At 37.6% G+C, this 72089-nt stretch overlaps 5 protein-coding genes across 15 annotated transcripts; 2 read left to right on the plus strand and 3 right to left on the minus strand.

The window, feature by feature from the left end:
- Positions 20344–25288, plus strand: LOC18788440. Of its 8 annotated transcripts, none has more exons than XR_002269907.1 (4): positions 20344–20724; positions 20947–23204; positions 23719–24622; positions 24725–25288. XR_002269907.1 is itself a non-coding variant. In XM_020555761.1 (3 exons), exons 1-2 carry the CDS (start codon positions 20712–20714, stop codon positions 23160–23162), a joined length of 2229 nt encoding a protein of 742 aa, XP_020411350.1. In that variant the 5' UTR covers positions 20344–20711; the 3' UTR covers positions 23163–23204; positions 24725–25288. The 8 variants fall into 8 exon arrangements, 6 of the variants coding, with proteins under 6 accessions (XP_020411350.1, XP_020411349.1, XP_020411348.1 ...); XR_002269908.1 differs by lacking the exon at positions 24725–25288 and having other exon boundaries at positions 23719–24333; positions 24432–24715; XM_020555761.1 differs by lacking the exon at positions 23719–24622.
- Positions 26587–28886, plus strand: LOC18792427 (50S ribosomal protein L7/L12). The gene is made up of 4 exons (XM_007225903.2): positions 26587–26766; positions 26880–27053; positions 27394–27440; positions 28121–28886. Exons 2-4 carry the CDS (start codon positions 26919–26921, stop codon positions 28584–28586), a joined length of 648 nt encoding a protein of 215 aa, XP_007225965.2. The 5' UTR covers positions 26587–26766; positions 26880–26918; the 3' UTR covers positions 28587–28886.
- Positions 29828–31663, minus strand: LOC109946712 (cytochrome c oxidase subunit 5C-2-like). Its single transcript, XM_020555326.1, has 2 exons — positions 31583–31663; positions 29828–30184 (listed from the first exon to the last, which is right to left on the minus strand). Exon 2 carries the CDS (start codon positions 30169–30171, stop codon positions 29983–29985), a length of 189 nt encoding a protein of 62 aa, XP_020410915.1. The 5' UTR covers positions 30172–30184; positions 31583–31663; the 3' UTR covers positions 29828–29982.
- Positions 32050–35989, minus strand: LOC18792322 (protein FAR1-RELATED SEQUENCE 5). 4 transcript variants are annotated; one of them, XR_002269986.1, is made up of 5 exons: positions 35633–35989; positions 34914–35448; positions 33100–33464; positions 32735–32805; positions 32050–32484 (listed from the first exon to the last, which is right to left on the minus strand). XR_002269986.1 is itself a non-coding variant. In XM_007224455.2 (4 exons), the coding sequence occupies exons 2-4, from the start codon at positions 35433–35435 to the stop codon at positions 32800–32802; spliced, it is 657 nt and encodes a 218-aa protein (XP_007224517.2). In that variant the 5' UTR covers positions 35436–35448; positions 35633–35989; the 3' UTR covers positions 32050–32799. The 4 variants fall into 4 exon arrangements, 2 of the variants coding, with proteins under 2 accessions (XP_007224517.2, XP_020411698.1); XR_002269974.1 differs by having other exon boundaries at positions 32050–32805; XM_007224455.2 differs by having other exon boundaries at positions 32050–32805; positions 33336–33464.
- On the minus strand, positions 54827–59479 carry LOC18790926 (protein FAR-RED ELONGATED HYPOCOTYL 3). Its single transcript, XM_007223621.2, has 3 exons — positions 59095–59479; positions 55960–56518; positions 54827–55385 (listed from the first exon to the last, which is right to left on the minus strand). The coding sequence occupies exons 2-3, from the start codon at positions 56509–56511 to the stop codon at positions 55164–55166; spliced, it is 774 nt and encodes a 257-aa protein (XP_007223683.1). The 5' UTR covers positions 56512–56518; positions 59095–59479; the 3' UTR covers positions 54827–55163.

Genomic DNA, 72089 nt, shown 5'->3' on the forward strand with positions numbered 1-72089 from the left:
GATGAGGGAATAATGTGAGTAATCCACCTTTGGCCAATGATATCACAACACCACTTGTTACTAGCATGCAAGGTGGCATGGAAATGATGATTTGATTAAAACCAATTCTAAGTCTCTACACATGAATAACAAGGATGGTGTCATCTTTCAACTAAAGGGATAATCTCATACTAGGCTTAAGATCTAATAACATATAAGTCTTCACAATAAATATTCTTACAGTTGTCGCCTAGCAGCAAGTCACGGTTATCCGAGCTAAATGAGACCTTGTGAAAGAACCTATTCAAATTGGAATGACCTTGCAATTGAATCCTTTTCTTATGTGACCGTCAAATTGGAATGACAGTCAAATTGGAACCTATTCACATTATTAAATCATGGAATCCGATTGACAATATCCTAATGTGAATAATTCCTTTTATATGATTATCCTGGTAAGACTTGAAGACTTCTTCTTTCAAGTCTTATCTACTACCCTACGCAGAGATTTGACCAATCATATCTTGGATTATTCTCTCTCCTTTACTGAGAGTAGAGATTCCTTGTTGTATATTCATTTACTTCCATGACTTTATTAAGAATCCTGATGAGCACCTTTAAGCTATGTCTAATTCAACATGACCTTATAGTGCCCTCAAAGATTAACAACATAGCCACAAAACATCTATGATGCCTTAGGTCTAAGGATTAGTTTGCACCATTGCAATTTATGAGTTCCAGCTTGACATGTGAGTAAAGACTTCCATGATGTAACTCATGTGTTGGATCGCGTTCAATGTACTTGTTCTTTTACAAGCACCTACACACATGTCGATGTGTCTCCACACTTAATGACTTGAGACCTTGCATCCGAATCAATATTCCTATGACCAGGAACATATTCAGGATTTCGAGATGATGAGAAGTCTCCATGTATACAATCTCATTACATAGCTCTCATATTCACTCGTGTATTCCTTGGACTATGGTTGTTCTACATATAATATAGGATGAATTAATGTATAAAACAACATTTCTTGCCCATTGTAACATAATATGTCTTTTATCAAAGATGTTCTTAACTCTAATTGTTACACAATTAGTTGGCTTTAAGGGCATATTTCTAATAGTGCTAGCACCTTCACTTGATGTGATAGATTCAAGGGGTTAGGGAGAGAGAGCTTGATGTTTTCTCTCTTCCAATTTCACCAACTTGAAAAACCCTAGGATGATAGGATTCCATAACTACACACTTGTAGGATCAAAAATGTCACAAGAGGGACAAAAATGCCCACAAGCCCTAGTGTAGCCACCCCCCCCTCCTTTTGTGTGTCATCTTTTGCTATCTTGGTCCAACACATTAATCCTATAATATGTCACATATGTGCCTAAGTCCATATGGTCAAATCCTTTTTGAATTTTCAAGTCATATGAGACCTTTAATTAAAGTTTCATAACTTTAATTGAATATTTAAATTAATCTAATCAATTTAATTACTCTAGTGACTTGACTAATTTAATCACTCACTTGTCTAACGAGTGTTGGTCCCGGTCATCTTTAGTTGACCATGTCAAGTGTCGGGTCAACCGTTTAACCTTTGACCTTTGACTTTCACATTGACTTTGACTAAGTCACAAAATCATTTATTCTCTTCATAATTTCCCAATCGATTTCTTTTCGTTGTATGATCTTATAGGTTCTAATAAGCGAGGCAGTTTATGAATGATTCATTCTGAATCAAGTATGAATTGTATCCCTCCATACAATTCTCCATATTGACGAAGGCTAATTATAATTAGTACTTACAGGGCTTCCACAAGCCATGAGTGACACCTAGCAGTATGTCATGGCTACCTAAGCTAAAAAGAATTCATTTAGAGAACCTAGTCAGTTTGTGATTACAATGCAATTCGATCATTCTCTAATTCAATACTCTATGTCATATTCTCAGGATATGGTAAACCTGTGTCAAAATTCCTAATATGACATCTCTTGATTATATGATTCAAAGATTCACAAATCATATCTTTAGAGTATTCTCTCTTCTTACTAAGAGCAGAGATTTCTTGTTGTACATTCACCTATCTCTGCGTACACGCTGAGAATCCTGAGGAACACCTTTAAGTCACATCATTTTGATACGACTGTATAGTGCTCTCAAAGAGAAACAACATATACACAAGACAACTTTGATGTCTCGAGTCTAAGGATTAATTTGCATTATCACAAGTTAGAATTCTTTGTTTGACACTTGTGAGTAAGACTTCTATACAAGAATTCTAGAGTTGATTGCGTTCAGTGGACTCCATCTTCTATAGAGCACCTACACATCTGTTTCAGTGTCTCTACACGAATGACTTGAGACTAGTCATCCTCCCAATCGAGCAGACATAATGTATACCAGTCTTTGTGGGTCACCATTGTCCAATTGGTGATCCTATGACCAGGAATATTTTAGGATACAATATTTATATGTATGGAAAGGTTTCGTGCATCTAACTTCTTTAGACCACTTTCCATTTATATCTTAATCCATAGACTTGTTACTTTGTGTACATTATGTATCTAAAGCACCATTTTTGCCTTTTTACTATTATATATTATTTCCTTAGAATTATCCATTTTATATTAGCTTTTAGGGCATATATCTAACAAATCCTCCCCGCGTCCTTCCTTCTTTGTCGACGACATCTCTCCTCACCCACTCTTTCACTCTCATCTCTCCCTCTCTTTCTCTCTCTCTCTCTCTCTCTCTCTCTTTCTCTCTCTCTCTCTCTCTCTCTTCACACCTGCAACAATGGAGGCGACGACCTTGCCAACGTCCAAATTTCATGTGGACGACGTCAGATCTAGAGAGAGAGAGAGAGAGAGAGAGAGAGAGAGAGATTCGGTGAGAGATGAGAGAGAAGAAGAAGGGTTTTAAGCTGTAGTGATGGGCTCGCAAAGGATGAAGTAGACGTGACCAAAAAATAAATCTTCCAAAGTGTGGTGACATTTGTTGATAACTGATTGGTTGGGGATACTTAGTTGAAATCCTCACCTTGGCATTGCCGTGCCAGGGAAGTTTTTCTGCATTGGAGGGCGTGATGTCAGTTGCACCAACTCAACACGGGTCTCACCACTTGAGCCTATCACGCGACTAAACCACAGCTACTCGTCAGCTGTTCCCATCTTATTTTCTACACCTAAATTCTGCCTTTCTCTCTCCAATTTTTTTTGGGAAATAGGCCGCTTTAACCCCTGCTCTACGTGAAAAAAAAACTTACATCTAGCAGGGATAACACTGTTTTGCTATCTCCGGCCAATAACACAGTGACACGTGAAAAAGTTATCCAATATGTCTTTGTGCTATTGGTCGGGATGGCAAAAAGTGTTATCCCCGTGACATGAGATTTGATGCTCTAGCTAGGCGCAATTGCAACTTGTCTTTGGGCAGGTCTAGATTGGCAGAGGAGGTATCATCTGCTATCGAATTTTACTTATTTTTCATGACCAACTTCTCTTCTTCGGCTATTAGAGGAAACTCTACAACAAAATCTACTAGAGCCTAGGCTTTTATAACAGTCTTCGGTCGGTAGAAGAGGTCATACTGACTGAGTTCGATGGCCCATTTCATGAGTCACGGAGAAGCGTCGAGGCTATGAAGGATCGATCTCAAAGGAAATTATGCCATGACGATGATTCGGTGAGCTTGATAGTAGGGTCTTAACTTTCTTGCGGACACTACAAGTGACAAACTGAGTCTCTCTATTTTTGGATTACGAGTCTCTACATCGAGGAGGGCTTTTAACATGTAGAATACAGGATGCTATGCCCCTAGTTATTCTCGGATGAAAGCTGAGCTGACTGCTGAGTTGGACATCACCAGGTAGATGAATAGATCTTCGCATGCTATTGGTTTTGAGAACAAGGGAGGTGAAGTAAGGTAGGTTTTCAAGTTTTGAAAAGCTACTTTACACTCATCATCACACTTGCATTTTTGTCCTTTCCTCATAGCTTTGAAGAATGGCATATACTTGTCAGTAGATCTCGCGCTAAACCGATTGAGAGTTGTTGCTCTACTCGTTAGACTTTGTATCTCCTTTGTTGTAGCAGGTGACTTCATGTTAAGGATGGCCTTGATTTGATTGAGATGTGCTTCGATGCTTTTTTGGGTCACTAAGTATCTCAAAAATCAACCAGATGAGACTCTAAATATGCATTTGCTCGAATTCAACTTCATGTTGTACTTTAGGAGCAGCTTGAATGCTTCGGCAAGATTCTTAATGTGGTCTACTCATCGAGGAGCTTTGACTAGCATGTCGTATACGTAGACCTCCATAGTGTTGTCGATTTGCTCCTTGAAAATCTTGTTCACAAGCTTTTAATAGGTTGCTCTGGCATTCTTTAGCCTAAAAGGCGTGACTTTGTAGCAGTATGTGCCTCTTTCAATTATGAAAGAAGTCTTTGCTTTATCGTCCTCATGCATCACGATTTGATTGTAGCTGGAGTAAGCGTCCATGAAGCTTAACAGTTGATTGCTGAAAGTTGAATCTACGAGCTGATCAAGTCTTGGTAGTGGAAAGTTGTCTTTTGGACATGCCCTGTTAAGGTCGGTGTAGTCAACGCAAACTCTCCACTTGCCCTGGTTTTTCTTTGCCACTAGAACAATATTGGCTAGCCATTATGTGTAGGAGACTTCTTCAATGAAGGCGGTAGCTAGAAGCTTGTTGATATCGGCTTTAATGATGGCGACTCGTCTCTTCTACGCTACTGCTTTGCTGGCTGGGTTGACATGAAGGCGATGACAGATGATCTGGGGATCGATGTCTGGCATGTCGAATAGCTACCATCCGAATACGTCTTTGTTGTTCTGGAGGAAGGTTGTAAGTTGTACCTTCTCTTTTAAGCTTACGCGTGAACTGATCCGCGCTTCTCTCCCTGGCTTGTCAGGATCAATGGATACTAGTTCAACGTCCTCTTCGAGCCTTTATCTTTCTTCAGGAGAGACCTCCGAAAGGATTCCATTGGCTTGGTCCTGACTCTTTGATTGGTATTGGTGAGTAGCTATTCCCTTCATTTTCTGGTATGCTCGACCATTAGGAATGGGATCTGCTTCCTCATCTGTGTGTTCTACTCCCTTCATATCTGCTTGATTTACAGGGCCGAACTGTGCTTTCTTGCCTTTTTGAGCCCTTGAATTGAGCATTTCCTTGCCATTGCCTGATCGCTGTTAATATGGCCAACACCTTCCCCAGGGATTTGATAACAGATTTTCTTATGTGTAGCAGATGTGATGACGTTGATCTTTCCAATCCATAGTCTACCTAGGGTGCCATTATAGAGCAAGACTTCGTCAATGATCATGAAGGTTTGAGAACTGATTACTGGAGAGGAGTAGACGTTAAGGTTTATCATGTCAACAGTAATTGTAGTTGTTTCATTGAAGTCGGTTATTGACCTAGCTCATCCGTTGATCTTCGTCTCCAGGCCCATTTGCTACACGAATACCAATTGTAGGATGTTGGATGCTTTGCAATTTGAATGATGATGACGAAGGCGTCGTTGTGAGTAGATCAAGGCCAATTAAATCTTTCTTTTGAAAGCTGATCACGAGATCGTCTTCCCCTGATGGGAGGCTAGTTGAGACTTGGTGACAGGACCCGCCCCGGATTTCCTCAGAAACCGAGACGAATCCAGTCTTGTTACCGACATCACCCCGATGTCGGGCCCACTTACTAAAAACCGAGACATTCTACCAAAAATTTGGCAGAGTCTCCCCTGTAAATTGAACATTTCCCAAATTCAACCTGCTCAAAATTCACAGTTTAATAACCCAATCGACAGCATGCTTTAAAGTGAAATAAACAGTTTACAATAAAGGCATCCAGCCTCATAAATCAAACCCTAGCACGGGCAATAACAGAGCATGTCTAAGAAATTTGATTACAACAAAAACAAAGCTCAAAGGGAAATTAATGCAAAAAGGAAGAGTCCTACGAAGGCTCAAGGCTCAGAAGCACACGATTCGGCTCTGTTGCGGAGCTCAGTCAACTACTGGCTGGGGGGGAGCAAAACAAAAAGTTGTGAGTGGACAAAAATAAAATTCAGTTCAGTGTAAACCAATATAATATAACCCCACCATTTAGAAAACCATGCAAGAAAACCAAATGCATTCCAAAACCGTCATAATCAAGTATATACATATATCAAAATCAAATCAATACTGGATGTCAAGTCCAAAATCCATAAAGAAAACTTTACAAACCCACCATCCAAATCTTATAAATCCCAAAACTAAACGCTCAAAAGCATACCCATTGGCACGACCGACAAGGAAGTATCCTCACCAAGAAACAAGAACGAATGAATAGTCTCATATATATATACATATAAATATATAATATAAGAGATATATATACATATATATGTAATATAAATATCACAATCACCTAGTTGTACCGGGGAAACAATCCACCGAGGGATTGTTTGACTAGTCCACATGGAAGAGCCCGCATAAAAGAATTCCTCAATTGACCATGTGGCTAAGGAACGAGCCAGTCCAACTGGGGGGCTAACTCTCAACCAGCATGTACAGCCGAATACTCAAAAATCGTACGCTTGAAAAATAGTCCTACGAGCGCAGACTACTCAATCAAGGGTCTACAGCAACATCCCGTCAAGGATGCCCCGGGTTCCAACATTTTCAAGTATCTTAAGTTTCAGTATCCAAGTTCCAAATCCGGGGAGGTACATAGGGTAGTGCTTATAGCACTCCAAACTGACATTCTATACTTACAACTGTCCAACATCTCACATCAACAACCCAAGTACCCCACACATGATCAACATAGCTAGCACATCCTCAAATATAACACATATAAACTCAAGATACTCAAATACGTCAAAACCCACAAATATCGCAACTACTTTACAAAAATAATGAATTCAACTAATAAATATAACGTGAATTTCAATAAACCATTTAGTTCATATGCATAAAATTTCCATCATAAAACCATGCTTATAAGTTGAAAACAAAGTCCACTTACAGGTAGTCTCACGCTGCTTGACCCCGAAAGGGTCCCGCCTGCTGTGTATGCGTGGTCGGAGTATCTATTTCAGAATACGAATACGAGATTAATACAAAGCATTTCGAACGGGAACTTTGAATTAAAATCCTAGTTACTCGGGTTTCTAGTGAGTGTACGAGGAATGAGACGTTCTAAGGTCAAACTACCCAATTCAGACGATGGAATAGCCTCAGGAAACACTCAGTCAACCGGGCAGTCAAACTTCCCAAATCGGGTCAATCGGGCCCACAAGACCCACGACCTCTGTTTTACAATCAGAAAGTTCCTAAAGGTTTCACGGGGTCTAGGATACACGTCATGCATGTTTAGTCTGAAACGGACTGTCGGATTGCTCACGATCGCACGATCGGATGGTTATTGTAAGACGCAAACTTTAAGTTATTGAATCGGAACATCCGGGGTTCCGATTCACGATCCGCGAATTCCTACACGTTCCTAAGAATGTCTAGAGTAACATATTTTGGAATGGAGTCAATCCAACGGTCTGAACATGTCGAACTCAGATAACTCCTAATATGTGAGATTCGTTTGGGGTTCGAACGTCAACCAAATTGGAATCCGAAGGTACCTACGCACTCGTGAAGACCAGGAGAACACATTGGGATAAAAATGTACCTTTGCTATAGTGCCCAGGCGCCGCCACATGCGCAGGCAGCACGTGGGTGTCCAAAGCGATAACGCTTCCCCAGAAATTCTCAAAATCATGGCTTAAGACTCCTACCCTAGATGTAACACCATTTTTGGAGTCACTTTTGTTCTTGGGCCTACCCCAAAAAGTGACCAGAAGTGGCCGAAATTGCGATCCCAAAATTGGCCGAACCCTAAGTTCAAAATTAACTCTCTTACGCTAGAAATTTATCGAATCCTACCCAACCATCAGCTAGAAGCATGGAAAATAGGTAGAAATCCATACCTTACTCGTCAAAGCTGGTGGAGAATTGAGAGAGAATGAGGGGTCTGAAGTTTTAAGAAAAACTGGTCCATTTTCTCGATTTTTCGACGGCTGGTGGGGCTGACGGCGGCGGAGACCGGATTGGATGAGAAGAGGAGGAGGTGACGGTTCGAACAAGACCCGTCTCGAGGTCGGTCATTGATAGTGGCGGCGACGGTGGTCTTGGAAAGTAGCGGCTGCGAGAGAAAAAAAAAAAGAAGGGGAGGGGGAACTCGCGCGGGGAAGGAGAGAGAGAGAGAGAGAGAGAGAGAGAAATCTAATTTTAATAAAAACCCATTTCGAAATATTTACGATTTTGCCATTGGTGATGTTTTGATCGTAATTTCTTCGTTACAACTTCGAATCGAGCCCACTACTTGTCTACGGACTCATCTCAGTACAATCTATCCAAAAATACCAAACATTGCTCCCAAACTCTTTTTGGATAAGAAAATAACCAAAATACCCCTACCCCAAGGGTAATTTCATAAATTCATATTTAATTTAGAGTCAGGGTGTTACACTTGGGAGATAATAGTGGCATGTTTAATCTTCCTATTCTTTCCCTTGTTGTTTAGCCTGAATTCCTTCGAGTCAGCTAAGATCGTGTTAATCCTTATGACTTTCAAGGGAGGTTCCTTGGCAGTGTAGTGGTCCTCGATCTACTAGATGGCCTTCTTTTAGACAAATTATGTACAATGGCCTTCTCTTACTAGGTCTTCGAGGTGTATTCTCCGAGTAAAACAGTTATTCGTATAGTGTCCATGCGTCCCATTGAAGGCACAATATTTTTTGGTGTCCCTCTTGTCTGGATCTCTTTTTAAGGGCCGTGGTCTCTTCACCCAAGGCTTGTCTTTTACTTGGGCTAGGATTTGATGTATGGGGATGGAAAACTTGGTGAAGTCCTCATATACCCGAGTGCCTCCTTGGGGATGTGACTGAGCTTGGCACCGCTCTTGTTGCTGAATCTGTCCTTTCTTTGACCTGCCTATTTTTTCGTGGTGATTTGGTCATCATTCCAGAGCGCATAGCTTTCCACGGTCGTGAAGACCTTTGCCAGAGTTTGGCTGGGAGCGATAGTTGGCTTGCGGTATAAGTCGTGCTTGGTTCACCAACAACACTCACTTCACCTAACATACAATTGCATTTGAAATTAGTTTCTCTTTTCTTTAGGCTTAGTACTGCAACTCTCACTTTATCTTCTTTTATTTCTTTTGGCTGCTGGAAAGCTTCACTTGAATTATAATCAGCTCACCAACAATCCCACCAGAAATCTAGCTCATGCATCTTCATGACCAAGCAACAATTAGCTCATGCTTAGGTCAGAATGATCAACAATTTTGTGGGCTTGTTGACTTGAGCTTCACTTCAGCAAATAAAAATTTGAGGCCTCCAACTTGAAGTTCAGAATGTCATCTTTCCAACCACATGTCATTTGGGCCAATCCAAGGTCAGATGAAGATTTTAAGCCTGAAACAAGTTGTTAACTTAGTCTTCAGGTTTACACGTTTTTGTACCTTTTTTTCCTATCCAATGCTACCTAAAGCTCAATTAACTGAATGACAAACACAAAAGAGATTAAAAGCACATGTTTAACTCAAAAACATATCCAAATCATATGATATTAGGGTACAAAATGAAATACAATTATGTACTGATCACAATGACTGGAGAAAGTCTCGACACCACCTGGGCTGGTTTCTAACAACCAGAGATGACGAGAACCCCTGGGATTAGAGGTTGTAGATCCCTGGTCATAATGGGACTGGTCGTGCCACATGTGGTGTCTCGGTGGTTTGCGGCGGCAATGGAGCAGATTGCTACGCCATTTTTTTTAATTGTTGTGCCTTTCTCCTATATATCAAAAAAGGAAAGATGGAGAGGAACATTCCTCTTGGCTCGAGCATAAAGATATTCCTAGACTAGTTTTTAGAAAAAGACAGCATCACCGAGAGGGAATAACCATTGGATGGCTTGAGAGAATTTCGCAGGAGGGTAGTGGTTGCTCTCGTCTTGCTCCTCGTGGTGGGGTCTCTCACCAGGGTGATTTGAGGGCTTTGGATCAATGATGGAATTGATTGATTAGGGAGGGGGGAAATTCCAGGCATCACTCTTTAATCTCTCAATGAAGTCACCAATTTGTTTGTGCAAATTTCCTCTTGGGAGAATATTCGTGGATATATCATCTTCACACTCGATCCTCTTCTTGCTTAATGCCTGCAAAATAGATTCGGTCAGCTGAGCATACCTGGGGGGTGTTGGGCAAAGGCCTTTCAATGCCTAAGTAAGCTAAATTATCTTAGGAAGATACAACTTTAACTGAAAGGGACAAAACTTTCTCTTTGGCAAGAAAGATAGTGGGTCAGCTGGAGCTGTGAAAGACACACAGAGAGAGAGAGAGAGAGAGAGAGAGAGAGAGAGGCGGGAGTGAGAGAGAGTTTCTCTAAGGTTTTTAGGATTTTAGAATTACCTCATGTGTGGTGAGATGCCATCTTTATATAGAATCTCCTCCTTGGCTAGGGTTTGTAGAGAATAATTCTCGTAAGAAAAGGAATTATTCTTTTACTTAAATGAGATGACATGATAATGTCAAGGAGATTTAATGTAAATCAAATCCTTGATTTAGGGAGATATTCCTAGTGTAAATCAAGGATAATAGGCTGATTAAATAAGATTTAATTAGCATAATTATTTGACCTAAGGAATATTCCTCTATGCACATGTCACCTTATGATTGGTTGCCAGAATTCATGTTCCTACATCTACTTTCCCCACCCACACCCAAAAGCCCCAACTCCCCAAGCCACAACCACCTCTTATCTGAAGTCTAATTCACCCATACATAAACTCTACCAGCTCCTCACTCCTGCCCTTGTAGACCACCTAACAAGAAGTTTTTCTTTTATGGATTTTGAGTAGCTCTCTCGTTCACACGAGGAGAGCCTTGACGCCTAGGGTTAGGGTTTCTCCAATTTTCTTTACTCATTCTCTGCACCGTCTTTCTCAGTCTTCTCTGATTGTCTCTTTAGGTTCTTCTTGGTGTATTGGGTAAGACCTTTTTTTTGCTTTTTTATTCTCCGTAAGGTGGCTACGTTGGCTTCCTTTCTGGGTTCCCAAGGAGCCAGTCACTGATGATGGGTCTCCATATTAATGCTATGGAGGTGGCAACTGCCTCTTTTACTCAAGGGGATGGCAAGTATGCGGCACCAAATGGGAATCAGAAGGGTGCGGAAACTGGTGTTGGGCATCTGATTGTTAGTGGCATGGATTTGTAAGCATAGTTTTTGTATCGAGGATTTTGTTACAAGGCGGAGGAGACTAGCCTCGAGGGGTCTCCAATGTCTCCCTAATAATTCTCCTATGGAATGTTCATGGGCCTGGCAACCGATGAACGTTCCTACTATGAAGATCTTTCTTCGGAATTTTTTTCAGGCTAAGAGGCCAATCTTGGTCTTCCTTGCTTGTTAGCTGGGGTTCTAGATTAAGAAAATTGGAGGTGGTGGTTGGTGTTTGGCTGGATCTATTATGATGCTCATAATACGTTTTTGCCTTTGTATGAAGAACTATGATGCTTTCTTTAGATTATAGGAGGCTTTCTTTGACAGCATCTGCGTAGTGATGGGATGTGTTCCTATGGTTTTGTGGTTGGGTGATTGGTTGGATCTATTTTGATACCCATAATACGTTTTTAACTCTGTACGAAGAATTATGATGCTTTTTCTAGATAATAGGAGGACTTCTTTGACAGTACCTACGTAGTGATGGGATGTTGTTTTAAGGGTTTTGTGGTTGGGTTTGAGGTTGGTTTGTTTCTTATAAGCTGTTTGACTCTTCTGTTTAGTCAATAGCATGGGTGGTACTCTTTTCTAACCCGGGGTTTTGTTTTCTCTAAGAAGGTTTTAATGAGGTTGCTGTTAACATGCTAGTTTTTACCATGTAATATTCCTTTCGGTTGAATGAAATACCATCTTTTCTATATAAAAAAAGAAGCTTTTTATGAAGAAAAAAAAATTGGAATTCACATCTGGGAAAATAAGTGAAGGGAAAAAGTAGTGGGACTTAGGTGGGGAAATTTTTTTAGGTCTACTACGATTAAATAAGAGAAGAAATAAGGAGATGCATGGCTATTGTGGGAGGATGGGGATAGGGAGAGTGGCAGGGGGGAAACAGAGAGGCAGAGCAAGAGAACAGTTGTGTTTTTTGTATTTGGATTGAATTGTATTCATATTTTATTGCACCTAAGTAAAAAAGTGGGCCATGCACATGACACCTCATCACTTAACATATTTTCTAACGGTCAACCTATCGGCAAAGTCACATTGGCTAATAATGCTAAAAATAGAGACCAAATTAGCTAAATTAAAAACACATGGACTAAATTGGCCAATGGACTAAAACATAGGGACTATTTTTGCATTTAAGCCTTTTTTAAAAAGCCTGTAAAACTGACCTATTCACAATGGTTGTTCAATAGTTCAATGCAATGGTACAGTTCAATAGCTTCATATCAATAGTTGTATCTACTTACACTTTTTTTTTTATATTTATAATAAAATAAAATAAAATGGATAAATTTAATTATAATAAAAATTGTACCATTGCAATATTCTCAAAGAGATCTTTAAAAAGAGACCAATTTTGAATATATTTGAAAAATAATAATAATTGATGTATGTTTTCTGTGGCATTGAACTATATTGAACAACCATTGTGGATGCTTTTAACAAAATAATGCACTAATTTCTTTTTTTTTTTCAATTTTTTTTATTGGCACGTGGATCCCATGGTTAGCCTATTGCAATTGCAATAAATGGTTCATCATATAGCCCTCTTTATTGCAATTGCATCTATTGCAATGAACTAAATCACACCATTGCAAGTGAGATTTTACTAATTTAGTTCAATTTCATTAAATAAAATTGCATTGATCTTAACCATAGCATCTGCAATGGTAAGGGTCATTTCAATTTTATTTCAATAAATTGAATTTTTGGCTTGTAGTGGTAAAGTTCAATTCATTTCAGAGATTAATATTTAATTTTAGGGATAATAGTTCATTTCATATGTCAATAAAATGAATAATGAAATTAAATTCATTTTAATATGTTGGCCCAGCATAATAACTCTACCGCCTCTCTCTTATATGGACAACATACTTTCTACTTGTTTCATTACATTTAATTAGTGTAAACTAGCCGTTGCAAGTGAAACCGCGGTTCAGTTCAATGTTGCCAAAAACGTTCAATAACTTGAAATATTGAACTAAATTGAAATGAACTTTGAGCAACCATTCTGGTGGCTCTTATAATTACATCATTTAGCACGCGTATTACCTTTTTCGCACTTTTCTTTGTGTCTCCTCTCTCTCTCTCTCTCTCTCTCTCTCTCTCTCTCTCTCTCTCTCTCTCTCTCTCTCTCTCTCGTTCGCTCTATGGCGTCTGCTGGTTTGCTCTTGCCTGAAATCGAGCTCGGCGCTGTCTCTCTTGTTCACTCTATGGTGTCTCTTCGGTTCGCTCTCTCTCATCCTCTCTTCCTTTATTGTACAACAGATTATTCATCAAGGTTGTAAAACCAGGCACTAAGCTCTAAAAGCCTATAGAGAGGGGTGAAGTAGGCGAGAAGAAAAAGACTACCCTTTTTAAATTAAACTTCTTCAAAAGCACACAAGCACAAACACAAACAATATCGTGGTTAATAAATTAAAAATAGTAGCTGCGGAATGTAAATAACACACGATAATTGTTGGCCCAGAAAACCCAACAGGGTGAAAAACTGAGGGCACCAAGCCAGGAGAGATCCAATCTACTCAATTAAGAAATACAAGAAAAACGAAAAAAGACTTAGCTCATCTGTCACCTATAGGCAGCTACAATCCAACCTTTCAGCAAGCACATTTTCTTTATCTCTTAGAGCAAACCCTCTCAAGAGCACCAAGCTCTAGTTGCATGTAGTTTGATGTATGAAGTGAGTTATGGTTTTACATATTCATCTATCTCAATCACAAAGTATGATTGAGCTAGACAAATGAAACCTAAGTGTTGTGATGATTAAACTAGAAATAATGAACTTGAAGCATATAGTTTAATTCAACATAACAACAATGAAACAAAACATTTAGCCACAATAAATATGAATCAACGTTGGAGACAATCTATGTGTATGCAATCATACACATACTCTCAAGTGTTCAAGTGGCTGAAAATAAATGGAATGTTTTTGAATGCTCAAGAGCACATATGAAAATTCTTTTCAAAAACTAATAAACAGATCTGCAAAGATTGATGGGATGTAAGAGAGCAGCTTCTGTTTATAAAATATGAATGAAACAATCCCCCTCTATCTCACGCCAAGAAGAAGAATATATAGACTCTGTGAAAGTGTTGCGTCGATTTAGCTGCACCAAAATTGATTCAGCTACATCCTCAACGTGTGAAACTCGCAAGTGCACGAGCCGTTTGGTAGTATAGCAATGTAAGTGCGAGGTCGATCCCACGAGGATTGATGATAGATTGATTCAATTCGATTCCCTGTATAAACAAAAATGGAAACACGGTTAAAAGATGACTGTGAAAACTACAAAGATTGAAAACAAGAAAGAAAGAAAATAACTAACTCAAGCAAATAAGTTCCCAAGTTCAATTTAGATTAACGGATTGATTCTAGTTAAAGTATGATTAAGCCATGGTGTCTGGTCCTAACCTTGTATTCCTAATTTCCTAATTTGATCATCTATTGTCTAACCTAAAATTAAGCATTAGGAATCCATTAAGCATAGAAGAACATTTTAAACAACCAATTATGTATCTAATCCCGGTTGTCGAATTTCCATACACACTCTTCTTATTCATAGTTCAATTCGAATTAAAACATGGTGTCTACTCTTAATTCAAACCAAGATAGCTAACATGCAAGCCTTAATGGTGATCAATCATTTAAACTAGCATATTAACTTATAAGCATAATGAATAAGAACAAAAACAATAATTGAAACTTGGAAACTAATCAAACTTGAAAACTTAAAATAAGAAATTACATTACAATAAAAATTAAAGTAGAACTTAGAAAAACTTGAAGGAAAATTTAGTAAAAGGATTTTGTTACAACAATTGAGAACTAGAAAGGAAAACTAAGAGAATTTGAGGGAGAAAAGGGAGGGGAGCTCTAGAGAAGTGTTTGAGAGCTCCCCTCCCCCCTTGCTATGTGTTTACAAGCTTAGAGAACCTCACTATTTAAAATTTGATTATACAATTGAATTTACTAACACACAATTGCATTTGAAAACAATTCCTCTTCTCTTTAGGCTTAGTGTTGCAGCTCCCACTTCATCTTGTTTTATTTCGTTTGGCTGCTGCAAAACTCCACTAACAAATCCCACCACAAACAATTAGCTCATGCATATGTCATGCATGACAATGCATTGTGGTTTTTTTTTTTGGGCTCGTTTTGGGCTTGTTCCTCCATTTTACAAAATCTGGAAAAATATAGATCTTGAAGCTCTTTGTCTTATCTTTCCAACCATATGCAGCCCAGCTCAAGGAAAAATCGGAAAGACCTTCAAATGTCATTTTTGGCCCAGTAACACAGATGCTGCCGAATTTGACCTTAAGCTGCCAAAACTTGCATAACTTCCTCTAGAAGACTTGGAATCATGAACCGTAAAATGCACCAGAAACTAGACTTCTGCATCTTTTCAATTATGTATGGCTCATTATTTAGTTCTTTCTGAGCAAGTACAGTCCAATCCGTGAAGTTGACTGATTTGCAGACACAATTGTTGAGCTAACTTGACTCAAAAATACATTAAATGAGTCCCAAAGCTTAATATACTAAAACAAAAATAAAAGAGTTTAAAATCACAAGTTTAACTCAAAAACATAACAAAATCATAAGCTAAAAGAATACAAAATGATATGTAATTATGCTTCAATCAGAAAGACAAGCAATTCATAGAGATAAACCAACTTGTTCCTGGGAGTGTGCGGCTCAAGAGAATAAAAGTAGCTAACTGAATTTTTAAATTCTCTTTGAGACAAAGTGAACTGACAAAAACAACAATCCATTTAATAAAGATGAAATAAAACAAACCATGTGCTTTGCAATGAAGGAACCAACAAAAGTAGCCGCAACTTTCTAATTAAGGGAATGCTTTCTCTCTCATGAAATTTGAATAAAAGTATTCACCCCATGAGCCAATGTCTAAAGCAAGATATAATAAATATACCTAGAAGATGAGAAAGGAGATAAAAACAGCCGCACTTGCTAAAGACTGCACAAGAGAATGAGAAGACCAAAGAATAAAAGTGGACAGACAACTTGTTTTAAAGATAATTATTATTATCTAAAGAAGATGCCTTTGAAAACAACATAAAGGAAGTTTCATGATGGAGTCGGTGGACTGCTCAAGAAATAAAGTGGGAAGGAAATATAAAAATCAGCCCATGCACATGTTTTGCATAAAAGTAGTTGTGATGTATGTGCTTTTGCAAACAAGAATATAATAATCAAGATGTCTTTAGAAAGAAGGGGTTTAATATTTTGTAAAGATAGTCATTAATAAATATAATAAACCCCATACTTTGATCAAATAAGAAATATCAATGCAATAAAGGAATCTGAAAAAGTTGTAAAAATTGACCCAGAATGGATTAATACGTTTGTAGAAAGTATTAATACAACTAAAAGCATACTAGAGAAATATGTTGCAGTTGTTGAGGCCCAAAAAAGTCACGGGAAGCCCAAAAACATTTAAAGCCAAATATAACATATAATGTCGGTTATGTGTTAATCCAAGCTGTATTTTGGGATTTAATTCATTAAATAAATATAGAAATAGTGCACATGCCATGTCAAACTAATAATACATTTTTCCCATGCCAATCACCTATCAAGCTCACATGAACCCAAGTCATGTGGTTTACGGGGCTTGCATGATGGATTGTGGTGTGGAAGGTTACGGAGGTCCACAAGGCCCACGGAAGCTCTTGGATAATGGAGACTTTGGGTTAGCTACTTGGGAGCACCAAAGTCCAAGCCCATTGCTTAGAGTTCTCCAATGTGGGTGAGCAAATGAGATATTTTTCAAGCACTTTCTTTTACCCATAGGAAATAGTCATTTTCCAAATGTCTAGCTTTACCCGTTGGAAACAAGTATTTTCCAGCACATCCTATTACCCACTAGAAACAAGCAGTCTCCAGCGCTTCCTTTTACCCATAGGAAATAATCAATTTATGGTACCTACCTTCACCTGCTAGAAAATAGCATGCCCCAGTGCTTCCTTTTAACCACTGGAAATAGGCTGGTTCCAGCACCTCCCTTTACCTATTGGAAATAAAGGAAAACTCTCACCCTCTATAAATTGGCATTCATGGCTCAAGCAAAGTGCACCAATTTTTTTTCAGCCAACACTTCCTCACTCGGCTGCTGCAAGCATCCCAGCAGCCATCAACCCTTTCAGCAACCACCATACCACTTTCCTTCCTCCATTCAGCTACTGCAAGCATTCCAGAGGCCATCGCAGCCATTCCTCAGCTATCACAACCATTTCTTCTATTTTTCTATCATTGAAATCCTCAATTTTCCTTATAAAGCCTCACAAACCATAACCCCAAGCTCTTCCTTCCTTCTCATACCCTTCTAAGCTATAAACATCATAGCTTTCAAGCCTCAAGTTTTCTTCCCATCCTCCTTCTCTTGAAACTCTTAAATCCATAAAGCATCACTTAACTCCAAGCTTTTCCTTCATTCCAAGCTTTAAACACTATAGCCTTCAAACGTCAAGCTTTTCCTTCCATCCTCCTTCTCTTGGAACTCTTAAATCCCCATAGCCATAGCCACAAACAACAAATTATCAACACCCAAACTTAAACATATCCAACACCAAGCCAAGCACATGGATTCTCATTTGCTAAACTTGTGGGTATTTAGCTCCTCCCACACTCCAAGCTCTCATGCCAAGCTCATATAATCTCATATCAACATCAGCAAGTCATCTTCAACTCTTCATCGAGCTGTCGAAAACATTAGCACAAAACACGCAGCCGCTGGAAGAAGAACAAAGTACTCCCTTGGGATTTGCTTCTCCTTCGAAATACTTTGGGCTTAGTTCTCGCTAACTCAGAAAAAGAGGCAATGAAGGCTTGATTCACCACTCTATGGCGATCCAAGAATCAACAAGCCCGGATGAGCCTTCTGACAGAAAAAGACCCCAACAGCAACAAGCAAGAATGTACGTTGGATCAATCCAAGTGAAGTATGGATTAATCCATGTGAACAATGCAAATGATTTTACCTTTTGAACTACAACAAGGAGACTTGGAAGCGCTTCAACCCACACTGATTCTAACATAGAATCTAATAAATGTTACAAAGGTTTTGTTGGTTTAAGAGAAGAGCCAAAATACAATAAAGGTTCAAATAAAAACCTTACAAAGGTTAAAGCACAAAATCTCTCTTCCTCACCCTTTGTAACTGTAATTTCAAATTAGGGTTGTAGTTTAGTGTTTGTAAGAAATGAATTTGTATACCCCTAATTTGAGTTAGGGTTGTAGTTTAGGGACAATTGTGGTTTATGAGTTCTTTGCATATAAATTTTCGTAAGGGGAAACATGCTTTTGTGTGACATAATTGGGGAAGAACGAGTGAAGCAAATTAAACTTTACCTGATTAATAGATGAGCCTTTTCGTTCCTTTAATATATTTAGGTATTAAAGTCAGTCCTGGATGTTAATTGTTCTTTTTACCCAATTTGGATTTAATATTGTACGCGCTAGAGCTTTTGTAAAGCAATTTTGTAGAATTTTAATGTATGGTTGTGTTTCTGAAATTGAATTGAAAACATGGAAAAACGTGCTTCTCAGGAAAAAAGATCGAAAAAATTCAGCGTGGTTTTTCTCACAAAAGTTCCGCCAAAAAATTCCTACAAAGAAAGAGTTTATGTAGAAAAAATTTTGTGGAGTTCATGATTGCATAAAAGGGGTCAAAGTAGTGGTTAATCGTAGATCCAACTTCCGTTATCTTTTGCTGCCGTTCTATAGGTTGGACAAGGGCCGGGTGGATTACCTTTAATTTAGGGAGAATGTAATACTCTCCCTTAACCATGCCATCAGTTTGGATAAGCAAAATAATTTTACTTGAAAAAAATTAATTAAACCAAACTACTTCCAATTGTTTAGGGGAATGTAATTCGCTCCTTTAACCATTACTTTCATATTGGTTCGGATAAAACAAGTTTAAATTAAAAAAATTAATTTAACCAAATCAAACTAAACCGTCGGTTTGGTATAGTCAATATGTAGATTTTTTGGATAAAATGCCTGCCTCTACTTACAATTCTCCAAAGTTAATTTGGTTTATTGTGTGATGGGCCTTGATAATGAATTAGCTCAAATGTCATCTGATTATTTCTTTTCCAACACTTATATTTACTTTTGTCTTTTTTTTTTTCCTCAGATTGATGTCGTTGGTGAGGAGTGGGCCATATCATCTTTTTATGAAGTTTTTTTATTTATTGGTTTTATACCCTATTATTGTAATCTGACTACAGGTGGGCATCGAAACTGCAAAATTGGCAAACTGAGCAAAATTGGATTGAAAAAAAAAACTGTTAAAAACCGAATTGACAAAAAGTCAATAGAAAGTCGAAATCAAACCGAATCGGTTCCAATTGATTCTGGTGCCGATTTCACACCTCAAAAAATTGAATCATACCAAACCAAATCTGTCTAGTTTATTATTATTATTATTATTATTATTTTAATGATATAGCCCTTTAGGCCTATTTCAGAGCCCAAATCATTTAAGTTCAAGACCCAAATGAAAAGCCCATCTCTTTTGCTCTTCTTTTCGTTTCTCTCTCTCTCTCATATTCATTAGAGCACTTCCATAGGTGTCAATAGCCCTTGCAAAAGGCCCCTTGGGCTTGAAAAACCCACTCCAGCAATGAATTGTAGCCTAGGTAGATGGTTGGCTACATCAAGACTGGGCAGGCTCAAAGACAAGAACAACCTGAGTTGTTGCCTGAGGGCGTCGATGTTAATGCTGATGCCAGCAAAATAAAAAATTAGAAAAAATACCAAAAAATTCAGAATTTATTTTTATAAATACCTACCAAATTTTTATTTATTAATCTCATAGTATAAATTAAATTAATTCTATGTGAATAGTAATTGCCTTTGGATTGCCATTGCAATAGGTGAAAAAGCAAAAAAAATTGCTAAAACAATGTGAACAATAACCACATTTACTTGACTTTGCCTTTTGCTATGGCAAATGAGTGAGTGAAAGTACTCTTTACTTTTTTCTTTTTTCTTATTCTCTCTCCTTATGCTCCTTTCAATCACTCTCTTCCTTCTCTTTCTTTTCTCTCTCTCTCTCTCTCTCTTCTTAACAAGTTCGTGGTGAGAGCCAGCCACCAAGGGGATGAAGGGTTTGTGATTTTGGGGCGCTTTCACTTTTCTTATTGTATTCACTTTTTATACTATATGAAGATGACATATGTAACCTTACAGTGTACCGTTGCAAGTACACCACATATAATTGAGTTTGCCCAAAATAGTGACTACACCATCAAGTCTTGGTATTATATATTATTATTTTTATATCATTTCTTCTGTTTGTATCTGTTGAGCAAGTCTTTCTTTATCATTTCTGCGGTATAGCATCTCTATGTAACTCTCTCTCAGTGTTTGTATTGTATCTGCCGAGAAAATCTCACAAGCGCAGCCAAAAATGCTGCTTACAGGTATGTTTCCAAAACTGAGTTCTAATCCTGTCCATCCATTTATGTCATTATATTCTTGATTTTTTCATATATCGAAGTTAGAACTACTTGTTATTATGTCTTCAATATAATTTTTTTGGTTCTTTTTTTCCCTTTTTTTTTTTGCGGTTACAAGGAGAATTATGACTTAACATTTTCTTCCTGCGGCTGTGTGAATAGATTGAAATTTCTTTCTTCTTCCAGCTCTGAGCAGTTGGGTTTTTGTGGAAAAGAGGAGGCTCATTGAGGTGTTTCCGGAGCCCGTTCAGAAACTATGGAATCTTTGGGAGCTAAGAGTGATGGTTTTGATCAGCCTCACCTTGCAGATTTCACTTATTCACTTTGGCAGCCGCAGGAAGTATAACGTCAAAACCGAAATAAGAGTCTTCCTCTGGTTTGCCTACCTAATGGCAGATTGGGTAGCAACTGTTGCTCTTGGTGTCCTCTCCCAGAACCAGGGAAAGTCCAGCAGCTGCGATACCAAAGGGGGTTCTCCAGGAGGCGACAAACTAGACGACGAGCTCTCTGCTTTCTGGGCACCGTTTCTTTTGTTGCATCTTGGCGGCCCAGACACAATCACAGCTTATGCTTTGGAAGACAATGAGCTGTGGTTGAGGCACTTGCTTGGACTGGCTGTTCAAGTAGGCGTTGCACTATACATCTTTCTTATGGCCTGGAAGACTAGCTGGCTTTCAATTCTTACTATTCCCATGCTTCTTTCTGGGCTTATCAAGTATGGAGAGAGGACATTGGCCCTGAGATCAGCAAATCGCGAAAAGTTTCGTGATTCAATGCTCACTCGTCCTGATCCGGGACCCAACTATGCAAAATTCATGGAGGAATTTTCTTTGAAGAAAGCTGAGGGATACAAAGTGAGTGCTGAAGATGTTGAGGTTCAAGTTGGGGTGGATGAGGTTCGTGATGCAGTTGCAGATGTTCGTTCCAATTCTGAACCAAGCATAGTGGTCAAATCGCATGACTTGTTCAATACTTTCAAGCGCCTATATGTAGATCTCATCCTTAGCTTCGAAGATCGAGATGGTAGCCAAATCTTCTTCCAGAACCTTGACTCCTCTGAAACTGCCTTCAAGGTAGTTGAGGTTGAACTTGGATATGCCTATGATGTATTCTACACCAAGGCTCCAATAATTTACACTCGCCGGGGTTGTTTCTTCCGCACCGTCACTTTATCCTCCACCTGTCTTGTGTTTGTGCTCTTCCTGATAAATGTGAGGCACAAGCACGCACTCACTGATTTAATTACTACTTACATATTGCTGGTTGGAGCCATTATCTTAGAGATCTATGCGTTGGTTTTGGTAGTTTCCTCTGATTGGACGACACTTTGGCTGAGCAAAACAAGTTGGTACGGTAAACCACCCTCTTCACAGCCTCCAGGTATCCGAAGAACTCTCTCTTCACAAGTAACCAGTGTGGTTCAACTGGCTAAAAGGCAGAGGTGGTCAAATTCAATGGCTCAATTCAATTTGCTTAGCTTTTGTCTCAAAACTAAGCCTTTAATTCGTCGTGAAAGCCCAAAATCTGTTTGCATGCAGAAAGTGTTAGAGATGAAGTTGTACAAATTCCTAAACCAAATCTCTGCTTACCTAAAGCAGTGGCTCTTCAGTCACATACTGCACAAGTTGGATGAAAAATTGGAGATGTTCTTGTACTTCACTCGTGAGCCGATCTCCAATGAGTTAAAAGAACTTATTTTTCACCACTTCTTACAAAAATCGCAAACTAAGGGAAAGCTTACAGAGCTATGTGCCGGTAGAGGGAACCTTGTCCTTGATCAGTATAAGTTCCCTGATTTCATGACATGGACAACAGAAGTGGAATTCGACCAAAGCATACTTTTGTGGCATATTGCCACAGATCTCTGCCATCACTCTGATGCTACAAAAACTTCAGCCACAGAATATTTGCATCGTGAGGTGAGCATGCAAATAGCAGATTATATGATGTATCTTCTTGTCATGTGTCCCTTCATGTTACCTATAGGAATCGGACTGATCAGGTTTCAAGACACCTGCGCTGAGGCCAAGGAATATTTTGAACAAAGAAATCGCACGAGTTCAGTTAAAACTGAAGCTTGTGAAATGTTGCTTCGCGTAAGCACCGAAGTAAAGCCCGCCAAAGTGAAGGGAGACAGAAGCAAATCTGTATTATTTGATGCATGTAGCCTTGCATCATCACTTAATAACCAAAAAGAAAAGAAGTGGGAGATACTGAGCCAAGTATGGATTGAAATTCTAGGCTATGCAGCTAGTCATTGTCGAGGGAATTTCCATGCTCAACAGCTTAGAAGAGGCGGGGAGCTTCTTACTCATGTCTGGCTGTTGATGGCTCATCTTGGAATCACAGAACAACTTCAGATATCACAAGGACATGCGAGAGTGAAGTTGATTGTGAAGTAGCAAAAGCTTGTCTCAAGCAACGACATAAGAAGTTTGGCAATGGTATTATTGCTTTAATCTAACTTTGTCCAAAGTTTCAAATTCTTAGCAACAGTTAAATTGCAGAATATATTTTGATTTGGCATGCCCTGTTAGCGAGAATATCCCAAGTGTTTCTTGTTGTACATGAAACTGCCTGAATGAAGAAATCTCATGCTCTTTCATTCATCTTCTTGCAAATTTTCAGTACGAAGCATTTCATGCTCTGAGATAAACGTTTTATAATCTGCTCTCATCTTCTTTTCGAAGGAACTGTGTCTGCATTATCTTCTATTAAACTAAAAAAAAAAAAAATTAACTTGAATTAGTTTTACAAAAAAGACTATATATACTCAGGATCGACTTAGCCGTTTTTATAATTGTCCTAATATTTGTTTTTTTTTCCCTGTCAACAACAACATCCTGAAACTTATTTGACAATTGTTCTTCTACTGTTTACAACTTCGGCATCATTTTTCTCCTTTACAATTTTGGTAGAGGCACAGCTGGATTTAGACTACTTTAGTTTTCATCTCAGGAGGGTTGTTAGCTCCATTTGCTTCCTGCAGTAGACTACCAGTTTTAAGGACTCTTTCTGCCGCACAACAACAATAAGTTCACTTTCTTCTTCAGCCAAATTTACAGTGACCATTGATTCTTGGAACCACTCCATCACCATTTTGTTTGCGACGCTGCGACTCACGTTCACGTCTATAAACATATAGTAAAACATCAAACAAATGAACAAGACAAGTTTCATTACATAATGTACTAATCACTGGTGCTGCAATTTGCTGATCAACTTTGAGGATTGCAGCAGGGGTTCCAAAATAGGAGAAAAACAAGAAAGGTTAATGTTGTTTCATTTTTTTCGCTGGGCAAGTGAACCACATGAACTGATGTCTCTGATCCATATCTGCTTGTTGGACTTGAGGATAAAGTGTTAGATTAGATTCCTTGCTCAGGGTGGGTGCAGTTAAAGAGGAGAACAGAGAACCTTAAGACGATTCGCCAAATTACAGAATTAATATGTGATGCAGAGGATAGATATTATTGACCTGTTTTTCATTAGCATTTAAAGCAAAAGAGACTCAGATTTCTATTTCATGTTCCTCTGGTTCTTAAAACTTCCTGTCCGTGTTTCTTCTGAAAGGTGTGTTTCATGTAAGCGTTTTCATCACTTCTAAGTTTCACATGAAATGCTAAATTCAAGTGGAGATACAGAAGCTTGATACAGACTGAATTGGTCAGGTTTGTGACTGCCAGTTTCAACCATTGACGTCATAAGTGCATACAATGTAGCGAAGTGAGCAATATGAAAAACCAAAGAAACTGACAGACAACAATTCTTACAGCCCAGAAAGCAACCTCTTCAATGCAAATGCCACAGTGTAGCAAAGGATTTATCTTATGATTATTCCCCAGTATTGGTTTTCATTGATGTTTGTTTCTGCCTCTTATGCACTACAAATTCCTTTGGCATATTTGTTAGAGCCAATTGCTTTAAGGTCCTCCAATTGAAAAGTGTTGCTGGTGCTTTTCAGGTTATGACAGCATCTGATTTCCAATTATGGAGGTTCTGCATTCCTCTAGGTTTTCCAGCACCCGGTCTCAGAATTCAAAGTGAACCAAATGTACCTTGTTCAAAAGCCCAAGATAGACTTGATACCGATACCTGGAAAAGTAGTAGGTATGCTCATCAAACACAGATATGTGGCAATGGCGATCATTTATTGGAGCTTCAATATCGTTACGCTGCTCCCAGGAGCTTGATGAGCGCTGCTCGACTCAAGAAGCTGCACAATCTTTGGCGGTAGCCATGTCTCTGGGTTCAGTATTGACGTTTTAAGGCTGCACTGGAGGTATTACCATTGCTCCGTTTGAATTCATTCCCTTCGCAAATCATGATGGCACCAATGCAGGCACCCAAGTGCCCAGCAATACAACTTGGAATAATATTCATAATCATTCCTTCTTCATAAAGATCATGAACATATATGAAGATCTTTTGTTGCCTGGACCAAATATGGAACCATTCTTTTTTTTTTTTTAAATACCACTTAAACTTTTAAACATGTTTACAATTATCACCTAATTTTTTAATTTTAATTATTAATCACCTAAACTTTAATTTTTGTTTCTACATGCAAATTTTAATTATGAATTTATTTATTTTGTGAATCAGTGGTTTTATTTATTCAATAAGTTATGTATTTTATTTGTTAAATGTATTGAAAGAACCACGACTTTCCTTCTTTCTTAGCAATTCTTGAACAATCTCGTTCTCCTAGACCTAGGGTCCAAGGAAGTTTTGGTCACTCACCCTTGGATCTAATCTAAGAGTTGAGAAAAAACTAATTTAAATATCAATATGTCATTATTTTATTACTTTTACTGTACAAAATATTAATTTAACTTCAAAAAAAACAAGAACTTAAAAAAAGAAAAAATCACTCCAACCAAAACACACGCTCTCTCAGAAAACCAAGAACATGTTCTTCTTCCATTATCTTTCACAACTACCTGCAACTCTAGCGTTGCACATGAAAATCAAGAACACGTGCCGTTTAAGATTCACTTTAATTCTTATTGGTTATCTATTTCATCTCTTGATTTAGATTCAAATATTCATTTTTTTCAAAACAAAAGAAAATTTATTGACCCAAATCCGGAGCCATCAAGCCATCCCTTCACACTTTAACGTGATTGAATTTCGAGGACCCACAACCAAGTCACTTTCATGTTGTTCTTTACCTTTGTGATTAATTTTCTGTAATTGTTAGATTTAAATGATTTATGAACCCAGTTTGGGAAAACTTCAATTTTTAACATACAAATTTTGGGATTTTTGTTTTTTCAGTTCATGAACCTAGACTTGGGTTTATGCAACTATATTGTATTTTCATGAAAGGTTCATGTTTTCTTATTCACTAGGCGTGAAAGAGAAAGATGACTGGCGTTGGAGACGATGGTCTTAGATGCGGATGAGTTTTTTGTTTTTGTTTTTCATCTCTCATATTAAACTCTTCTTTTTTGAAAATTGACACACCCACCCACCCACCCAACTTTTTTTTTTACTTTTCCACCTATTATCTATGATAATTCAAGGGCAATTATTATTTACATGGAACTAATTTTATTTATATATATGAGATTAATAAATAAAAATTTGCTAAGTATGTATAAAAAATATTCTGAATATTTTGGTAATTTTCAGAATTTTTTTCGATTTTTTTGGCTGATGTCAGCGCCCTTAGGCAGCAACTCGGGCTATATTGCCTTGGGCCTTGCCCGAGCTGGATGTCACCGCTGGAGCTGATTTTGGTGAGGTGGGGGCTTTTGCCTGGGCTGGACTGTCCGCTGGAACTACTCGCACGCGTATCCATTTATCACCCATCCCACCTCTTGGAATCCATTCGTCCAAAAAAATTCTTCTCCGAACCCAATATTTCCCTTCCCCTTTTGCCAAGAGAGCAAGAATCAAACGTGGGCTCATCAGCTATAGCACTCTCCCTCATGTGCCCTCGAGTGCTCGTCTGCTGTCGGCGGCCAGGTACTGTTCTGTAGCAGCGACGTCGTCTATCAGGTACTGTTCTCTCCTCCGAAACTGAGTCGTTAAATCTTTCGATTAGTTATGAAACGAGACTGCCATACATTTATTTTCATTCCCGCATCTAATGATGATTTTGCATTCAACAGGGTGCCAGTTTGGCTATCCAGTCGATTTGTTAATTGCCGATGGCTAGCTCTATACAACGCTTCTCCAGCCGTGCTTGTGTTTCTCGAACCACTATTGTCCAAGGGTCAAAACCATTCCTGGTGGACGCGGTCGGGATTGTCCCTAGCATTCCAGAAGAAAATTGTCACAGTGAGGTACTATCATCATCTTTTTCTTTCCAAAATTTAATTTGATCAACTTATATTTTGGCCTACTCTTCAATGGGGCATACAATCCCTTTGTTTTGATGGAGTAATCTTTTGTGTGTTAGGGAAACAGTATTTGGTATGCCAATCCACTTGGGGCATTTGTGCAAATTGTTATATCTGTGTGAAAATAACAAATATTGGGGCCTGAACTTGTTCTTTTTCCACGAACCCACGAGTTTTTCATAGTCACCACACCATTTTCTACTTTCTTAAAAGGGACTGTGCTTGGTAATATCTGTTACTCTTTTCTTTTTCCTTTTAATTCTCATATTGGCATACATGACAGGTTGTAATAGGCTCACCTGCTAGGACTGCAACTCAACAAGGATCAGGGTAAGTTTGTGAGATCGAAGTATGTCCTTTTTGCTGTTTACTGTTTTCATTTCTTTCCTGTTGAATATTTGGGTTTTGGGGTATTGGAATTTTCTTTGAGCCTCAGGATTTTCTGTGTTTGGGATATGTTCTTTTGTAGTGAATAGCAGTATATAGGTGTTGTCCCTTTTGCTTAACATAATCTTGTGCACCAGAACTATGAAACTTAAGATACAGTCTCATCATGTATTCATCTAATGGCTGAAAATTTGTGAAAAAATGTGATGCACCCACTAGAATACCACTAGAATATGTATGGATGTATATACATAGTATGATAATATATATTCTAATGATGAAAAATGTTCTATTTCTAGACTGTCGTATGCATCTGTCTTGAAATATACGTCTGGCAGCAGAACATTATTCCTCTAATATATGTATATATAGATATATGTATGTATAATTGTATATAATATTAGGAACACCATATTCAGATTTTGCGCAGTAACAATAATCAAGCCACTCTTCTTAAATTCAGTACTGAGACCAAACTACTAGACATTTAGAGTTTTTCTTTCTTTCTTTTTGTCATACTTGACTTTGAGAGTTTAACTGCAACATTTTAAACTATCCAAAACTCTTGAAATAATATCAAAGGTTCCTGAAATGTCCAACGTAACCACAAAAGTTCTCTGCAGGTCCGTATCAAGATTTGTTACTGCTCTTTCTCGCCCTTTCAGCACAGCCACTACAGCAAATGAGACTCAGACTCAGAAGCTTGAGCGCATCGCTGACGAGCTCCTCAACCTCACAAAGATCGAGAGGCATGATTACTCCATCCTCTTCAGGCTAAAAATGGGCCTCAATCGGTATGGCCCGGCAATCTCTGGAATTGGCCCGACATCTTCTGAATCTGGGTCTGCCTCCACAGATGCCAAGGCCGTTGAGAAGACTGCATTTGATATAAAGATTGAGAAGTTTGATGCAGCGGCAAAGATCAAGATCATTAAGGAGGTTAGGACTTTCACTGACTTAGGACTGAAGGAGGCTAAGGAGTTGGTAGAGAAGGTCCCTGTTGTGGTGAAAAAGGGCCTGACTAAAGAGGAGGCAGGGCCCATTGTTGACAAGCTTAAGGAGTTGGGCGCTACTGTGGTATTGGAATGAGATGAGTTCTGTTCTTTTGTTTTGCTTTTTAGTTTATTTTATTTTATTATATTTTAGTTTTTCTCTCCCCATAGATTAGTGACAATGAGTTAAATGATAAATGGAGACAATATTTTTTAGAGTTTGTTGAATTGGGACTCTTATGTTTAGGGTTAGGATGGTTCCTAATTATTCCCTCCACCTAATGGTTTACTTTTGTTATTGTCTTTCATGTGATCCACCCTTTTTCTTATTGTTATATTATTGACCTAAAAATCGGCAGATTTGCTGAGAAATGCTATGTTTATGGCTATTTTTGAAGTTCTTGTCAAGATTGGGATTTTAGGACTTATGCTTGAAGCTTGTGATTAGTTTGTGTCTGGTGCTTAGTTTGTTTAGTGGGACTCCCACCATTACACAAGGACTAGTGATCACCATATAGGCTGATTATTTCACTGTCACAACCCTCTTGGACTTATAATTTCTCGCTTACAGAACATTGAGCTTTTTCTTTTTTTATTCATGAGAAATCGATGGATTTGATTTGGTTGATTGTCTCAGCTGCTCGTAATTGCCAATTTTACCGTTTTTGGGTTTAGGTATTCTTTTTATATTTTATATTACGGTTTGAACTTCGAACCTCTTCTAACATTGTAGAAGAGAAACAGTACGAGACTAGTAGCTAGTTAGTGAGGCATTTAGGTATTCAAACACGGACAAGCCAATTTTTGCTTATCCATAGTGAATACAATAAATCCAGGAACTTCAAACATGCATGTGAAGAGATCTTTCAACCCTTTTCAGCATCATACCCTCTTCTTTCACTCCGATAAAGCAGCAAAGATGCTCATTTTGGTAGAGTATGTTGGGGCTGAGGTGGGGTTAGCCTTGTATTGTCATAGCTAAAACTTATTCAATTATAGTTTGATAAACTTGTAATAGATTTTTATCAGCAATGGTCTCTGAACTGTGACGGACTATCAATTGGGTCCTCAAATTTCGAAATCGCTCTACGTTCTTCTTCTCATGCTCGGATGTCATGCATCAATTTAGTCCCTGCTGCCGTCAAATTTGTTTCAACTTTCTGTTAAAAACGATTGCGAGCGGAGAACATGACCACAATTTTGAGTGTCTAATGGCAAATTAAACGTGTAAAACACAAATTACAAAACAAACAGATGACATCCCAGCTTGAGCAACCATAGAAGTAAATGGAAGCAAAAATCAACAAGACAAATAAATTTTTATTTGATGAATACCGTACAAGTAGTCCACACAAGTACAACTGTACAAGAAATTTATTTTTAATGCAAATCCCAAACTAATTAAGCTCATCTTAAGTTGAGGAGTCAAGTGAACCAAGCTGGTTGAATTCTTTAATGAAATGACATGACAGAAAACTAAAAGTAAGCTGCATCTATTCATCTGCAACAACACTGATTTCATCTTTCTCCAGCAATTCATAAAATGACCTGGTCTTCTTCTGCAAATCCCAGTGATACATTTTCCAAAAGCTCCCAGCAGCAAAAGCAATCACAACACCAAAACATATCTCCCTGATCACGCTTGGTCCTTTCAGGGTGGGATGAGCAGCCCTACCTGCCATTTTTCACTTTAATCTGCAATTTCAAAAACAAAACAAAAAAGTTAATTATAAAGTATTATCATTTCCTGATTTTCAATCGAATCTCTCATAATTATGCTTTTGATCCCCAAATTACTTGATAAGGTTGGTTGTACTGTCTCTCTAAATCAAATGAAACTTGTGACAAAAAAAATTTATTTTTAATTGAAGTTTTGTCTCCCCAACATAATGCTAATCATGATAAATTACTTTGTTTCAAGCATGAGCATGTAAGGAACAATGACAGAATATAAATAGAAAAAGGAAGAGGAAAAAAAAGGGGCAAGTGGTTTCAGGTTCGAACTTGTGTGTGAGACAACCCCTTTCCCTTTCTAACTTTGGGTATAAATAAAATTAAAAAAAAAGACCATATACATATGTAGTTCATTCAATTTTACAAAATAAAAGAAACAAAAGAAACAAAATCACAATACATAATTATTCCCCATTTTTTCTCAATCACAAATAATTAATAAATGCCAATGGGTTCCCACCACGGTGGTGGTGGATTCCCCTCCCCCGCATGGAACCTAAGATCGAACTCCAATGGAATTTCTTTCCTCCAATGTAACCCAAAAAAAACTATCAATAAATGGTGAAATTAACTAATAAAATCGTAATTTTCTAAAAGAAAATAAGGATATTAATTCAAAGTTTCTTCTAGTCTTGCTCATTTTGTTTATTTGTTACTTACAATTCTTTATATTTTAATTTTCTAGCAGTAATTCTTAATTTCCACTCTTCTAAGCAATGGAAACCAATCAACAAAGTTCATAGTAAGTTTTTAAACAAAAAGAGCACCACCATCCAGGTGGGTTGAGATTCAAAATCTCCAGACACCCATGAATATTTGTGTAAAAACCCCTTTTCCAATCGCTTGTACTTAAAAAATAACTAGTCGTAATTATCCTATAAAAGTAGGACCTAATATCTGATTTTGTTTTAAATTTTAATTTTTTTTAATATAAAATAATGTGAATTTACCATATTATCCTTATTTAATTAATCATTTCAATTCTTAATGTTTGAATTAACCAAGGGTCTACTATTTTAAATGTTTCATCATTCTCTGCCTTTTGCTTTATATATATAGATAATATTAACAAAGACCTAATAATTTGGGTTGCTAAATAGGGATACATCATACCAGAAAACAAATATTAATGATAATATACACACATAAATCACCTCAATCCACGAAGTTTATAAAATTTAATAATTCCTCTATAGAGTGCTTGTGCTTAGTGTGATTTGATTTGAGGACATGAAATAGAAATTTGAACAAAAAATGGACAGCAACATTAATAAACCAGATTTATATTTACAAAATTGGAATAAAAATCAGATGTGTAGAATCTTAGAGAGAGAGAGAGAGAGAGAGAGAGAGAGATACCTGAGGAAGATGGGAAGAACAAGCAGCTACACACGCTAATTTCACCTTTAACCCAAAATTAATTCCCTTTTTGGTTAAAAACTTCAACCCAATATTACAAGTAGATTTATAGGCTAGTTATCAGAAATTCCCAACTGACAGGCTAACTATTAGTTATCAGAAATACCTAGTCAACGCCTTCATTATAGGCTTGAGATATGAAATTTCTGTTTTAAACAGATGATGTTTTTGTAAATAACATTATCTTATATTTATATTTTCATTCAATAAATTGGAATTATATCTTGAAATCTTGTAGCCACCATCACAGAACAAATTCTTTTGCACACTTTTTTTTGGGTATGGAAACCTGTCATCATGAGCTTCTTTATTTTAATTTTAATCTTTTAAGAAAACATTTGTCACACGTATCTGAAAGATGGTGAATTAGGAGAATATGTTGTTGCTTCTCCTGTTCATCACATTCCTTGCAAAAACAGAGACATAATTGTATTTCACAATAAATCCCCATGGCATGTCACGTGTTGTTACAAATCCACAATGAGTACGAGTCTAGGATTGACCATTTAGAATACAGAATTTAGATGTACAAATATTATAACTTGGATAAACTCGGTGCACATGTACGTCCTGCTAAAAGAAACGTATAAAAGGAGACACGCTGAATGCCAGTCTCAATCTTAGAGCTAGAATTGCAGCACATGATTGTCATCCTTTAGAACAACTGTGCAATGTAATGAAACGACACAAATTTTGACCTTTCATTGAAAAATGATGGATTGGTCTGCCTCAGATAATGTACAAAGTTGAGCTGCCTGCTGTTTGGCTGATCCTCTTCTTCCCGTTCAGGTTCGGTTGACCCAGAAGTATAGTAAGAAGGAATGGAACTACAGGAGAGTCATCTGCAGTTCACACTTGGACAAAGACGACCTAGTGTCGAAGTGGAACACAAGCCACCTTCCAGGCTCAAGGTTAGCACTAAAATAGGCAAGCTGAATACGGTAAACTTGTGGAACTCGATTTACAGTGTGCTTATCATCCTTTACATTAAAATGGTAAACTTGTGGAATAAAATCCAACACAACTGGGTTTGCAGGGAAGAGCTAGGTGTATTAGAGATCAAGTAATCATATGAAAAAAAAAGTTTCTAACCTTAGGCATCCTTCAGGTCGATATTAGCAGGGGAACACATCCTCATGCAGATTTCTTTAGCCAGTTCATTCCTGCAATTAGTCCACATTTAATTTGGTCTAGCCAAAGTAACATTGCAAATAAAGCAAATAGAACCATTGAGACAGTAATGCCTTCTAAAACAATCACATTATGACAAACAAAACATCTAATCATGGAAAGATTTTGCAGAAATTGGTCAACTCATATCAAGAAAGCTGCAGAGTCTGAGAGAAGAATCTAACTATATCATCTTTAAAATTTCAGGCAATGTTGTTACTACACCTAACCAACAGGAAGCCATTTTTCCATAAAATAAGAAAAGGTAATGAACCAGAATACATTACATCATCTTCTTGAAAAGCAGCAAGAAGTCACCAGCATGCCTTTCTTGACAACATGCTATTTTCCAACAGCAAAACTGGTTAAGCCAACTCAGGAGTTTAGCTTTAACCAGAGCCAGTTACTCAAATTTTCAAAATCGGTCAAAATTCAATTATGTGGCACCATTCCCTTGACTTCAAAGCTATAGGTCACGAAGTTCAATTTCTTTCATGCTCTTAACAATGTCTTCAACTCTTACAGAGATATATTCAGCATGTTCCTCAAGGTCCTTGAGAATCATGCATAACTGTTGTTGGAATGCTGCAGATCGCTCTCTTTCACGCTGGAGCTCATCGTATAGATCCTGGATTTTTTTATCCTTCTCTACCTGCAAATATGTTGTACAATTCAAAATTAGAGGCTAGTACTAACAGGGTTAAAGCAAATTAGAGAACTACCTCAGAATCACACTAATTGAACAAAATATATTATATTATGACGAAGCTCATTGGAACCACAAGTTAATGAGCTTACATAAAAACGGCGTGCAATTATTAGTGTTACTTGTATATTCTTTCTTATCGTAATGTTCATCCAGTATATAAACTATACTCTACCTAAATTCCCAGACCTGCAATCACCCTAAGCTATATCTTCAAATCAATTTACCTTGTCGACCAACCCAAACATGACCTAATAAAAATAATGAAAACCATATCTTAAACAACCGGACAAAGAGCAATACAAGACCACAAGGGCAGTTTCGAAACGATTCCCTGAATAATTGACTTAGATGAGTAGCTTCTATTTGCACCCACAAACTAACTCAACACACCAAGCTTCTACAAATGATTGATAATAAAAAAAACAAATTAATTTCATTGATTGACAAGCTTCCTTTTCCCAATCATGTTCAAGGTATGGCATCAAAATGGATGGATAGAAGGATACTGGCCACTTGCAAGTACCATTATAAGTGCTTCGAACTCAACTGTCCACCTAAATCTTCTCTTTGGTAATTAGACTTGTTTTCATATTAAACATATTAACCCTAATAGTCAAACCTATATTCACACATACATGACCAAGCACTGCACTGAATAAGGTGTAACTGTTTACTTAGCAACTTGCACCTGCAGTCATATCATCACTGAGCTCTGTATTTTTAAATGAAATTATTCTTTGTGTATATTGGGATTCAGTCAATCGGACCACATGTTACTTGGAGTTGCAGTCCTTTATCCTAAGCAAAATATCAGCCTTTTTCTTTTCTTCTATTTTTAAGCAGACTTTAAAGTAGAATCTGTGAAGACCCAGTGGACATCTAGTGAATTGGCTACATTGCATGTTTAGAGTACAAAATAAGGCACATCATATCACTGTCAGCCACATGTTAAATGTTATGTACAGGTTACAATGCCTTACAATATAAATGGTAAGAGACATAAAAGCCAACCGTTGAAAGCTAGAGAAAGCATCAATAACTTCCAGAGAACTGATGAGCTTTGCGCTTGAGAAAAGTAAATCAATTAAACTAGCAAGATCATCCATACTAAGTGAAGATAGCAAGTTAGCAACTGAAGAACAAGGTAGATATGATAAGTGTGTTGAAGCAGTAATAGTTGTATATGCAGTTTTTTTCACATGAATTATTTTAAAGAAGAATTCAACCTAGCATACTCCTGCCTGAAAAACATGACAGCTTCAAACGAATCCCTTCGTAAACAATTCCAGAATTGAAAATTAATATACTGAGTTACATTGAAATTCATACCAAAACAAAAGTTACATCAAACGAATCCCTAAAACTATTTGTTCACTTATATCTCAGACATACCTCGCTGAGTATATTGATGATTGGCAGCTCCCCAGGAAATTTACAATGAGCCATTAGTTTGTGGTTGTGCTCTCTTATGAACTTGGTAACTATCCATCTTCCTTCATCCCTTGCTGCCAACCTTATCATGGCTTTGCACCCTTCTCTTGTGATTGGGCGTGGAGGAAGAACCCTGTCTTTTCGAAGTGTATGCTTTGCGGCACGAAAACCTTCTCTTGAACAAACAAAGTCCCGGCCTATTATAGCCATGTTCTTTAACGAGTGTCGGATTCGATTTGTTCGAATGGTGAAACCTGTACGCTTTGCATATTCATAATAGAAATCTCTTGCATCATCCAATGACTGAAAACTCATCCCAGTGGATGGTTCCATTGAAATCAGACCATCATTTACAAAATTGCAATGCTGCAGTGGCATGTCATCTTCCACAGAGTAATTATGTTCATGAAAGCTTTCAAAAGTTTCATCATCAGAACCCCCATCACTGTCTAGAAATTGACGTCCACCATCACCACCCTCCATTGTATCCTACTTCCTACATATTGTGGTAAGGCAATAAGAACAAAAGCGGATAACAGAAAACCCATGTTTACAACTTTGCAATGCTCAAAACTATAAATTGACACCAATATGATAATCTTCACAAAAACCCAGAAACAAAAATAAAAAACAATTACCTAAACTAGATGTTTCCCGCAAAAAAATAAAACAGCACTTACCGTGGAAGGCTGAAGCTGGATTTGATCGAAGCCTTTGATGGCGTTTCTTGCTTTCTTCTCTGTTTTGCTTGAGTGTCAGGTATTGATCAGAAGAAAAAGCACGAATCTCAAGGCAGGATGCTGGGGGTTACTAAGGGTAAATGCGTCGGCGTGGTTCCAAGTCCAACTACAGCAAAGATGGTGATTGGTGATGACTGAGGAGGATTTGGGTTTTCGCAATGCTTCACCGCCTAAAATTCACCAAAAATTCATCGTAACTCCGAAAAATTCAAATAAAAGATGCTACAGACTCTTTGAAACATTCGCTTTTCATTCTATGAATTCAATTTGACCCCAATAAAAATTTCATTCCTTTTGTTTTTTAAAAATAATAAGGAGAAAGAATTTTATTAGATCAATATGAACAGTACAATGGACACAAAATGTAAAGGTAACAAGTTGAAAAGTAAAAATGATATGGAGAGAATCAATCTTGAAAATAATTTTTGTATAACTCCTCCCAACCGTTAATAGTTACACCAATCTAGTTCAATGACATTAAGGATAAAAACTAGCCGCTAGTCGGTATGGCTCTCATAAAAAGACTAAGAACACCCAAGAAACTCAATTAAGTTTCTGAAATCATAAGAGAAAAAAATACAAAAAACTCGTTGAGTTTTTTGACCTTATTGAACAAACTAAACCAAAATAAAAAACTAAAACAACGCCCGCAAAAGGAAAACCAACTGCTGTTAATCTTCCTTCAGGACATGACATAGAGAGCGCACATAGTTACTCCACGGTCTCAGTGCACCAATGAATAGTAGCTCTACCATGACCAAGCCTCGACACCTATCCTCGCAACATGAGGCACAACCAAAGTCAGCCTAGATCAGATACAATAGATCTGCCAAAAGAAGAGTAGATCGACATAAGTCCACCAAAAGCCAAAAAACAGTGAAGATGCAACAAGATTCGGGGGAAAGCCCCCACATCTAAAGCTCTCTCTCTTAGCGGCTAAAAATTTCATTTCTAAGTTTCACATTAATAGGTGTCACTTCAAAGTTTCATTATAACCAAACTAAGTTAAAATTGAAATTATGATTTGGGACTTGGGACTTGACACCTTAAGAAATCGAACACACTTGTTACCCTAGACACCACCATGACTATCAAACTCGCACACGTAACACTAAAAGAATCAAGAATACAAAACAAAAAATTGAACACTGAAAGTAGTATACCACACAACTTTTAAACAGTTTCCTTTCGTTTTTTAACTGAAAACAAAAACCAACAAATGTTTTGTCCATTATTAAACGAAAAGTGAAATGATTATCAAATGAGTCGTAAGCTTATATAATGTTGTCATGATGAACCTTAAACGGCTTACAGGTTAAAACCTAAGAATAAATGCATAAACTAAAATCTAATGCACCTTGTGTTAGAAATATGTCCTAAAGTCAAACATGTGATGTTGATTTCTAGATATTTAACCATCACTAATGGGCAACATCGTTGTTTTCAAGCATGTAATATGGTCTATTATCATAACAGTAAAACAACAAGTCCTTGGAATATCAAATAGTATGAGAGCTATGCAATGAGATTGGATATAATGAGACACTACATCAATTGGGCATTGACCATCCGCAAAGACTAGTACACACTATATCTGCTCAATTGAGAGAATGACTAGTCTCAAGTCATTGCATGTAGAGACACTTGGGGGGTGTATCCAATTCTAACTTTTAAAGACATTTTTTAAGTGAGTGACTTTCCTAGAGTTGACAAATTCTTAACGACTTTTACATACTTTAAAAAGTTAAGTGACAAACTTTCATATACTTTTGTCATAAAGTTTTATAGACTTTTAAATACTTATTTTTTTAATTTATTTTACGAATAGCATTTATCTTTTATGTTGAATGAACTAGTCGGCATACATGGAACAAAAAATTAGCGGAAAAAAAATAATTGGATACAAATCCTTATTAATTGTGTATATTTTCATAATAGCTTATAGGTAAAATGCATCCAATGCACCTTTTAAATTTTTATTTATCAAAATCTAATCACATAGAAACATATTCTTATAAAAAAAAAAATATTACTCAATCATCAATAATATTTCATAAACACTTACAAATCAACAAAAATGGTCAGATAACAACTTACAAGAGTCTATATTCCCGCAATTCTCCTAGCCAAATACATGGGATGTAATCAAATTGAGAATGTTATACGAAAAAATTATCCACTTAACAAATTATGGGTTAAGAAACAGTACCTAAATAATAAATTAATGGGTTTAAGGGCAAAAAATTATATAATAAAATATTATATTCAAACCTAGCATATGAGACAATCAATATAATAAAATATTTATATGCAAACATAGCTTTGTGATGAAATATTGATAAGCTTCAGGATGCAAGCATGAAGAAAAGAATAGAAGAAATATTCATCAACAGAGGGAAAGTACACGTGTGGATGAGAAGAGAAGAAAAACATTCAATATTTTTTACTAACCTGAAGGAAGTGGATGACAAGATGGGATACGAAAGTGGAGCCCTAACCATAAAGAAAAAAGATATATATGCTTGCTACTTTATATAACGAGGGAAGAAAGAATTGGAGACTTTTTGGTTCTATCTTCCTAGCTTCTCAATATTTTCATAAAGTCTGGTGTAAATTAGCAAGACTTTTGGTAGTAAGAATTAGCTTCAAAAGTATTGAAAAGTCATTTATTTCACAAAATTTTTAAAAGTCATTTACATTTTGGATACCTCAAAACTTTTACATACTCTTTAAAACTCATAATTGAATACAACTAAACTTTTAAAGACTATTTAAAAGTCACAATTGAATACCTTCAGACTTCTAAACTCATTAAAAGTCATTAAAAGTTAGAATTGGATACACCCCGATAAGTGTGTAGATGCTTATAGGGACAAATACGTTGAACACGATCAAACAACCATGAGTTCTAATATGGAAGTCTTACTCACATATCAAACTATAACTCATAAGTTGAAATAGTGCAAACTAGTCCTTAAACCTGAGACATCATAGTTGTCTTTGTTAGATATATGCCCTAGAAGCCAATATAAAAATGAAAAATTCTAAGGATATAATATAATAAATACAATCAAAAGGGCGTGAATGTTTCTTTAAGAAACATAATGTATACAAAGTAACAAGTCCATGGATAAGGATATAAATGGAAACTAGTATAAAGAAGTTAGACTCATGAGACCTTTCCAACATAAGAATATCGTATCCTAAAAGGTTCCTCTTCATAGGATCACCAATTGAACAATAATGACCCACAAAGACTGGTACACATCATGTCTGCTCAATTGGGAGGATGACTAGTCTCAAGTCATTCGTGTAAAGGCAATGAGATAGGTGTGTAGGTGATCTATAGGGATGGAGTTCACTAGACGCGATCAAATCAAGAATTCTTGTATGGAAGTCTTACTCACAAGTATCAAACAAAGAATTCTAAGTTGCGATAATGCAAGCTGGTCCTCAAACGTGAGACATCACAATTTTCTTGTGTAAGAGTTGTTTGTCTTTGAGAGCACAATACAGTAGTATCAAAAAGATGTGACTTGAAGGTGTTCCTCAGGATACTCAGCATATGCACAGAGGCATGTGAATATACAACAAGGAATCTCTACGTTTAGTAAGAAGAGAGAATACTCTACAGATATGATTTGTTGAATCTTTGACCAAAGTATAGGATGAGAATTGAAACAAGAATGTTTGCAATACATCCAAGTGAATCATATAAACTAGAAATGTCGTGTGAGGGATTTGACACGAGTTAACCATATCCCAACAATGCGACATAGAGTATTATGTTAGAGAATGACTGAATTACGTTGTGATCACAACTGACTAGTTTTATATGACTCTTGAGCATTTTTTTCTTCAAAGCTCCACTTGCTGCATCATCAACAGTAGATTGACAGTTTGGGTTAGTCCATCATAAAAAATTTGCATTTGTAAGTAAAGAGGTAACCCAGATGTGGACATTGCAGCAACAGCCCTTTGAAACGCTCCTAACATTCATTGAAAGGCTCTCCATCATCTTGTTTAAAGTTAAAGACTTGCCCTCTCAAAGTAGCTATTTTTTGAGTAGAGAAAAACTTCTCAAAAAATTTCTTAGATACGACATCCCAAGTGGTAAGCGAACCAGGTGCTAAAGTCATTAGCCAACCCTTTGCTCTATCTTTCAATGTATAAGGAAAAACCCTCATCCTCAGATTTGCTTCACTCACTCCCTGCAAAGGTAAACCACTCACAACATTGTAGAATTCCTTAACATGGGCTAATGGATCTTCATTAGATAAACCATAAAAAGAAGGAAGCATGTGAAAATGTGAAGATTTGAGATCATAATTTCTAGCTTCAGTAGGCAGCAAGATGCACGAAGGTGAATTTGGTATAACTGGTTGAGCATAATCTTCCAAAGCTTAGTTGTCATTGTTATTGCCAGCCATCTCTTCTTCTCTGTCAGAATTAGAGTTATCGAAAGAATCTACACTCGTTGGGCTAGAAGAACTATTGTCCTCTTCTACACTGCTAGTCTAGGCACTAGCTGATACAGAATTCTCAAAAGTGTTGCTCTTTAACCGTTCAAGTCTTTGGCCTATCTCAGCAAGTGTACCTGACATATACTACCTGAGAAACAAAAATAAAATGAAATTAGGGTTTGAGAACAAGCAATTATAGAGGATTGAAATAAGTCCCCGGCAACGGCGCCAAAATTTTGTTGTGTTCCTTCCAAGTGCCAATATATGGTTAGTATAGTGGTACAAGTAAGGGTGTCGAACCATAGGGACCGATTGGACCTCTATAAGTTATTAGTTTAAAATAACCCTAACTAAAAATGAAAGTGACAATTTGAAAGTAGTTTTTGTGTTGTAAATGAAAAATAACTTAAAATGCAAGGTGAATGTAGTAGTGAATAATATATTGATGTAGAAAGAATAGGGATGAGACCAGGGATTTCGAATTCACCATTGCAAAACTAATTCCATGTTTATAAAATTAAACCATATCCAACTACCAACTTGTTTCTAGAGTTCGTTTTACATATATATGATCAGCCATATGATGTGTGGTTTTGATCAAATTCTCCTAATCTGCAACCTAATTGGTATGTTCAACTTTGGTTCCAAGTTAAGAGTCATTAGCACGCAAGCAAACGTTAAAGAACTAAAGAAAACATACAGCAGGATGTTTGCATAGCATTCTCTTCATTCATTCACAAGTCTACCAAGATTAAGCATGATGTTTACTATAACCTTGTCCAGATAATATGTAGGCAACCCTAATGGTGATCAAACATTAAAATTGACAAACAAATTGAACAATAGATTCAGTGAATGAAACAAGAAGCAGATTGATGAATTGAATACTTTAACTTAGAAACGTGGATCAATGTTGCAAGGCTACATCGAAATCCCTAGCTATGAATTTAGTTACACATCATGTTCACAGAGATTAAAACAAAACTAAACAACATGAGTGACAATAAATTCATGAGAGGAAACCCTTAAACCAATTCTGATGTTGAACTTCTCCAAGAACCACCTCTTGCGCTGAGTCCTGATGGTGGAAATATGTGGACGGCTAGGGTTTTAGTGTACATGGAAGGAGAGAATAACCAAGAAGTGAGGTCTAGGGTTGTGAAATTGGTCCAAAATAAATACGGTCTGTAAAAGTGGCTAAAAGGCAAGTTTTTATGGGGTAAAAGAGGCTGCAAGATATTCCAAAGATATCCTAACAAATCAGCCTTTATTTTGCACATTTTTGCCTTATTTGGCACCTCCAAATCAAGCTAGAAATCCCCATTGCTTTCCCATTCTGCTCTTAGTCTTCAACCAAGCCAGGTTCACCTTGAATTCTTTATTTGGACTTCAAAACATGTCACGAAACTTGTTTCCACGTTTGAATAAGGGTCAGCCCCAAAAATGGCATGTTTTCATTTCTTTTGCCTTCAACTTGATCCTAAAGTACATACAACCGCATACTAACACAAAATAGGGTAAAACACAACAAGTTTAACTTAAAAACATCAAAAATTGGCTAGAAATGGATGATATATATGTATAAATATATGAGTTATCACTGCTAAGTGTCACATATGGTTTGTGGAAGCCCTGTAAGGACTAATTACAATAGGGTTCGCCAATAGGGAGAATTGTATAGAGGGATACAATTCACATTCGATTTAGAAGAAATTATTCTTACCCATGGCCTCGCTAATTATGACCTATAAGATCGCACACCAAAAAGGTATGGATCGAGAATTTAAAAGAGAATAAATGATTTTTACGGCTCGGTCAAAGTCAAAAGTCAAAATGAAAGGTCAAACCATTGCCATGACACTTGACATAGTCAACTAAGGTTGATCGGGACCAACACTTGTTAGACAAGTAAGTGACTTAATTTGTTAAGTCATTGAACTAATTAAATTAATTAGATTAGTTTAATTATCTAATTAAAGTTACGGAACTTTAGTTTTGGTCCTACATGACTATAATATTTATAGAAATGGACCGTGTAGACTTAGGTAAAGTGTGACACATTATGAGATTAATGTGGTAGACCAAAATAGCCCAAAAAGAGGCCAAGACATAGGGGTGCGGCACATGTGGGTTTATGCCCATGTGTGTCATATAGTGTGACAAAATAAGGCTCTATAAATAGAATGTCATAGCTCTACACCTCCTTAGGGTTTCGAGTTAGACATTTGGGAATAGAGAAGAGGCTAGCACCCATCGTCTCTTCAAGCTTCCTTATTCTCCTATTCTCCTCCATCCTTGGTGAAGATTCTTTAGGGAGGTGCACCATTTGTGTATCTATTTGGAGACAAGTGTGGAGAGCCAACATCAAAGGGACCAATCCCTCTACTTAAATACCATCCTTTGTTTCAAGATTCGCTCCAAAGGTATGTGTTCTTAATCCTTCTTGCAATAGTTGTCTTAGAGAGTAATTAGTGCTATTTTCATTAAGCCTAGAAAAATTGGGACCTAAAATGAGACTTGTATGAATATTTAACTTTTATTCATGTTTCCGCTTCATTTGATTTCATATTAGATATGTATGTGCTAGATGATTTGATTTCATAGTTTCTAGGGATTTAGAAATACCTACACCAAATTATCCTTTCAGTCTTATGTACGAGTCGCTTGTCTTTGATATCAATATACGATCATTGAAAGAAAAAATAACTCAAAGGTGATTTTTAGGATTCTAGACAAGCTCATGGAGATAAGTGAATATACAACAATGGATCTCTGCTCTCAATAAGGAGAGAGAGAGAGAGAGGCTCCAAAGATATGATTGGGAAATCTTTGCAAAGTATCGGATATGATTAGAAAAGAAGTTTCTAAACATAACTAATGTAATAAGTGGAAAATTCATATTAGAGTTTTGACAAAAGTATCCATACCCTAATAGTATGAATTAGGAACACTGTAATAGAGAAGGACTCAATTGCACAGTAGTTCAAACTTGAATAGCTTCTTCACATTTTCTGATTAGCTTAGGTAGCCATGTGTTCACCCGTTTTAGATTTGTTCCCGTGATGGTAGGGTAAAGTTCCCCATTGTCTTTAAAACCATTTGTGGTCAACAAGTCAACTTTCTTTTGTGTACGAGCGTGCCACTGCTAGCAATAAAAATCCTAGCAGACTTATTTAAAAATGGAAATCTTGCGCCCCAAGTTACTGATTTCTAAACAAGCGATTGTGAATTTGGGTGAGGAATATCTCTCAAGTAAGTTTTTTCTTGCCTCAGACTGGTGAGTACTTCACAAATTTTCATAGTACAAGACTGGTAGTTCTGGCCATAATGAATTATAAGAAAGTGAACTGTTTTCATGCAGAACCGCCTTTTACAAAGCTCAAAAATGGAAGACCAACTCTAAAAAAGACAAGAAGAGCGTTGGACTTCAATTTCTGCCTAGATAAATGCTTCTGATCCGGCTGTACTAGGTATGTCTGTGCTGGATTGGACTATCAACACCTTCAACTGTCAAGTTTCAACTGTAAATCGATACCAACGTTCGAGTTTGGCAGAGCTTTAATCTATTTCAAGCCCTGGAAGGCTTTTTGAAAGGGCAGAATTGGAACCTCTTCGGTCTAGAAGGGGCATAAGTGGCTGGATTTGGCTATTACTGAGCTGGAACTGCACTAGAGTACCTATTCTACTTGATCAGGGCTCTCCATAAATTTGTTGAGGTTTTCATATTTGTAAAAATGCAAACTCTGCTTGATTTGGCTTATACTGAACCAAATTTGTAACGAGAGAAATCTCGCTTTGTATGACTATTTCTCTGAATTGAAGTGAAGTTAGAGATTTTGAATTTATAGCTGACTTGTTTCTTGTGGCTCAATGAGCATCGGTTGCTTCAGTGTTTTGAAGGTTTTTGAGATTAAGTGATCATTTTGAGTTTTTGTTTTTGATTGATTTTTTGCTACCCTTTGATCTGTTCACCCCTTCTCATATTTATAGAAAAATGCTAGAGTGGATTTTCTAATCTTTTAATAATGGGCGGCAGATTTTCCAAAAGATAGATCTTTTATTTTAAATGTCAAAGAAAAGGGGAATTTATCTATTCTGTCAAAAAGCCATCAACAATAAGTTTTTATGGTGATCACTTCCTTATTTTTTGAAAGAAAACCTGATCCTTTTTTAACCTTTAACTACTCTTTGTAAGAATTCAATCTGCCATGATGGCATGATGGTTAGTTTGCTTTTCCTGATGAACAACTCCCTACTCCCTACTTATCTCTTTAGAAAATGTAATCTACTTATCCCTTGGAAATGATACCTGCTCTGAAGCAGATTTTTCTTTGTATATAGAAAGGGATTTTGATCTTCTTCCTTGACTGTAAAGGCTGGAGAAGTCTTCCTAAAAAACCTGTTGTCATTAATTCCCCATCAACTCCCTTGTGATAGTTGAAATTTTTGACTTTTCAAAGTCAGGTAGTCAAGTGGGTTTCTTTTGAGAATAGACTTTCCAAAAAATCTGTTGACTTGCACTTTGGGTTTTGAGATCAAATGGTGAGAATTTAGAAGCTGGGTCCAATTCAATTCTTTTTGGAATTATCAGCCTGCTTGGTGATGATTTTACCAATTTTATTTTGGCAATTTCATTGATTTATTTATTCTTTGTGCTATTCTAACCTCTGCCAATTTGCAAAAAGACATGGGCCTCTTAGTGTTTTGATTGGGCTGCCTTTGGAGTCAAGGCCCAGTCTTCTGTTTTTTTCTGTTCCTGGGTTTCTTTGTAAAAAATGGGCTGGCGTGTGGAATTCTTGGCCCAAACACCATGACATACTTCTAGGTGTCAACTATGACTTGTGGAAGTCCTATAAGGTTCAACTATAATTAGCATTTGCTAATAGGAAGAATTAAATGGTGAGATTTAATTCAAAATCAACTGAGAGAAGTTGAGACTACCCATTGCCCCGCTAAAAGGAAATTACGAATCGCACACAGAAAAATGTAGTTAGAGGAACAAATGCAGAAGATAAGATTTTGAAAGTCAATGGTCAAAGTCAAAGTCAATGCATTTTGACCAAAAATGGTTGACCAAATCAAACCATTCGTACTATGGTTATTACTTAATGGTTAAGTCACAAATCATAATTAAAATGTTAATTCTAAAGTTAGTTTGACGGTTTACTTTTCAAATACATATACATGTGGATCTATGAGATGGGAAGTATGACTTCTCATATCAAATATTTAAATTATTTGTACTAATGAATGATATATGCTTACTTTTGGCCTATTCCAGAATTTGTTTATAGTTCAACTATTTACTTTTGAAAAAGCCTTGTTTTTTGTTATTTTTTGAAGAAAAAACGCCATTTGTAGATTTTTTTTTTCTAGTCAGCAACTATCATATATGAAATTGGAACTCAGCACCTTTGCTACTGAGGTGACTAGGTGCCACTAGTGATCATTAGGAATAAATAAAATTTTAGTGCTTTCAATTTTATTGAATAAAATAAAGGTAAAAACACCTCAATAATTAGGCGAAAGACAAAAGGAGTTAAGCAACCTTTCTAGTTACAATTTGATAGACAACGCATGCTTGATGAAAAATTTTCAACATTGTTAAGGAGAAAGAATAGAAAAAGTTAAGCCTTAATTACTGTTTTCCTCCCTAGGCTCGAATGTCGATAACAATTTACCTCCCTCCCGCAGGAGCCCCTAATTTCCCAAGTAATCAACCTTGTTTGACAATATCTAAGTGCCCTTTCCCTCTAGGGTTTTCTTAGTGCCACATACTGCCTTTTAGGGGAGGAGGAGATCACTGCCCCTCCTCCCCTCTCCTTCGTTTTTCTACCTCTCTCTATCTACCCTATCTTGGCTTCTCTGGGTGTGTTTTTTGTAGCAAAGGCAAAAGCCTTTTTGGCCGTCTCTGAAGCTCTCTCTGAGAGCTAGTGGCTCCTCCTGTTAGGGAGTTATAATAGTTAATCATACTAATGATAGAAAATGGTGAGTTGTCAGTTATGTTGTTATTAGGCTATAACTCTACATTTATGTTTATGATAATGACCTGTTGTAACTATACGTTGTTCTCTACAGACTTGTCTATATATCTTGTATAATGATCTTGTGAATGATTAAGTGAAAATTAGTTTCTACATGGTATCAAGAGCCTGAAATTTATTTTTCTCTCTCTATGGTGTATGCTTCAGCTTCCACTCCCTCTTTACTTCCCACTTTCTCCATCCCTAATACCTCTCATCTTGTCTCTATGAAGCTTTCCAACACAAACTATCTTGTTTGGGAAAGTCAGGTCAAGCCATTCCTGCTTGGCCAAAATCTCTAGCGTTTTGTTGATGGATCTTATCCTTGCCTCCCACAAACTCTTTCTTCACCCTCCAACACTGAAAAATCCTCTGACCTCTCACTTGCACCTTTCATGATTCCGGACTTCACATCGTGGTTCCAAATTGATCAAAGTTTGGTTAGTATCCTTCGTGCTACTCTCTCTGAATCCATTCTTACTCAAGTGATTGGTTATTCAACTTCCAAAGACATTTGGGACTACCTGCGCCAAAATATTTCAAAGCAATCTCTTGCCAATGAGGTGTAGCTCAAGTTTGAACTTTCCTCCATCACCAAAGGCTCCAAAGCCTCTTCTACCTACGTTTCTCATGCCAAAATTCTTGTTGATCAGTTAGCAGCCATTAATGCGTTCATCTCCAATACTGACTTGGTCGCCTATGTGCTTCGTGGCTTAGGTCTCGACTACTAGATTCTTGTGACTCCATTTTGAATTTTCTCCTCTCCCTCCTTTTCCGAGTTTTGTGCTTGCCTTTTTTCCTTTGAAGTACAACAAGCTTTAGCAACCTAGATAGCTTCTGCAACTCGTCCCAGGGATACCCAGGCTCGTTTTCCTCCTACCAGCCATTCGCTCTCTCCTCACAATGGATATTCTCACTCCTTTTCTCCAGCCTTGCGTGTTCCACAGGCTATTCTAGGGATTTTTGGTGCTTCTCCTACCTCTCGTCCCAAACCACAGTGCTAGACTTGCCAAAAATTGTTAATATTGCATGTTGTCCCAATTCTCGTGCCTTTTTCGATATGCATGTTGCCGCTTCATCTGACCCTAATTGGTATTTTGATTGGGTGCCATGAATCATAAGACTAATGCTACCAACTCGGTTCCTATCTACACTCTACACTTTTCATCTGATCAAGTAAGTTGTCATTGGTAACGGTGCTTATCTCCCAATTACTCACTCTGGTAATATCTCTTCCACTTCTAGTTCTTACGTCTTTTGTCTTTTTGATGTTCTTCATGTTCCTTCCTTACATAAAAATTTGTTATCCATTGCTTAATTTACTTAAGATTCACATGTCAGTATTACATTCTTTCTGTGGGGGCTACCCAATTCATGACTTATCCTCTGGAGTTCTTCTTTTTCAGGGCCAATGTAAAGATGGTCTTTATCCCGTTCTTCCTACGCTCTTCTCCACCTCCAAGGTTGCACTCGCTTCTGTAGTCATGTTGTTGTTTCTCTAGCATTGTTGTCTTGGTCATCCGTCTCATAAAGTGCTTATCACTCTTGTTTCCTAGTCTTTATTAGATTCTAAACATTTTTCCAATAAACCTTGTAGCCATTGTGCCTTGGCAAAATCCGTTAGGCTTTCTTTTTCATCTCATAATCATTGTTCTATCATACCTTTTGATCTAATTCATTCAGATGTTTGGATGGCTCCGATCGTCTCTACTTCTGATTTTCATTACAATGTTTTACTTACTAATGACTATACTCATTTTTCTTGGCTTTTTCCAATGCATCTCAAATCTAAAGTCTTTGGTCATTTTTTCAATTTTTTGATGTATATCAAAACACAATTCTCTATGACAATCAAACAATTCCAAACTGATGAAGGAAAGGAATATGACAATTTGCAATTTAAACAATTTTGTGCAACTAATGGGATTGTGCATCGTTTTTCTTGCCCACACACAACCCAACAAGATGGATTAGTTGAACGAAAGCATTGTCATATTGCTGACATGGGTCGCACTCTTCTCCTTACAATTTTGTGAGCTGAAGCACTTTGTACTATTGTCTACTTGATCAATCGACTTCCCACTTCAGTGCTTCAGTGGGCTTCTCCATATAAAAAATTGTTCTAACATGATCCTGATTATTTACTTCTTCGAGTGTTTGGATGTGTTTGTTACCCATTTCTTGGTGCTTATGTGTCTAACAAATTACAACATCACTCTCCTCCTATGGGTCAGCTCTACACTTCCCGCCATGTAACTTTTCATGAAGACAAGTTTTACTTTGCTGCTCATCATATTTCTCCTATAGACACCACCGAAATTGCTTTTATTACAGTTGGGCTCTCCTCAGCTCTCTTGCCAAGTCTCCACTTAATTTTGGCCCAAACACATGCACTAGATCCATGACCACAGCTCAGCACCTCTTCCACCCCTTAGATACCTAGTCTCACCTCGCCTTCTCCTTCTCCCTCATCTCCATATCAATCTCTCCCTCGGCCCAGTCGCCAGACACATGTTCCCACCACTATCAACAGAATTAGCCAAAGCTCTGCCTTCACCGCCATTTACAGTTTCCTTCAGCCCTGTCTCTAGCCATCCAAGTATGATCCAAACCCGCTTTAGATCGAGGATTTTTAACCCCAATCCGAAATATGCCAATTTCTCTACCCCATCGAACCCACCTGTTTCACTCAAGTTGCTCGATTTTCTAAATGGACGCAATCCATGCACGATGAATTCAATGCCCTTCTCAAATAAGGCACTTGGTCCTTGGTTCCTCCTTCTTCCACAAACAACACAGATGGGTGTAAATGGGTTTTCAAGGTAAAATGAAGATTCGAGGGTACGGCTGAGCATTACAAAGCTCGACTTTCTAAAGGCTTTCATCAACAGTATGGGGTGGACTATTTTGATATGTTTAGCCTCGTTTTTAAACCCATAACAATTCGTACTGTGCTAAGTATTGCAGTCAGTTCTGGGTGGCCTATTCGACAGCTTAACGTCAAGAACGCCTTTCATCGTGGCCCTTTTTTGAAGAGGTCTATATACAGCAACCCCCTGGGTTTGTGGATCCTAGCCGGCCTCTTCATCTACAAACTTCACTAGGCTATCTACGGCCTTAAACAAGCACCACACTCAAAGCACTTCCACCCCAAAGGGTAAGGGCAAGGCAAAGGCAAGGCAACGTGAATAGTGGCAGCCATTGCCTTTTTTGTTTCTACCCCAAAGGTCAAGGGCAAGGGCAATTACCATTCATTTTAATTTATTTTCTATTTTTTATACTTAAACCATTAATTTTGATAAGATTTTCAGTTGCCACATGTCACTATTTATTATAAAATTCTCATCTCAAATTTCAGATAACATTTTCGGATAAGATTTTTGGTTGCCACGTGTCCATATTTTGTTACAACACTCAAATTTCAGATATGATTTTTGGATAAAATTCTCAGTTGCCACGTGTCGATATTTATTATAAAATTCTAATTTCATATTTCAGATAAGATTTTCACCCTCTAAAATTGCGCCACGTGTCATCTCTATCTTCTAAATTCCTCTATAAAATATACCCTCAACTTAGACCTCTCACACCATATCTTCTTTATCCTTTCATTTCTCATATTTTACAAAACACATTCTATTCTCAATGTCTAACCTGAGGAGGGTGTTGGAGAGGCAATATCTAGAAGATGAAGAAATTAAGTGCAGACGTGCTGAAGAAGATCATGAGTTGGATGAAAACGAGGAAGAAGTCGTTTTACCGGTGGGTTGCTCAATCAATCAAGGCAACACCATCGTGGTTGTGGCCTAAACGTGAATAGACATAGACACTCTCGAGGAAAGAATATTTTGGAAGATTACTTTATCCCAAATTCGTTATATCCTGTTTCTTATTTTCAAGGGAGATGTAGAATGCAGCCCCATTTGTTCCCAAAAATCATGCATGATGTTTGCAATTACGACACATACTTTGTTCAAAAGTACGATGCTTTTGGGGTTTTGGGTCTTCTTCCAGAGCAAAAACTTATAGCTGCTTTGCGGCTGCTTGGGTATGGGGCATTTGTAGATTAGGTGGATGAGATTGCTAGGATGGGGAAATCAACTATCCTAGAATGCTTGGTCAAATTCTCTGATGCAATAGAAACTCTCTACATGAGGGATTACCTCCACAAACCTACGCCTAGGGACCTCTGAAGGCTTCTATGAAAAGTCAAGGCTCGAGGTTTCCTATGTATGATTGGAAGCATCGACTACATGTATTGGCATTGGAAGAACTGCCCAACTGCTTGGCAATGAGATTATAGGAATAGGAAGGGCCAAAAAAGTATAATTCTGGAGGCCGTTGCATCATTCGATACCTGGGTTTGACATACCTTTTCAGAGTTGCCGGATCTCAAAACGAACTCAATGTGCTTGGTCAATCCCCGGTATTCAACTATGTCTTGAGAGGTCATTCTCCCCAGATCACGTATCAAATCAACAATACTGTATACTCGGGTGCGTACTACCTAGCCGACATAATTTATCCGAGGTGGACGACATTCATCAAAAAAATTTCGAATCCCCAATTGGAGAAGGAAAAAAGCTTTGCTGCCTTTCAAGAGGGTTATAGGAAAGATGTGGAAAGGTGTTTTGGTATCGTGCAAGCTTGTTGGGAAATTATTAGGGGTGCTGCTCGTATGTTTGATGAAGAGGTGCTTCGGAGCATTATGATGACTTACATCATCCTCCATAACATGATTGTGGAGGATGAGTATGATTATGATGCCCTAGAGATGTTCGAACCCAATCCCGTGAATGGCATGTGGGAGCAAATGAACAACCACTGGAGCATGAACTATTGATTAGGGACGGTCGATACAATAACCCTATGATTGACCGTTATTAGAAAATGCAATCTTCTTATGTTCACGAGAGACGTCAAGTTGACTTGATCAAGTACTTATGGGAGATAAAATGCAATCATGATGGATGAAGTCAAGTTTAATGCTTTGTTTTTAATTATGCTTTGTTTTGTGTGTAGTTTGTAATGAATTAAGGTTTGTTTTGATGTATGAATTTTTTTTAATAAATAGATATAATATTTAATGCTTTCTTTATTCAATAAAAGAGAAACAATACAACAAATTAATACATATGGCAACTATTTCAATACAACCCAATGGTTTTGATCATTTAACCAATCTGTGTTGCTAGGTCCATCGTCATGGAAAAGTTTTCTTCTCATACATCCCTTTATTTTAGCTTCCAATAAGACTTTGTTTCAGGAGACATATGGCTCGTATCCATGGCCATGATTTTCATCTCTCTGTCCTCCATGTCTTGTTCTTGTACTTGCTGCCTTTCAATTGCATATGTGTCATATCGTGCCTTGTCAGCGTCTTCTCTTTTCAAGTCTCTCTCAATTCTCAGTACGTCGTTCTTAGCAATTTGCTTCTAAAATTTTGCACATTTAGTGTTCGAAGTGCTCCCTCTCTTGGCTTTTGCCGCCTTTCTCCCAATAGGCCTCAGCTCACGTTGGATTGGTGAGTCTTGATCCATTGGGGAGTCCAATGGCGAATCGGTTGCCAGTGATTCGTGGAGCAACGTCTCATTCAACATAATCGTCGGACCAGTGGAAATAATTTTGAATCTCGAACAATTCTTCACAACGTCACAGCATTGGTGATTGATGCAACTTTTTTTGCCTTGGCCAATAGCACCGAACCATATTTGTGCTTGAATAATCTATTTAAAAAAATTAGAAATGCAAGAAAAAAAATTGTGACATTAAATTGAATAAAAGGGAATTTATAAATACTTTACCTCGTCGGGAAAATTTTGACAGCTCCGAATGTTGTCCCTTGCTTTTGCCAATGCATCTCTCCATTTCCCTAACTCTTTATTCAAAATTTTCCACCTACTAGTCAATGTCATTTCCGTACGAGTCGAACCCGATCTTTCACAAAATTCTCCATGAATTTTTCTCCACATATGAGAGGACTTCGGTCACGGGCAATGACCAACTTTGACCCAACACGCACACAACAAAATATCTTTCATGTTTGTCCACACGCCTCCAACTGCGATGGAAGAGGCCATTTGTATTTTTACACAAATGGAATTTAGTAATAGAAAAAATTTGTGTGGAAAGTGAAAAATATTGGAAGGAGATGAATTTGTATGAAGATTTGGTGTGGAACGTGAATAATATTGGTAGGTATTTATAGAAAAAATTTCTAGAATTTTTTGATATATATTTTCAATTTTTTGTGGCCAAAAAATGGACGGTCGTTGGATTTGACAAGATTTTTGGATTGGAGGCTCCAAGAGAAGCCATGTGGCTTGTAGCCGTTGGCTTTTGGCAGTTGTGGGTTAGCGCTAACATTAGTAGCCCGAAGGTAAGATGACGGGCCAGATCTCCCCTTGGGCTTGCCCGAGCTCGTGGGTCCCATGCATTGCCTGGGCTGGATGTTGCATGCTGGAGCTGCTCCCCGGGCCTAGGGCCCCCTCTTGCTTGGGGTGGCCTCTTGCGCTAGAGATGCTCTCATGGTTCAAGTGTTTTAGTTCAATCTTGCTCCGTGTTGGTTTTTCTAAAAGTCAATCTGATGATTCTATATTTTTTTATCAGGAACAATCCCATAAGATGATTTTTCTTGTCTATGTTGACGACATAATACTCATTGGGAGCAGTTAGTCGCATTTACATGCCTTTATTGATATGTTGGGAGCTGAATTTGACGTCAAAGATCTTAGCAGATTACATTATTTCCTTCGCATCGCAGTTACCTATCACTCTGATTTTGTTCATCTCAATTTGACCAAATATGCCCTTGATATTCTCCAAAAGAATCAACATGCTAGATTGTAAACCGATCTCTACACCAATGGCTTCTAAAGGCAGCCTCTCCAGCACTGATGGAACCGCTTTGTCAGACCCCATTGTGTATAGACAGCTTGTAGGTGCTCTACATTACCTAACCATGACCTGTCCTAAACTGCAACATGTTTCCCAATTCGTTAGTTCCCCCACTGATGTTCACCATGAAGCAGTGAAACGCATTCTGCGTTATCTCAAAGGCACCCTTGGTCATGGCCTTCCTATTCGTCGTTCTACGGACTCCTCCTTCCTAATTGCCTATTCGGATGCCAACTGGCAGGTTGCCAGGATACTCTCCGATACACCACCGAGTACTGTGTCTTTTTAGGACCAAATCTAATTTCCTAGAGTACAAAGAAACAACACACAGTTTCTCGTTCAAGTGCCAAAGTTGAGTATCGCGCCTCAGCCTATGCTTGTGCGGACACTATATGGATTCAAGGTCTCTTACATGAACTTCGGCATCCTATTACACATCCTGTTATTCTTAATTGTGATAATCTCTCTGCCACATACCTTGCTGCCAATCCGGATTTTCATGCCTGGATCAAACACATAGCTATTGATTATCACTTTGTTCGGGAACGTGTTGCCTTGGTGAGTCACTGGGTATGTTTCATACCTTCTACTCACCAACTTGTCAATGTCTTCACCAAAGGTTTGCCTACGGATCGTTTTGCCCGCCTTATTTCCAAACTTGTCTCCTCCCCAATGTCAAGTTTTTGTTGGGGGGGAGAGGGAGGGGGAGTGTTAGGGAGTTACAATGGTATTTCCATTACAATAGTTAATCATACTAATGATAGAAAATGGTCAGTTGTCGGTTACGTTGTTATTAGGCTATAACTCTACATTTATGTTTGTTGTAACCGTAGGTTGTTCTCTACAAACTTGTCTATACATCTTGTATAATAATCTTGTGAATGATTAAGTGAAAATCAGTTTCTACACCTCCGCACTCGTGGTGGTTGCTTGAGCCTTTTCCTCAGATATGAGGTTAAAATGTCTCAAGTTAATTTTGTGGCGACTTTGGTCGGTGGTTGCCGAAGTGGGCAGAAGTGGCGAATTTGGTGTGTTCTTGCTTTGTGTTGTTTTTGCTGTGGTTCTAGTTTGAACTTCCATGTGCTTGTTGTCGTGTTCCTGTTTTTGGCCCTTTTGGCTGTTGTTTTCTACTCCCTGCATTTTGGGTTTTGAATGAACTTTGATTGACCAACACACCTTTTTTGAGCATCTCTGATTATTCGGAAACCCACCTTCCACTTCATCTTCTTCAAACCCAGTGCAATACCAAGTGAATGCCACAAACCCATTTAAGCACCGAAAGGATGCGATCAACATCCCCTTCGCAATTCATATAATATTTTCCTCCAACACTCTGATTGCATGTTGACAACACTAACTGCCAAAGGCCCCAACCAAATTCTCATTCATTTACTATTTTACAACATCAAGCTTCAGCTTTTAACCCCTCTTCTCACTCTCACTCTTTATACAAGTAAAAGAAAAACCCAGAATGCCTGCAAATCTCTGCAGTCTGTTTTCCTTTTGGCGACCATGATCTATGGTGGTGGAGCCATAGGCATAAACTGCAGCACAACGGGCCTCACACCCATTAACAAAAACCAAGGAGGTGGAGCTGTTGACGTCCAACAATGCGACCAAGGTGGGGGGAGAGAGAGAGAGAGAGTTCAACCGAACCAACCACTCCACAAGGAGAAACATGAGCAAATTTCGGTGCTAAAACCCTGTTTGCATTATTCAGCTTGCTAACCTAAACCCTAATGCAAATTGTCTTGTCATGCCAAGTTCGCCAAGTCTAAGCATGTGTCTTGCAGTAAAATGTTATAGTAACAATTGAAAATTTGATTTGAGGGAAGAAAAAAAAAATTAATACATTAAGATACAACATGAGAATGATCCGGGACACTATTCGACATATGATTTCTGCTCAATTTACTCATAAGGCCTTCGTCGAGCATGAGCATCTTGACCAGACATCAAACATCAGCTGCCAATTTTCTGGAAAATAATCAATTTTCTGGGACTAATTTTATCATCTTTGGGAACTTCAACCTAAACCATAGGTGAATTGCTAGTTGTTAGATGGCTCCTGAAAATGATTAATGGGCACTAAGTCCATCCGCTATCTGAGTCCTCTGATTGTTCCTCCTCAATCTCTCTTATGCTCTGAACTATATCCGCCACTTTTTTTGACATGTGCTCTGTATGTTTTTCCAAATCTTTCAAAATCAAATTTAACTGTTCTTCGTATGCAGCGCAGCGTCGCTTACATTTTTGCCTCTCATTGTACAACTCAAGGGATAGTTCACGGATTCTTTTATCCTTCTCATCCTGCAAATTACAAGAGTATTAGGTCACTATGTTACTGTTTCAATTTTATGTTTAAGAAGGGTCACTACATTATTGTAACAATTAAGCTGCTGAACAATGAATCCTTTTGGATGTTTACTAAACTAATGGTTAATTCAAGACGAAACCAGGCTTAGTAACCCAGATTCCTGGTAACAATTCCTACAGCTCTTCCACATTTGAAAGCATTAGGATGTCATCCAACAATTACTTTCAAATCTATTACTTCCTCTCATGTGTCTCTCTACTCACATTAGAGGGTGCAACATGTTCAATTGAACTTATATTGGGAGGCTTGTATACTCAAAATCTTCTGCTCTGATACCGTGACAAGTTTTGCTCGTTTACCACTAGTTCCTAAAGCTTCAACTATTTGGACATTGATGAACAATTATTTTATAATCTACAAGAAATGCCATGATCTGTGTTCATAATATTAGGTAGTCTGTTTATTCTTCTTCAGCTCAGTATTTAGTAGCAGTGATTAAGTGGCAAATCTTCATATGCAAACATTTCATTCAGAATTATGTTGATAAAAAAATACTTCCCAACATACCTCACTTGCTAAGTGCTTTCCTGATCCCCGCCATGGAACCTTGCTGGGACTCATTAGTTTATGATTATGCTCTTTAACAAATTTTGTGACTACCCACTTTAGTCCATCCCTTAAAGCTAGCCTTATCATAGCTTGACAGCCCTCACGGGTTACTGGCGGTGGAGGAAGAACTCTGTCTTTTCTGTGTACATACTTTTTTGCACGAAAGCCTTCTTTCGAGCAAACAAAATCTTGACCAATAACCTGATTGTTTACTCGTGAGCGACGGTTGTGGTGTATCCGTACAGTAAAACCAGATCGTCTGCCATATGCAACATAAAATTCTCTTGCTTCATCTCTTGAGTTGAACTCCATGCCTATGTTTGGTTCTAAAGCTTCTATGTTCATAGGCAGATCTGCTGATGGTTCTGCTATCCCTTCCTTTTCATCTAAACACAAGTCCAGGTTCTCAGAAAGCACATCTTCCATCCCTTCATTATTTTCATAGGTTTCAGCATGCATATCTAAGTCACTTTCGTCTGAATCAAACCCATGAACAGATTGGTGATCCATTATGTTCCTACAGGTAGAAAGAACAGAATTGACTTGTCAGTCTCACCCAAAATTAGGACAACCTCTTGAAGTAAACAATGTCGAATAAGTATTACCGATACAATAGTAGGTCAACTTCTATTACTACTAAGTTAAAAGGTCAACAGATTTTTTTAAGTTTCAAAAACTCTGTATTGTCAACATTGACCCTATATGCTCCATTACCATTTCTTACAAAGAAGAGAGTCTGAGGGAGATGCAAAGCACAAGTGTCAAGGACTTACAAAAGCAATGCTTAATTGAATTTAGTTACATGTTTTCACATTTCAAAGTGAACCAAAAATAAATGCCAACCAACAAGCATTTATATAATATATGGAACACAATAACACAGTAATGGCAATAGATTAGCATGTAGCAGAAGAAAACTGAGCATGTAAAGTATAAGTCACGGGGAAAAACAAACACAGCAATGTTACTTCTACAACCAAGCAGGCAAAGTTAGTAAGACCTGAAAATTACCTGGCATTGCTACAGCAAGCACAAGAAATGGCTTGCATGAGAAAATATGATATAAAGCACAACAGACATGTAAAAATTTCAAATCCAAATAGACAAAAAAGTCACAAACAATAGAGCATGAAGCATCTTATTATGAAGGGAAAAACCATAAGATGGATATAGTAATGAAGATTCCATAATTTTATAATTAAAGTTTTGCCAAGCATAATGCCCATACAGGAGCTGACATGTTCTAATTTTAGTATAAATGAAAAATTTTAGTTTAATAGATTTTACTGGGAAAACAACAGGAAGCACCAAAGCATTAGCGTTATCAAGACACATTTTCAGAATCGCTCAAGTAGTTCTAATTGTCTCTGACAGTGGTGCAGTGCAGAACCATGTTAACAGAGAGAATCTATTAATAAGTGTAGGATCTACATTACAGAGGGCTGCTGATACATTGACCCCCTGTTGCCACATTATTCGGTCTAAAGGGAACTATGGTCTTTAGTTCAGGGTTTCAAGCTGCTAACTGAGTAACTTTTACGAAGAAGAGGCGTAATTAGCCAAAAAGAACCAGCAGTACCCAAATTTTGTTTAGGAACAGTAAAGAAAATGGGTCTACATCCATAATTTTGGGTCTCCATCCAAATTTTGTTACGAAAAAGAGGCATTGCCCACGTCCATTCACCCCAACCCCTTTGTTGGATTTGATCATCCACTCATTATGAAAATGGGTCTCACAAGTTAACCTGCAAACCCTTCCAATGCTAAGACAAGTCATGGTCAAACTCATTCTAAATCTCATTATTACGGAATCTACAGTTAACCTTTAAACAAGTCTTGAGATTTATGTGCTGCTCCAAGCCAAACTCACCTATGCTAAGAGGGTCATGATGTGTACCTAACTGTGATATTGCCACACTTACTATATTTGGCAAAGGGGTTAACACGAACAGTAGGAAAAATGCACAGCAAAGAAAGGAAACATCACCTCTACAGATCCAGATTCAACAAAATGAGGCAGTAAGAACCACTGAGTATCCAGAATGTGACTCAATCCTTGTTCATTGTGTTAAGAGAACTAAACTCCTTATGTGCAATGGAAGATTCATAGCTAAGAGTGTTCAAATGCAACATGAATCTCTCTTCACATTCTTGGTTTTTTCTGATGGTTGGTGAAGTGGATGAAAGTAGGTTGATAAGCAAAGAGAAGGTTTACCTTTGCATGAGAGAAAGCTTAGAGAATAGTTTATAGCACAATAATTGTTCAAGTACCATTTAGAGGACAATGTGCGTTCCAGAGGCAAGCTTCTCAAGTAAGGGCAGATCAAAGAGAAGCAGTTACTTGCAAAGATACCAGGCAAGCTCAGGACTAAGGCTGTTGAACTTCAACTTTGAAGTAGTGGACTAGATCTTACCAACCTAATTTCGAAACGAAGAATTACATCTGTTGAAAGGAAGCACTCTTTTTTCCCATGACAATATTTTTTTAGTCTTTGTAAAGTACAATCAGCAAGTCTATTTCAAAAGCCGTCACAGTCTAATTGCAGTCTTTACCCCTAAAAACAATGTAGTTGCAGTCCAACACAATTTCAGCAGATACAGTGTAAAAGTAGTCACCCTTATAAAGACAGACAAGAATCAACCGGTGAACAGACCCCAACCGCTGTTTTCAAAGTATTTTCTTAATTAGTAAGTACAATCCAATTCTTGAGACAAAATATCAAAGTAAATACACATTTTGTAAATATATAAATGCAGAGTAAGGCTATAGTAAGCAACTTAAATATAAATAATCAGGAGCCGTCATATCTCTTCCTATGGTCAAAATTAAAACACTTTAACTGACGATTGGAGTGTTCTAAGAGAATCCAGAAATGGGTTTTGCACCAAAGTTGGGAATTTGAATGAAGAAGAAACAATGAGGGAAATTTCTGCTTAAAATCAGCATCTAAACCTAGCAGACAAGTCCTTGAAGTTGTAAGATGAACAGGAAAAGTATCATGAACCACAACAATCACTTAATTGTGATTGCATTACGAAACTGAGCAAGGGAAAGTAGAGAATAAAATGACAAACTGGCTTCGATGAACTCACCAAACACCAACACCAAGGTTTAAAGAAAGTGGAAGTCTTAGATCGATCTCCCCATGGGCACTCCACGAACCCAAGTGGTTAATTTTGCAGCTCGTTGCTGGGCCCCACCGTTTCTAGGGCCCACCGGAGATGTAGAGAGAATGAACGGATACAGTGACTGAGAGATGCAGGTGGTGGAGGACTCGGAGGCAGAGGCGAAGTCAGCAACAGTTTCAGTTGGGGGGGTTTATGCGAACATTGTTTTGTCTGGAAACTTAGGAGTTTCATAAAAATAGTTTGCCTACACGCGTCACCCAAGCTCTTAGAAATGATCTTTATTTTTTTTTTTTTCATAACCTAGGCAAGGTCTAAAATATTCAATGTTTCGAAAATATCGGTAGTTGAAAAATACATAAATAAATTAGATAAAAATTATGAATATTGCGAGAAAAATTTGGAAACTTTTATTAAAACTTTAGAGAATATTTATTTAGTTAATTATCTATTATTTTATCACAAAAAAATTGAATGAAATGTATTGCATTGTGAGTTTGAGTGATTTAAGTTGATTATATATTGAGTTAACAAACACAAATTTAGACAATTTGTAATAATTAATGAAAGAACATAATCAATTATTTATAATTATTTAATACAATATTTTGCCCTTTATACATTGCGTGGTAAGTTACATTAGTAATTTAGTACTACAATATTTTCAAATTGTGCCATGTTTGTTTTCGTCTAGTGGGTCTCCATGTTCCTAAGTAGGATCACGTTTATTGCCTGCACTAGAAATATTAAACGTTCGTATATTCATTTGTCACGGAAATTATGTGCATTTTTTTCCTTTTTTGCCAAACAATAGAAAATTTTCATTAAATGCGAAAAAAAAAGTTCACAAGGCTTAAAAAATAGTAATGTTGGTTATCCAAGGGAATCTAAATAAAGTTATCCTAAAAAAATAATTAAATAAAAAGTAAATAAAATAATTATAGGAATTTAAATAATGAAGCAATAATAAGAAATTCTACTTCTCTAAAAAAACATTTTGGGGAGACATTATAAATGGTGTAGATTATAATCATGAAGTTATGTAGTGTGGTGTATAAGATGCTGGAATAAGGTTAGAAATGGCATGGGTCCCCCTGTTACGTGCAAGGATCGAGGAAAATTCGAGGAGACTGATAAGTAAAAACCATTCCCCAACCCCTTCTTTTTCCCTCCTCACTCTTGTTTTTCCCTTTTTCCCATCCACCGAAATCCAACAATTCTCAACCTATCTTAATTAATAAAATATAAATATTAGAAATCACTAATTCATCATAGTCCAATAATTCTCAATCTCGTAATTCATATATATATATATAATAATGCTACTCTTACCACATTCTCATACCACCTTGTGTGGTAGATGAGATAAACAGCCACATCAATTAAAATTAATTTAATATTTTCTTTTATGATTTATTGATGCTTGTGGTTGTACACCTCATCTACCACATTAGGTGGTATGAGAATGTGGTAATAGCAGCATTACTCATATACATGGAGCTTCAGTTGAGGGATCTCTCAAATAAGCTTATTTGAGGAACATCCTTGTAGGGCTCAATCTATATAGTATTTCACTAATCCAAATAGTTTATTTTGTATGTACTCATTCAAAGATCATCTGTACAAAAAAATCACTTGAATCTGATATCATTTGACCACTCAATTGAATTATTGAAATTTTAGTACTTTCTTGAAGCACAGTGTCCATTGATTTTGTAGGACACAATTGGATATCGAAAGGGTTTCAAATTTATCTATTTTTTACAAGGATGATCTATGAATGTAGACTTAAAAAATAGATGGTTTGGATCGTTGAAAAAAAATTCATAAAGTACCCTAAAAGGTGTCCCTAAAAAAAATTATTTAAGGGGTCTCTCAATAAAAGAGGACTATATATATGGGAGATTCACTATTATACCCAATATAGGAGCCCAAATTATAAAAAAAAAACCCTCTATGAAATGGACTTTAGAAACACACCCAAAGCCCATTTACAATATAACAAAAAAGCTTTTAACTTCTTTTAAATTACAAAATTGCCATTGATTTCTTAAAACAGACCTAACCCCAAAACCTTATAAAAAAGTCCAAAACACTCAATAGGGTATCAAAGTAATTTAATAATCAAAATTAAATTCAATAAGGTCAGTTGTTAGTTTTTGGATTTTTTTTTATATAGAAATTAAATGGTATATGGTTTATTTATAGTTTTAGTGCTAAGAATTGGTATATGACTAAATATTTCTATATATATGCAAAATCGACAATGCCATTAGATCCAATCCACCGAAATCTAACGATTCCCAATCTCTCTTAATTTTATTGATTAAAGATTTAGGAAATCGCGATAATGATTTCATAACTCTCTTAATTCACCAATCATAGGTATGTGAAACTGGCAATGCCATGGGATCTCATCCATCGTAATCTAGTGCTTCCAATGTGTATTAATTCATCGATATAAGTGAGTAAAACATAAAAAGACTAACATACTTGAACAAAAAAAGTGAGTCTCACATACCTCCACCAGTCGTAGTTACAGTGCACACAAGTCATTGCCTTGTTACTGTTGTGCGAAAACACTCCAAGACCTTGTCGTCGATGGACTACGCAACTATCATACACAAGCTCCGCAAAACATACAAACCGAAAAGTAAACACGCATACAAAGAACACAAGAATTTATAGAGGTTCAACGTTCTGCCTACGTCCTCTTGGTGATCCCCAAGAAATTCACTAGTATGAAATAACCCCTTTGGTTACAATGAAGAACCTCATTTGATCTCTCGCAAACCCTAGCTCTCCTTTCTCTCACCCTTTACTCGAACCCAATTTGATGCCTTAGCTTTCTCACGTTACAATAACCTAGCGCTAAAGTGCCTATTTATATGTCATAGGGCTGTAGTACAATTAAACAAGGAATAGAAAACTTAAAGGACCCAAAAACTAGGAGAAAATTTGTCCATATTCACTAGGGATATGCAATGGATTCGCTTGTCCCACTTGACCACCACTTCGCAGCTCGAGTGCTTGCGTCTACTCGAGTATGAGTTCTGCTGCTCGAGCAGGCACTGAAGCACTTTCGCTTGGACAAAAACCTTATCTCTGCTGCTCGAGGGCCTGCAGTTTCCACTCGAGCTCCATTCAATAAGTCTTCAACTTGTTGGACTGCCCTTTTCCTTCAATCCTTCCACATCTTTAAGATGAACCAACATCAACAATCTCCATCTTGGGGAGCCTTAAACACCTTGTGAAAATCATTGACTCCTAGAACCTCTTCAAACCTCTTGGAAACAGTTCTAGTAATTCCAATAGCTCCACCTCAATCTTTAGCATGTAACAAGATTGAGCAAGCTCAAATAGTGTTTGAACTTCTCAATTATGATTGGCTTGGTCAAGCAATCTGAAGCATTCTCATCTGTATGTGTAACACCCCGACTCCAAATTTAATCCCTTATTTAAATTATTTAAGTAAAATTACAAATTTACCCTTGAGGTAGGGGTAATTTGATCATTTTCTTATCCGAAAGGAGTTTGGGGCAGTGACTAGTATTTTTGGGAAGGTCGTACTGAGATGAGTCCGTAGACACGTAGTGGGCTCGATTCGGAGTTGAAACGAAGAAGTTAAGAGTAAAACAAGTTTAGTGGCAAAATCGTAAATATTTTGAAATGAGATTTTTTATAAAAATCAGATTCTCTCTCTCTCTCTCTCTCTCTCTCTCTCTCTCTCTCCTTCTCAGCCCTCCTGTTATTGTTCACCGCGGTGGTTTTTGGGCCACACCGTCGCATCCGGCCACCGCTTGGGGTGGCACCGGTCCCAAAAGAACCGTGCCATCTTCCTCTTCCCATCCCGACCAATCTCAGTCGCTAGAACCACCTGTGATTGCCGAAAAATGCAAAAATTTGACCGATTTTAACCCAAAATTTAAGGAGCTCGATCTCTCTCCTCCGGCCACCAATTCAGATGAGAAAGGTATGGATTTCTACCTATTTTCCATGCTCTAGCTGATGGTTGGGTAGGATTGCATCGATTTTGAACGTAGGTAGCTCGATTTTCGAATTGGTATTCGGCAAATTTTGGGATCGCGATTCCGACCACTTCTGGTCAGTTTTTGGGGTAGGTCCAAGAACAAAAGTGGCTCCAAATAGGGTGTTATACCTAGGGTAGGAGTTTGGAGCTTTGGTTTTGAGATTTTCCGACAATGCATAATCACTTTGGGCACCCAGCGCTGCCGGCGCGTGGGCGAGGATAGTGAAGTTGCACTTTGTCTCGATGAGATCCTTAGGTTGTCACGAGTACTTAGGATTTTGCGGATCTCAATTCGGACGTCGTTTGACTATCGAACGGATATCACCTATTACGCGTTATCTGGGTTCGATAGGTTAGGACCGTTGGATGGTCTCAAATTTAATATATGTTAATCTAGGTATTTTTAGGATCGTGTAGGAATTCACGGATAGTGAATCGGAGACACGGATGTTCCGATTAAATAATTTAAAGTTTATATTTTGTAATAACTGTCAGATTGTGCGATCGTGAGCGATCCTACCATCCGATCTGGACCAAACTTGCAGGACGAGTGTCCTATGCCTTGTAGAACCCATAGTGACTTTTGGATCGGATTTTGGAGGTTGTGGGCTCCGTGGGCCCATTTGACCAGGGTCAGGGTAGTTTGATCCTTCGTTGATCATGAGTCTTTCGGAGTAGTCTTATCTTCCCAGGGGGATTATCAGGTGCTAGACTATTGTTGAGGTTTACACAATATTAGAATTAAATTATATGTTTATATATGTTTGTAAAGGTATAAAAAGAGTCTAGAATGTCAGTGTGAAGTGCTATACGCACTACCTTAGGTACCTCCCCGGATTTTGGTTACACTACAAGTACCACCCTATGAAAGTTAGGTCTCATGTGGCGTAGGTTATCCGGCATTGAGACAGACCCCATATGTGGTGTTGGTTGTACCGGCGTATGGGGAGATCTTGTGATAGTATGTTCAGGTCACACGTGGCGTAGGTTATCCGGCGTGTCGACAGACCCCATACATGGCTTTGGTTGTACCGGCGTATGGGGAGATATTGTGATATGATGTTCAGGTCTTTCATGGCGTAGGTTATCCGGCGTTGAGACAGACCCCATACGTGGCGTTGGTAGTACCGGCGTATGGGGAGATTAATATGGTGAGGTCGTACGTGGCGTAGGTTATCCGGCGTGTTGACAGACCCCATACGTGGCGTTGGTAGTACCGGCGTATGCGGAGATAATATGAAATACAGAGAAATGAATAAAGGTATTGCCTATGTGTGGAATTGGGCTTTAGGGAAGAACTGCGTGTGGCTTGATCCCTCAGTGAAGGTACGTAGGCAGCCTAAGGTTATTAGGTGCAGCCGCGGATATAGATGTGATTGTGTTAGGAGGTTAAAACCTCGTAGGTTGAAATTGAAAAAGTTAAATGATGCATGTTGAAATTTAGTAGTCATAATTCATATTTAAATTTATCGTTTGCCTTGTTTAAGGCATGAATTGATTTGATAGTGTGTTTGGTAGTTTGTTGAGAATTACTGGAAGGCCGAAGGCCGTTTATGTAAATTGCATGAAGTTATATTGTGCGTGCTGCCTATTGGAATATTAAATGTGTTTTTGTGCAGGTTGAAATTTTGGGAAATGTCCAATTTATAGGGGAGACTCTGCCGAAATTTCGGCAGAAAGTCTCGGTCTTTAGTATGTGGGCCCGGCATCGGGAAGATGTCAAAACAAAGACGGGGTTCGCCCCGATTTCAGGGAAATTCTGGGGCGGGTGCTGTCAGTATGAACCTTATCTATTGTAATGTCCTCATCGTTCACCCAATCCCTTATCCAATGGTACCGTATATCAATATGCTTAGACCTTCAATGAAACAGTTGATTCTTGACTAAGCATATAGCACTTTCATTGTCAGTTTGTATCATCACTAAGTCTTGAGCTATCCCGAACCCTTTAGCCATAATGCTTTCTTAGAAGCCTCCGTTAGAAGTTTCGATAGTAGACAAGTCAGTAATTGATTATAGCATCGCTCTCTAACTAATCGATCCTCTACCATAAGTGAAAACATACCCCATAGTGGATCTCCTCTTGCCTATGTCCCCCCGCATAATCTGAATCCACATAACCCATCACATATGCCTCTCTTTGTTGTCTTTCAAACAAGTTCCCAAGCTTCTTGGTGCCCTTCATATACCGGAAAATCCACTTCACCGCATTCCAATGTTGTTTGCTCAAATTTTCCATGTATCCTTGAAACGTGAGAGTACACCCAACAATCCAATTCGCACCTTTTATACCCAATTCGAAGCATATAGGTGTCAAAGCATTTGTACCATTGTCTTGAAGATTGCTTGAGACCATACAAAGACTTTTTCAACCTACAAACCATATTTCCTTTACTCGTTTCAACGAACCCTTGAGGTTGACTCATGTAGATGTCTTCCTCTAAGTCTCCATGAAGGAACGTCATCTTCACATCCATTTGCTCCACCTCCATGTCCCATTTTGCCACTACGGAGAGCAACAACTATATAGAAGTATGCTTCACCACTAGGGAAAATATCTCATCATAATCAACTCCTTCCTTTTCACTACTACAAAAAAGCAAAAAGACGACGGTAAATCACCGTCGTGTATTCGATTTTTCAATGGTCGTGGAATCCACCGTCATCTTTTCCCTCATATACCACGACGCTAAATCACCGTCGTTGTTAAAATATACAACGTCATCAACAAATACAAAACGACGTCTTTGTACTGCAAAAAGATCTAAAAAAGCAGTCGAGGATGAGAATAGACGACCAACTCTCTAAAAAAACCGTCGTTAAAAAGGAAAAATATGACACATATTAAGAGAACAAGGCCGCAAGATAGACATACAACGACGGAAATAAAACAACGACGCCGTTAAATATCATTTTCACGACAATAAAAAATTTGACGTCTTTAAATACATTAGAAGACGACGTTATTGATGCCTACTACGTCGCATATATAAAAACAGCCGTCGTAAAATTAATTTTCCACTTCGATTTTTCGATAAAAGATGACGTGAAAATAGTTGTCAGTGTCATTATTTACGACGTATGTATTTATTGAGTAGACGTTGAAAAACGAAACAACGTCGGTTACAAATATATGAGAGTCGTATTACAAAATTTATACGTCATATTTTCAGAAACAAACAACGACGATAAATATTAGACGTTGTTAAATAAAACAACGTCGGAAAACAATAAAAACAGACGTGTTTAGTCTGCTAAAGTTCTAGAAAATAGTCGAGGATGAGAATAGACGACCAACTCAAACAAATCACCGTCGTTAAAAAGGAAAAATATGACACATGTTAAAAGAAAAAGGCCGCAAGATATACATACAACGACGACAACTAAAATTTTACGCCGTTAAATATAATTTACACGACAAGAAAAAATATGACGTCTTTAAATACATGAGAAGACGACGTTATTGAAATATACTACGTCTCTTATTTACAAACAACCGTCGTGAAATAAATTTTCCACTTCGATTTTTCTAAAAAAGATGACGTGGAAATAGTTGTCAGTGTCATTATTTATGACGTATGTATTTATACAGTTGACGTTGAAATGCGAAACAACGTCGGTGGCATTTATATAGTCGACGTTGTATTTATATCTATCATCATTACTCACGACGCACTTAATAATATAGACGACGTTGAACTTCTAAACAACGTCGGTTCCAAATAAATGAGAGCCGTATTACAGAACATATAGACGGCGTTGATTATGATGAGAGCCGTATTACAAATAACGTCGTTTAATTGTTATTAGACGGCGGTTATAATGAATTTCCGTCGGAATTCATTTCGTTCCTCTTCGTTTATAAAAGAACTTGCGACGTGGAAAATGTATGATGACGTCGTATTTTTTAACGTTCAGATTATATATCTCGTTTTTTAGACGTCGGTATTATGGGATTGGAGTCGTGTTATTTTGAATTACATGGCGGTTCTTAATCCTTCCCCGACGTGATATCCTGATTAATTGCTTCACAATTGCGTCGTGGTTCTTCATTGTTACGTTGCTTTAAGACGTCGGTAAATATGCTGAATAACTGGTTCACAATAACGTCGTGTTTTATTTGAACGTAGAAAGTGAAGAAATCACATTACAATATATTACAAAATTAATGTCATACACTGCCAATTACATAAGCATCATTCAATCCATATATCTTCACACCCATCTCGAATATTTTGACCGCCTAACTCACCCACCAGTTCATCAAATGTGTCAACATTTGGCATCCCTCTAGTAAATGGCTCACACTCAATTATCACATCACCTAAGACTTCATCACCAATAACATCATTATATTCTCTATTAGGCATTGATAACACTACCGACCAACCACGATGCATCGGGTCGTCAACAAAAAATATTTGTTTGACTTGAGAAGCCAAAACAAATTGGTCATTCCTATGTCCAATTTTACTCAAATCTACAAGGGTAAATCCAAGTTCGTCGACTACAAGACCAGAACTATCTATCCAATCACACCTAAAGACTGGGATTGTAAACTTTTGGTAGTCAAGGTCCCAAATTTCTTGAATGACACCATAGAAACCCATATTTGAGAGAATTGGGTTTTTATCCTTGGCACTAGCAACTTGCATGGTATGTGCAAGTAAATAAACTCCACTATTTTGAGTTGTCCGCACATCATCTTGTGCCTTGATATTGAATTTAATACCTTTAATAAGATAGCTCCTATATAATGGCACTGACATGTTTGGACCAGCTGCTAGCCACCTTAAATTTTCTGATACGCCATGATTGTCTTCCTCAAGTTCACTTTGAACCTGCAAATTAATCATATCTTAATTCAATCTAACATATAAATAAGAAGAAAATTAAAAGAGAAATATGTTATTCAACAATATATACCTTGAAGCGTAGCCATTGAATGAAAGTGCTATTGTGCTTATCCTGCAGCCACTTTGTTCTCTTTCTAAATTTTGGATAAGCAGTCTTGATGTGAATCATATGTTGCCTACATGACACGAAAAATTCAAGCATTACGGTCCTAAATATAGAAGATAAACATAAGAAATAATTTAAAATGGAAACTTAAAGAATAAAGCTCATACGTACTCGATATAAGGTAGGACTTCCTCCGTATTCTCCAAGACATATAGATGTGCTTGATTCAACAGGTCCTGATCAACTACGCTCACTGTGCAACCTGATAATGGCTTTGAAACTCCCATCTTTTGGCTTGAAGGCACTCCAACTGTACTAACATCAGATAAATGCTGAGTACAACACTCTACCGCTTCTTCAGCTATATACCGCTCAGCAATGCAACCTTCGGGACGAGTACGATTCTGAACATACCCCTTCAGCACTTTCATATATCTTTCAAACGGATACATCTACCTAAAATATACTGGCCCACATAGACGAACTTCTCTGACAAGATGTACTACTAGATGAACCATGATATCAAAGAATGAAGGGGGAAAGTACTTCTCAAGCAAACACAGAGTAACTACTACATCTTCTTCCAACTTATCTAGCTTGGAAACATCAACAGTCTTTTCACATATAGCATTGAAGAAGAAGCACAAACGAGTTATTGCATACCTTGCAGGCTTCTCCAAAACAGAACGAATTGCCACAGGGAGCAATTGTTGCATTAAGGTATGACAATCATGTGATTTAAGGCCAAGAAGTCTTGAATCTTGTAAAGATACAAGATTTTTAATATTTGAAGAATAACCTTCAGGGACCTTCATACCATAGAAAGAATTGCAAACCTCTCTCTTCTCTGCTCTTGACAAATTCCAAGGCCCAGGAGGCAAACGAGTACGTCTTTCTCCATACTCGGGTTGCAAATCAGTTTTGACCCCCATGTTCAATAAATCTAATCGAGCAGCAATCCCATCTTTATTTTTTCCAGGGATCTCCAGCAATGTACCAATGATACTATCACAAACATTCTTCTCAATGTGCATAACATCCAGGGCATGCCTCACAGGAAGGTATTTCCAATACTCGAGATCAAAGAATATTGATTTCTTCTTCCAACAAACTCTGTCACCATTTTCAACCATATGCAGCACTTCTTCTCCGGTTAATGGCTCGGGAGGTATGCCATATTCAGGTTTCCCATTAAAAGCTGCACGTTGCCTCCTATATGGATGATTGATTGGTAACCATTTTCTATGCCCAATGTAACAAATTTTGTGGCCATTTTTCAACCTGTGACTAGGTGTATCATCGCCGCATATTGGACAAGCTTTATATCCTTTAACAACACAACCAGATAAGTTTCCATAGGCGGGGAAATCATTAATTGTCCACATTAATGCAGCTCTGAGTGTAAAGTATTCTTCATTATGTGCATCATACACTCCTCTAATCCCAACCCACAAGGATTTTAAATCATCAATCAAAGGCTCCAAGTAGACGTCTATATCATTTCCGGGTTGTTTAGGACCGGAAATCAATAAGGTTAACATCATGAACTTTCGTTTCATGCACAGCCATGGAGGGAGATTATATGTAACTAAGATAACCGGCCAACAACTATATCTGCTACTTAGAGAACTGTGGGGATTGAATCCATCAGATGAAAGAGCCAATCTCAAGTTTCTCGGCTCATTACCAAACTCAGGCCATTTATCATCAAGAAGTTTCCAAGACGGGGAATCCGCCGGATGAGACATCTGACCGTCAATTGATTTTCTAGCAGCATGCCACCAAGTCAAACTCTTAGCTGTCTCATGTGATTGAAACATCCTTTTAAACCTTGGAATTGGGGGAAAATACCACACCACCTTCGCTGGCACACCCTCTTTCAAGATTGAATCTTTGCCTTCCTTCCACCTTGAGATACCACAAGTAGGACAATTAGTTGAATCCTCATACTCCTTCCTATACAAGATGCAATCATTGGGGCATGCGTGCATTTTCTCATAACTCAGCCCCAATGCACACAAAGTCTTTTTAGCCTCATACATGGAGGTTGGTATTGTATTTCCTTCTGGAAGCAAATCGCCTTGAAGTATCAATAATTCTGTAAAACAGACATCACTCATCCCATGTTTTGCCTTCAAATTATACAACTTCACTAATGCCGATAACTTCGTGTACTTTCTACAACCAGGGTACACTGGTTGATCTCCATCCCCAATCACATTGGCAAACTCATACGGATCCGAACCAAAATCACCAAAATCATTATCATCCATATCAATTTCTTCAGACACAAAACTGTACCTACTATGGCCATCATCTTCTTCAACATTTCTACTAGCATTAGTAGTTGCTTCCCAAGGTTCTCCGTGAAATGTCCAATTCTTATAGCTTTGGTCAATTCCATTAAAGTATAAGTGATCCCTTATAATTCCAACCCCAAACAACTTCAAATTAACACATTTAACACATGGACAACGGATATGTGTTGTAGTTAGAAGATTTTCTACAGCAAAGTTCAAAAATGCTTCCACCCCAAATTCATATGCCTTCGATCTTCTATCCGAGTGCATCCATGACTTATCCATCTCCGACACTATAACCTATTATCTATAATAAAGTGAAAATACAGGCAATGACCATCACTATAGCAGATTATACAATGATCTAATCGCAAGTAATACACAACAGAGACGACGGGTTTTAAACAAAAACAGACGTATTTGGCATATATAGACGACGGATTTTAAACAGACGTCGTCTATTATAAGTAATAAAACGACTGTTTATGAAAAAACCGTCGTGTATAAGTAATACAACGACGGTAGTTTAAAAAAACCGTCGTGTAATCGTCGTCGTAAGCCTTAAAATTCGTCGTGTCTCAGTTTATTTTCAAGAACACAAAACCCATTAAGAACACAACATATATATGAAACCAAGCAAGAAACCAACATATACATGAAACCAAGCATGAAAACAATAAATCCATTCCCAATTCAACATAACATAGGGTGATTAAAAGATACGACAAAATTAAATCCATTCCCAATTCAACATAACAGATAATGTAATCCATGAACCCATTAAACAGAAAATCTATGAACCCATACCTATAAGCACATTATTAACAGATCGCAAAGCATACACATAAAACCCTTTAACAAAACAACCTAATATCATTCAATGAATTTACAAGGGGAAGATAGGGTTTATACTTACAGGTTGGACGAGCTCACAGATTCGACGGAGCCTGGAGAGTGCAACTTTTAATTAGAGCAGAAGTGAGAAAGCGAAATGTTATGTCGCGCGAAATCTGAAAATTTTAGGGTTCAGGGTTCGAAGTATAAGAATAAGAGCCAAATCTAAAAAAATTTAGGTCGCGCGAAAATTTTTAGAGTTCGCGCGTTTTAAAACGTCGAAAGAAAAATCAAGGCGAAAGTTCTACACGTACCGACGTAAATTTAATATTCCACGACGGAAACTTCATTTTTCGGATTAAGAACGTAAGGCCGTTCATTTTGAAGCTTCATTTTTCGGATTAATTTTAAATTTATTTTGAATTTTTTATATAACGACGACTGAAAAACCACGTCGGTGTTAAGAAATTAAAGACGTTGTAAATTATATAAACCGACTTACATATTAAAATGACGTCGTTTAAAGCGTAAACCATGTCGTATGTTTTTCTGTACGACGTAAAATATGTATTCCACGACGCAACCACCGTCGTTAAAAATTAATACCCTAAACCCATAAAACTAAATTATACAATTTAAAAAATTAAGTTTATAAAAGGTTTTATGGTTTTAAAGCCTAACATATACCCTAGACTACCCAAAAATTATACTTTAAAAATAAACCCCAATAAATAACAACCCTAATCTCTAAACCCTAGACTCTAAACCCTAAACCATAAAACTAGAAGTGATTTTATGACTCATCAAAACAATTTTGTTTTGGATGGTCATTTTAA

The sequence above is a fragment of the Prunus persica genome, chromosome G1 (assembly GCF_000346465.2).
Source record: "Prunus persica cultivar Lovell chromosome G1, Prunus_persica_NCBIv2, whole genome shotgun sequence".
Lineage (NCBI taxonomy): Eukaryota > Viridiplantae > Streptophyta > Magnoliopsida > Rosales > Rosaceae > Prunus > Prunus persica.

What these genes read in the sequence shown, in the direction of transcription:
- LOC109946712 (XM_020555326.1), bottom strand. Translation starts at nt 30,171, where the DNA reads ATGGCAGGTAGGGCTGCTCATCCCACCCTGAAAGGACCAAGCGTGATC.
- LOC18792322 (XM_020556109.1), bottom strand. Translation starts at nt 35,435, where the DNA reads ATGGAGGGTGGTGATGGTGGACGTCAATTTCTAGACAGTGATGGGGGT. An exon ending in TCATCAATATACTCAGCGAG is followed by an intron (nt 33,465 to 34,913) that starts GTATGTCTGAGA and finishes ACATATTTGCAG; the next exon opens with GTAGAGAAGGATAAAAAAAT.
- LOC18792427 (XM_007225903.2), top strand. Translation starts at nt 26,919, where the DNA reads ATGGCTAGCTCTATACAACGCTTCTCCAGCCGTGCTTGTGTTTCTCGA. An exon ending in AAGAAAATTGTCACAGTGAG is followed by an intron (nt 27,054 to 27,393) that starts GTACTATCATCA and finishes CATACATGACAG; the next exon opens with GTTGTAATAGGCTCACCTGC. An exon ending in GCAACTCAACAAGGATCAGG is followed by an intron (nt 27,441 to 28,120) that starts GTAAGTTTGTGA and finishes AGTTCTCTGCAG; the next exon opens with GTCCGTATCAAGATTTGTTA.
- LOC18790926 (XM_007223621.2), bottom strand. Translation starts at nt 56,511, where the DNA reads ATGGATCACCAATCTGTTCATGGGTTTGATTCAGACGAAAGTGACTTA. An exon ending in GAAAGCACTTAGCAAGTGAG is followed by an intron (nt 55,386 to 55,959) that starts GTATGTTGGGAA and finishes TGTAATTTGCAG; the next exon opens with GATGAGAAGGATAAAAGAAT.